The sequence below is a fragment of the Geotrypetes seraphini genome, chromosome 10 (assembly GCF_902459505.1).
Source record: "Geotrypetes seraphini chromosome 10, aGeoSer1.1, whole genome shotgun sequence".
Lineage (NCBI taxonomy): Eukaryota > Metazoa > Chordata > Amphibia > Gymnophiona > Dermophiidae > Geotrypetes > Geotrypetes seraphini.
Window position 1 is genome coordinate 84548198 of NC_047093.1, and position 72089 is coordinate 84620286.

The following is a 72089-nucleotide window of genomic DNA, read 5'->3' on the forward strand; positions in this document are numbered from 1 at the left end:
AGCTGGGACCATTTGCACAAATGAAAATGTGGGGCAAAACCTCACACCTAAACCCTCTCTTTTACAAACCTGCATTAGCGACTGCTGCGTGGCAAAAGCCCTATGTGCCTGGGGGGAGGAGGGAGTTAGGTGCAGATGCCCTTAGTCTATAATTATACATGTAGCTTTGAGGAATGCCCCTAATCAGCCCATAACCTTCCCATTTTGGACGCTGTTCGTAAATTTTAGGCATGGATTGTGTGCCTACATTTATGCACATAAATTTAAATTAAAACTAAATAACACTAATAAGTGCATGTTAAATCAATTCAGTGCTAATTGGCTTGTTATTCAATTATCCAAAAGCACCTACACTAAAAGTGGGCATGGTTAAGGGCAGATCAAGCATGTGTTTTTGAGTTAGGCACTAGAGAATGACACGGGGAAAAATTCTGTCCCCGTCACTGCCCCATCCCCGGACCACCATCCTCTTCACCATCCCGTCCCCGTCATCGCCCCGTCCCTGTCCCTGCAGCATCCATACAAGTATCAGTACTGCAATATTTACCTTATTCTTTCCTTATAAATCAAAGTTCTGGCTGCTGAACTAGAGAAAGAGATGTTCAGCTGGCAGGGCTTTGTTTATAAATTTTTATCAACACAACTAATATACTACTTTATCCTAAAGCAAAAAAAAAAAGGAAATAATTAGAAATTTTATTTCTACCTTTGTTGTCTGTTTTCTGCTTTCCTCATCTTCTCATTCAATTCCTTCCATCCACTGTCTGTCTTCTCTCAGCGTCTTCCATTTGCTCTGTTACTGTGCCTCTCCCTTCACCCCCCCCCCCAATTGGTCTGGCACCCATCTTCTTCCCTCCGCTCCCCCCATAGTCTGGCATCTCTGTCTTCTCCACACTCTGTCTTCCCCATTTCCCTTCCAGCATCTTCTGCTCACTCTTGTCTTCCCCATTTCCCTTCCAGCGTCTTCTGCCCACTCTTGTCTTCCCTATTTCCCTTACAGCGTCTTCTGCTCACTCTCTCTCTCTCTGGAATAAATTAGGACTGTCTAAATTTTAGGACGCTGAGCTCTGCCTAAGCATTCTTAGATGATGCTAACTGTGATTCTATAATGGCACCTATGTTTTGTAGAATAAGTGTTGATATTGGCATCTTACTTTATGCAGACTTTATAGAATCAGGTTCTGAAGCATCTGAATGCACTTTTCACAACACAAAATGGAAGGGAGGTAAAAGTCAAAGGAAAATGCTGAACATGAAAGGGGTATTCAGAGCCCTATTGCCTAACCCTATTAATTCCAGAACCAGTCTCAGTGGGATCATGCTGGAAACTGAACTGTCTATACAAGACAAATAGGATAGGTCTGGGAATTACTAATTTGGAGAAAGACTTACAAGAAGAGAGATTGCCCAACTATGGTTCATCAGGCTAATTCAAAATAAATGTGGACGGGATCAATTAGAAAGTAAAAGAATTATTGGATTACCAGCAGGGCTTTGTTAATTGCCCTTTTAATCCACTTCTATTAAATCAGTTTTCCCTTTATTGTCAATGCTTTGATATAGTAAAATGAATTACATCCACAGCTCACAAATTGTGATGCAGCTCACTGCTTTATAGACTAATGACCTATTCTCCATCTCTTATAGAGGTATGCAGTGAAAAATTTTCATATCACATCATTTTCCATATCATTTAAGGAAATTATTGTTTTGCTCGGGAAGGGGTGGCATTTTAATGGTTATGTTAGATGCTCTGTTCTGGTTTTGGTTGTCTGAAAACTGGCATTTAAATATCCATATTGCATGAACATCCAAATCCCAATTTCACAAAGGTAGGTTATGGATGTCTAGCACTGCAATACATCCATATAACAAAGAGCTGTGGCCTGAGCCTGTTTTGTGTAGGACTAGGGAGGGCCAAAAATATGGTCATCCAACTCTGATCACAGAAGGGGAAAGGAAGTCCATGTCTAAAAAGATGGATGTTGTTATTTAGACCTAGTACTTGTCATGTCCAGGTTAAAGAAAAGTGCTCTGATTGATCTGCTGTCCACTGGAGGGATTAAGGCAAGAAATCTCCTTAATCCTCCAGGGGTTACTGTCCCCTCCCTCTCCCCTGAATGTGAAACAGCAAAAGGATACCTGACTCTGTCACAGCTCCAGATATTATGTACATTCTTACTAGTACCCTAATGACTAGAGCAGTGAACTGAACATAAGAACCTAAGAATAGCCTTACTGGGTCAGATCAATGTTCCATCAAGCCAGTAGCCCATTCTCACAGTGGCCAATCCAGGTCACTAGTACCTGGCCAAATCCCAAAGAGTAGCAACATTCCATGTTACCGATCCAGGACAAGCAGAGGCTTACCCCATGTCTTAATAACAGACTATGGACTTTTCCTCCAGGAATTTGTCCAAACCTTTCTTAAAACCAGCTACGCTATCTGCTTTTACCACAACCTCTGGCAACGCATTCCAGAGCATAACTATTCTCTGAGATCCAAGAGACCCAGGTTCAAATCCCACTTTAGCTCTTAAAAATATGTGACTCTCTAGAGCAGTGGCCTTTGCAAATTTTTAAGCGAGAGCCATTTTAGGTCCCTAAAGGCTGAAGGAGAGCCCACAAATATCTTCCTACTTGGGGCCATGATACCAATTACGCTTCACGACATTCATTTCTACCAGAATACTTGGCATTGGTCACATTTGCAGAACACAGATAATAAACCCTATGCAAACACAGGACCACAAACTAAAAGTCCTAATATACTCAAATGAAACCCTAAGATGCCAGACTCTGCATGCAGTGCTAGACTCTGCATGCAGAGAAATAGAAAGAAATGCATTTCTTCTTGAATAGTCCAAAATATAGACAGCAGATGTAAATTCTCAAAACTGACATTTCATTCACTAAATTAAAAAATAAGAAAATTTTTCCTATCTTTATTGTCTACCGGAGCTTAATAAAAGGAGCCCTCTGTTTCTAGGACCTTTTTATCTGTTTGCTGGTTTTTTCCCCTTCACTTTCTGCCCTACATCCATCTGTTTCCCTTAATGTGGCTAAAGTAGTGAATGCTTATACCAGTCCCAAATTGTAGAAATGAATGAAAATATCACAAAGCTGGACTAGTACACAACCGTTTCACATGATAATGTTTTCAGTTTTTCATGAGTATGCCTCAGCCCCACGCTGTACTATCTTATGACTGCGTGGAGATTTATGTGGCACTTCATCATCGGCTGCTCATATTTTTCTATGTTATAGAACCGTGAAAAATCCTTCATATATTCTTAAAATGATTTGCTCTATATAAAGGTGATGTAAATACTTAGCTCTTATCAGCCAACGTCTGGGAGTCTAACCCGACATGTTTCGCGCCAAACGGCGCTGTATCAAGGGTCTCCCGAGTACGCGCTAGTCATCCGACTCATAGCATTGCTCAGATCTTATTCTGAGCAATACTAGTGATCTGGATTGGCCACCGTGAGGACAGACTACTGGGCTAGATGGATCATTGGTCTGACCCAGTAAAGTTATTCTTATGTTCCCTTCCCATCTATCTATGTGCGTTATCTCCTCCCTATCTCTGTCCTTCCCCTCCATCCATCTATGCCATCTCTTCCCTCTTTCTTCTCCCCTATTCACATCTATCCATAAACATCATTTCTTCCATCTCATTTCTCTTCCCCACCCCTCTCATCCCTCTATTTCCTTCTTCCATGTTCTAACATCAGTCTTTCCCTTTCTCCCTCCTATGGTCTAGGATCTTTTTTTCTTCTCCTTCCACAGTCTGGCATCTCTCTACCCTCCTTCCCTTCCCTCCTTCCCCGTTTGTGATCTGGCATCTCTCTGTCTTTCCCTTTACCTCCCCCTACATTACTCTGGAATCTCTCCCTCCTCTGATATATGCATACCTACCCTTACACTCTTAATACAGATTCAGCTAAGCTGAGCTTCTATGAACCAGCCCCATATACAGCCAAAGAGATCTCTGAACAGAAACTTCTCCTTCATAACAGTTGCAGATCTCAGCTTTTTCGCTGTTGCCTCGGCTCTCTAGAATTCATTGCCTCAATATCTGCAGTCAGAACACTCTTTTCCTCATTTTCATGCTGCCTTAAAAACTTACCTATTTGAAAACACTTTCACATTTTGGAAATGTGTGTGCGATACTGGGCATATGAGATGATGGACTTGTGGTACCAGAGTATGACAGTTGTCTCTTCTGATTGACTGATACTATCCTTTTTATATATGGAGTTCCACTTTCATTTTCTTTTATGAAGTATTTTAATGTGCACTGCCTTGACTTGTACTGCAAAAATTGTGGCATATTAAATTGAATAAATGATAAACACCTAATATTTTGGTATGTGCAAATTGCCTGGTTAATTTATGTGCCTGTTTTCGAAGTATGCACATAAATGCAAACTGCTATCCAATCCCACCCCAGGAAATCCTCCACTCAGTTCAAGTAGTTACATGTATGTAGGCTATACATTCATATTCAAGGTCCCTAATGATTTCATGGTGTGCACCAACAGCCTGAGTTTGACTGCTACACTGGGATTTCTGAAAGATAGCCTGCATCTGGCCATTTTGGAAGTTAGATTAGGTAATACCAGGTCTTAGATGAGGAGGGGGTAAAGATGACTGGGGAAGGCAACAGCAAAGCATCCCACTAATGAGCTGCCAGGAATCCATCCCACATACTTTTTATTTATTTTATTATTTATATTCTGCATATCCTACAATTCTATGTGGATTACACATTATTCAAGTATTTTCTCCCTATCTGTCCCGGTGGGCTCACACTCTTTCTAATGCACCTGGGGCACTGGGGGATCAAGTGACTTGCCCAGGGGTCACAAGGAGCAGTGCGGGATTTGAACCCACAACAACAGGGTGCTGGGCCTCTAGCTCTAACCACTGCACCACACACTTGGACTTGTTGCTTAAGTAGAGGGGACTATCTTTAATTTTACTGGCTACACACTTTTATAAGTACCTATTTTCATGCAGAAAGCACTGCATTATGCACAGAGGCAGCTTTCACAACTGTGCTCTACACTTCTTAAATTTCATGTACAATTTTCTTCTCAAAGCCAAACCATCTCTAAATATGGCATTCATTATCATTCCTTAAGCAGCTCACCTGCTGCAGCTGAAACCTTCCCTTCCATTTGTGTGTACCACTGCAGGTTGAAAACTACTCCGTGTCCCACCCCATAAATAGTCATCCTGTTTAATCACATACAGCTGCTGGCTGACGCAGCCCTGGGTCCACACACTGCCTCTGCAGAGAAGAATTTCCCATTGTTTGCATAGGTATGCTTTGTAGGTTTGTGTAAGAGAAGGAAGCAGCTTGGGTCTGTGTAAGTGAGAGAGGAATGTTGTTTTTTGTGGTAGAGGAAAAGGTTGGTAAGTGAGAGGAGGAGGTACAGTTTTCCAGATACACTATGGTGCTGATTCTACAGTATACTGTATATAACACTTAAAAAATTCTGTGTCAATCATAACGGCGTATAGCGTGATTCTATCAAAGGCATGAGCCATGTATAAAATCACATATAGGGACTATACCAGACATTATTATTTAGACACCCCAATTTAGGCGAAGGAAACCAAGGCCTAACTCTACCTGTGCCTAAGTTGCACATGGATAGTGCGTACTATATAATAGAAAGCATAACTTTTAGGCATGTTCAAGATCTGCCTATGCTCGTCCCCTGGCCATACCCTTACTGAGATTTGTGCACTCAAGCTGACAAGCACCGTTTTATAGAATGTGACAACCAAGGGCTAGATTCCTGTACCGATCGGTTTGCGACCCCTTAGCGACCTATTTTTACTCTGGCCAGATTCACTTACCTCTGTGCCGAACCAATTCCGATCCGTGCATGCAAATGAGGGGAATGGCATGCAAAGTAGGCAGGGACGCGATTCACTAAAGAAATTTTTGAAACCGGCTAGGCTGGCTGATCAACACAAGAAGCGACTGCTGGGGACCAATGACAAACGTCCTTTCTGACTGTCCTCGGGCCTGAAATCCCAGCCCTTCAGCCCTTCTCTGCTGTTCTGCTATCTGCCTCTTCCAGCTGAGCCCTGCTCTCTGCCGCCCATCCCCGCAGTGCGAGCCCATGGTTTTAAAGCGGCAGAGATAAATTGCCTGCTTTTTTTGTTTAATGAATGAGTCGGGCCTGCACGGATCAGGTAAGTGAATCTAGCCCCAAGTTGTGCATGTAGCTTCTAATTAGTGTCAATTAGTATTAATTATGAGGTGTTAACTGACACTAATTTGCATACACAACTTATAGTGCTATATACAGAATTTGGGCCTATCTGCATAACTTTATGACAGCTTTTTTGGAAGCTTCAATGACCCAGAGATCACTTGGACAGGTGTGGGAAATCCTGTATTTGAAAAATCAGAAGTACCTCTGGATCAACCTGTCCTGCAGAAAAGGAATTCACTGGTAATGCTCTTTCATGCATGATGAGGACAGCTGCCTATTGGGAACTAAACATAGTCCACCGATTCAAATTATAAAGATCAGTCCTTCTGATCCCATAGCCAATTAGGTTCTCAGGATATCCTCCACAAATAAGCATGCAATACATTTATATACAGTATACTTGATCTCTGAAGCATTCAAGTTTTTCTCATATATAAAATGATGGATATCCTGAAAATGCATCTGACTGTAGGGTTTCTACGATTATGGAAGTCCAGGTACAGGCCAGGTAGATTGCAGTTGACCTGGACATTTGGACACTACAGACCTAGATAAGTTAGAAATATTAGCCTTCAGACTATGAGCAATATTAAGACCTGGACAGCTGCCAATACGTTAATGCTGCATATCACTAAAATAAAGATTATGCTTTTTTCGAGAGATCTTGATTCTGATTTTTAAGTTGCATTAAATGTACTAAACACCGTTATGCATTTTTCCCCCAGAGGTTCATTAAAGACTTATTTTAAGTTTTAGATGTTGAGTAAACTTCAAATGTATTTATCAAGCTGTGATTTTAAACTAATTCTTCAATCTGTTGGGTTAGCTGGTTCGGACTACTGTAACACTGTATATTTAGGAATGACATCTTCCGATATACGTGTGTTACCAGTTCAAAATTCCATTATTCAAACTTTGGGATTGGAAAGTATGAACATGTTACTTCATATTTCATATAATTGTATTGGCTGGCCACGGAGTACATACAGAGTGAAGTATAAGTTGTTTTTCTTGATTTATTTAAGGGCTCCTTTTACGAAGGTGCGTTAGCGTTTTTATTGCGCGCTACAATGCCGTGTGCGCTAAACCCACACTACGCAGAAAATACTAACTCCAGCTCTATGGAGGTATTAGCGTCTAGCGTGTGCGGCATTGTAGCGCGCGCTAAAACCGCTAGCACACCTTCGTAAAAGGAGCCCTAAGTGTTCAACATTTATCGCCAAAATACCCACAGGATTGTGTGACGTCCTAGGGGCTCTCCCGGCCATTGTGCTCTGCTACACATTGTAATTTGGCTATTCAAATTCATAAGAAATTATGTTTTCAGACTATGGGATCTAGTAGTTTCCTATGTACAAAACCTGCTAAGTGGAACAAGCTGCCAGAATGTGACAAGCAACAAAAAGATGTGTATAAATTTTAAAAATTGTTAAAGTGTCATCTGTTTTGTAAGATGAGGTATGATTGTTGAGGCCTTTAATATGAATTGCCAATTCTGATGTTTTTTTATTTTTGAATTGTTTATGTTTGGTTGTAATCTGCCTAGTTTATAGGCAGAAAATAAATAATAAACTATAAAATATGGAATCAATTTAATTTTCCACTAACTCCTGAAGCATGAGGTGAAGTTATACAGGGGAGTAGAGCTCTGTCCTACACCTTCAAAATATTGCCAGGATTCCTTCAGGCACTTCTCACCCTGGAACAGTGACTGCTGGATTCCTGCTGAGTCACAGATTCAAGCCCAGATTTTCAATTATAAAAGCCCATATTTCACAGCAAAAACAAAAAGTCATAATATGAGTTTATTAAAAATAATATTCTCCTTCCAATCCACCGCAAAGGCTAAATTACAAGTTGAGGGTGAGCTCTTCAGTCATTACCCTGTAAACTTAGCACTTCTCTATCCAAAGTGTTCAGTGGATAATTTTTGACTTGCTGAAAGCGCCTTGCTGTCTTGTTGAGAGACATGTGGAGTACAGCTGATAAAAGAAGCCCACTAATCACTTTGTGTGCCTTCGATCGGGGCAGCTGTCTGATTGCATTCAAATTGCCAATGAATAATTAAAAGCTCATTTCCATAAAGTGATTTGCCAGCCTTTATCAGTTCCAGAACTGCCATTATACAAGTAGCTACTCTGACCAAGTGGCCAGCATTTATGAGTGCAATCTCACTGGATATGCACAGTGTATTCAGAAATTCCCCCCAGTCTCCAATGTCTCCATCATACCTGTAGTTAAAATGTCATCGGAGAGTAACAACTTGATTAAGGGCCATGGAACTCAATTAATTCTCGGGTCCTTTTGGCCATGTTTCAGGGAATTCCTAGGGAATATGGATATGTTTACATACACTGGAGTTAATGGATGCAAATATATCTCATGCATATTCATTAGGAATAGCATGGTTATTGGGCTGGCTATGGCACCCCAGGAACCAGTTTGAACACTACCAATTCTAAGTTTCTACTGTCTGGAATTTCATATTGAATTTTGAGCACAAGTCCTGGTTTCTTGAGCTAAAAAGATTGCAAAAAACAGTACTTCTAGCTCCTTGGATGCAAACTAAAATGCTTTAATGTTGTTTTCAGTCATGGTACTTAAGGTCAATCACTCCGTGGTTACATAAGCAAGACCTTATCTTCCACCTCCCCCCTTCCAATCAGGTTCACAAGGAATCATCTTGTAATTTCATTGTTCCCTCTTTATGGAATACTCTACTGGTTCAGATATGGAAGGAACTATTGAGACAGGCATGGAGGAAGCCCTGGGATCAGTAGTATGGAATGTTGCTACTGTTTGGGTTTCTGCAGGATGCTTCTGACCTGGATTGGCCACTGTGGAAACAGGTTACTGGACTAGATGGACCGTTGGTCTGACCCAGTATGGTTATTCTTATGTTTTTGAATTTAAATCAATGCCGAAATCTCACTTTTCTTAAGTTAGACTACAGTATCTAGATGTTTTTGAAACGGTGATTTTAGATACAATAATTTTGTCTTATTGAGTTTTGTCAAATCTATGACCCTTGGCATGAGTGCCTTTCCTGTTTTTAATGAAGTTCTTTTCAACTCCTCTTAATCATTGTAATTTGATATTTATGAGCTGTTAATTCAGATAAGATGGTATATCAAGTTTTTTTACACAATAAACATTAAGGCTGACCAAGAGTTGAAAATCACCCCTTCACCTTGGTGTTAGGTCAAAAGCGCGCCGGGGCAAAGGCGCGCCCAGACAATTGAGCGCAGCGTGGAGGCGCGCCGTTCTAAATTACTGTTTTTAGGGCTCCGACGGGGGGGGGGGGGGGGGGGAACCCCCCACTTTACTTAATAGACATCGCGCCGCATTGTGGGGGCATTGTGGGGGGTTTGGGGGGTTGTAAACCCCCCCATTTTACTGAAAACTTCACTTTTTCCCTGTTTTTAGGGAAAAAGTTAAGTTTACAGTAAAATGTGGAGGGTTACAACCCCCCAAACCCCCCCATAACACCGGCGCGATGTCTATTAAGTAAAGTGGGGGGTTTCCCCCCACACCCCCACACACCCCCGTCGGAGCCCTAAAAACAGTAATTTAGAGCGGCATGCGCCTCCGCGCTGCGCTCAATTGTCTGGGCGCGCCTTTGTCTTTCGCGCCGTTGTCTATGAACCCTTCACCTTTGACTGCATTGTAGAAGCAGGTCACAACACCTTATTCAAATCCTTAAGAGAGTGTTACAAATTGTTAATTCTCTTTTATAAATGATATGGACACTTGACCACTACTGTGCTATTACTTAGATAACCAATTCTGCATGCTTTGAAGAGTCAGTATACAGAAATTTTTATTATACTTTTATTATAGGTATCTTAATACCCCGACTGGTGTTGAGGTCACTAGGACAAGCTGTGGAATCAAAAATCATAAATGATTATACCAATAGGAGAATGTTTAGCTAAGATTTTTTTTTTGTTTTCATTTTGTGTAGTGTTAAGGAATTTTATAGGTTTTTACATTTCATTTTTCTGTTTTATTATACTTTATTTTGATTTTGGTATACACTATTTGCAAAATATGCTCAAAATGAACACAAAACAAAATACAAACAATTTTCATTGAATGGGTGTTTTAATTGTTTTCTTTGGAAATGAAAAGAAACAAGCTTATATTTTTACATTTCATTTCTAGGACTGGCTTAGGGGCCCATTTACTAAGCAGCCTTAGCATGCCCTTAGGTAGGTCTTTCCAGCACACTTAGGTCATTGATAGCATGGCTGGAATATGACTGATTTTCCATTTTCTAAATTTATGGCCATGTGCTCATTTTGCCTTTATCAAACAAAGTTACCAACTGGTACCACTTTCCTAAGGATAGGTTGATTCAGGCCTGGTTTTATGATTTGGCTTTCATAGACATGTTGATGGCGGTGCCGATACTGAAGGGTCCGCTCGCTCTCCAGAGTCCATTGTTGAGCCGAACAATTTCTCCTGCTCTATGTGACGAACTTTTAAGGAGTGTTTTTGTAAGGTGGAACAACACGTACAGGTGTCGACCTGATGTTCAAGGCCCAAACACTGCAAACACCAACAATATGGGCCCTGATACCAACAGCACTTTTTAAAACTGCTCTGTGGTTTTGACATGGAAGGAAGAATCTCGGCAATGTTAAATTCTTTATTTAAAAAAAATATATTTATTGATTTTCTAAACTTCAAAAGGGCAATACACAAATCTATACCATATCATAAGTTAATAAAAGCACATTCAACTTACAAATATGCATAACCAACCATTTTCTCCCACCCCCACCTCCACCCAATGATTATTCAATAAAACACAGAAACATAGACTATCCCAATAACCTTACCCTATTCAGATTAAAAATATCCTCCAACCCCAGGTGGACATACTCAAGTTTCAAGTTTATTATGGATTTGATTAATCGCTTATTCAAAATTCTAAGCGATGTACAAAGGAGTAAAATAATAAATTATAATTATCAAGGGGAAACAAACCAGATAAAAACGACTGACTTGTCAAAACATATGGTACAAAAGGAAAAATAGGGAAAGAAATACAAGTTAATGATAGTAAGTAAGACGAGTATGGGAAAAAACAATAGGAAGGGGGAAAACAGTGAGCTTCAAAGAAATTAAGAACTAAGGTTCAGTTGATGCACCTAACCTAATTTACTAGTTGTCAAATGCATCTTTAAAATGAAAGCATTTTAACTTGCTCTTAAATCTATCTAAATCATGTTCTTCCCGTACATGAATTGGGAGTACATTCTATGTTTAGGGTACTGTGAGGGAGAAAATAAATTTCCGCCGTGTATTTATGGTTTTTAGTGAGGGAACTATTAAAAGATGTTGGTCAGTAGACCTGAGTAATCTTGTTGATGTATAGGGAATCAATAGTCTATGAATAAAGGCGGGAGTTTTATAGAGAAGAGATTTGAAAGTCAATAGACTTAATTTATATGTTATGCGGTGTGCAACTGGAAGCCAATGCCCTTCCTTAAGTAGAGGTGTTACATGGTCAAAAGTCAAATTAGGACAGAAATAGCCCCCTCCCCTTCCCCTTTCCTGGATGTGTACGAAAATAAACCAAAACTGACTCATAATCAAAGATCTACTATAGTGAGGTAATATATGATGTCAATAGCCCCCAAACCAGCTTAAATAAATTACTGTGCCCCAAGCTAACAACATTAATTTTTTCATATCTATATCTGGAGCACAAATTTGCCCACCAGAAAGGAAAATTTAGGTGGTCATAGTTTTTCCAATTTCGGGTTACCATCTGCATGGCTATCCCGATCATGACAAGAAAAAGACAGCATTTATAACGATCCATGGGGGTTTAACATGTAATAATGTTAAATTCAATGGTGTTGAAAAGAGAAAAAAACGCTGAGGTAGAACAGAGGGCCAAGGGCCAGACTGTTAATGGAAAAAAATAACAATTTTTTTTTTTAAACAGACCAAAAAGAATAGTAAAATAATAAAGATAATAAAAAATGGCAAAAATCCAAGAAAAAAACGGATGTTGAAGGGAAGGCAACGATTGCACTAGACAGAGTCCAGAAACAAACACTTCTTTGCTCCACGGAAAATTAAGAACTGAGGTATTGCAAGCTGGCATCAGGCGGGGAGGCACTCGTGTGTGTGGTGCAGGCAGTTGCAAAGTTTCTAAAAACTTAGGGCTCCTTTTACTGAAACCGTGGATTGAAGACAAAGTTTTATTTTATTTTTCTTTCCAGCTTATGATTTATCTTTAATCTTAACTATTGTTTTGCCTTTTGTCTTTGTTTTGTTCTATTTCTATCATTTAAATTTCTCCAGAATTCTACTGTTCAACGGCTCCCCCTTCTGCTTCTATTCCTTTCTCTCCTCTCTTCTACCTTCCAAAGTATTTAGATCAATGCTGTCTTGTTAAAATGTTTATTTTATTTTTATTTTTCCTCTAACTCTACTTTTCACTTCTCTATTACCCTCCAGGTACTTTAGTTAGATTGTGAGCCTTCGGGACAGTAAGGGAATTTTTCAAGTACCTTTCTTATTTCTAATCTTAATGTATATTTTCTGTAAACCGCTTAGAACCTAACGGATGTAGCGGTATATAAGAAATAAATTACATTACATTACATTACTATGGTGCGCTAGTATTTTTAGCGCATGCAGGATTTTAGTGCACGCTAAACCCACACTACGCTTCTAGAATTAATGCCAGCTCAATGCTGGCATTAAGGTCTAGCGCGCGTGGCAATTCAGCACGTGCTATTCCGCGCATTAAAACCCTAACGCACCTTTGTAAAAGGAGCACTTAGTGGCAATACACTTTTACCCCTGTCCGTTCCCGGCTCCGTGAATGACTTCATCCACATGTGAGAATAAAGAAGGGGATCATGAACAGATCGAAGAAGGTTATCATGCCATGGTGTGCCCTCACCTGGAGTACTGCGTCCAGCACTGGTCGCCGTACATGAAGAAGGACACGGTATTACTTGCAAGGGCCCAGAGAACAACAACTAACATGGTTAAGGGGCTGGAGGAGTTGCCATACAGTGAAAGATTAGAGAAACTGGGCCTTTTCTCCCTCAAACAGAGGAGATTGAGAGGGGACATGATCGAAACATTCAAAGTACTGAAGGGAATAGACTTAGTAGAAAATAACAGGTTGTTCACTCTCTCCAAGGTAGGGAGAACGAGAGGGCACTCTCTAAAATTGAAAGGGGATAGATTCCGTACGAATGTAAGGAAGTTCTTCTTCACTCAGAGAGTGGTAGAAAACTAGAACGTTCTTCTGGAGCCTGTCGTGGGGGAAAACACCCTCCAGGGATTCAAGACAAAGTTAGACGAGTTCCTGCTGAACCAGAATGCACGTAGGTAGGGCTAGTTTCAGTTAGGGCGCTGGTCTTTGACCAAGGGCCGCTGCGTGAGCAGACTGCTGGGCACGATGGACCACTGGTCTGACCCAACAGCGGCAATACTTATGTTTTTTATGTTCTTATATGCTGCCTGCTTGTCCTAGGATAAGTAGTTTATAAGAAATAAATCTATATATATAAAATCGGAGGTATGTATGTGTGTGTGTGTGTGTGTGTGTGTATGTGCCGCGATCACGCAAAAACGGCTTGACCGATTTGAACGAAACTTGGTATGCAGATCCCTCACTACCTGGGGTGATATGTTCTGGGGGTCTCTCGGCCCACAACTCTATGTTGCTTGCTCAAGGGTGGGTTCACCCAACAATTTATATGTTCTTGCTCCTGGAGGTGAAACTAAAAATGTTGTTTATAATCACGTTTTGCGTTAGTTGTATTGTATTCATTTTGTCAAATATTTCACATTATAATTTGAATATTGTACTTTTTATTAAGCTGTAAAAAAATAATTTCATTCACCACTATAAAGTATCTTTATTTGAATCCATTTACAGTGTTATTGCTATAATTAAATACCCTGTGCAACGCCGGGGCATCAGCTAGTATAAATAAATAAATAAAAGGATCTCGAGCTGTATAAGTTCTGGTGAGGGAACATGAGAAGAAAACAGGAAAAGGGAAGGAGGCCCAGAGAGAAGATAAAAAGGGGGAAAGGAAGAGATGAAAGAAAAAGCTGTGTTCTATTAGATAATATTTTGACGACTTTTTAACTGCTGATTCAATCATTAGTGTTATCTATAATTGGTCTAGTGCAAAATTGTTTATTTTGCATGATTTCATAAACATTGTTAGACACTTGGTTTAATTCAGAATACTGCAATACATTTGATTTACAGATTGAATCGTTCCATATTACTCTATATCTTTGTCAATTGCATTGGCTTCCATTGTTTAAATTTGGTTGCTTTTATTATAAGATTCTTTATGACCTGGATCCATGCTAATAAGTAGAACATGTTTTATTTAGTAGGCCTACTCGCTTGTCATATGCCCCATTCACATTTCCATCAGTCAGAGGTTGTTTATATAAAAATAATAATAAAATTTTATTTATAACCCACAATACCTTAACTGTTCAGAGAGGTTTATATCAAAAGAATCCACCAGATGCAGATGAAATGCATACAGGAATATATATTCATCAGATAACTAAGAATTACTTAAACAAATTTATCAAATAAGTGAGGCTTCACACAGTGGCGTACCTAGGGGGGGGCGTGGGGGGCGGGCCGCCCCGGGTACCAGCCCTAAGGGGGTGTTCCCGGCCTTGCCGTTCAGTCCCCTGCCACCCCTGAAGGACCGCTCGCCCCCCTGGCCTCCCCGCACCACCTATGAACAGCCGCAGCAGGATCGCGAAGTCAGCGTCAGCATCCCTGCGCTGCTTCCTGCGCCGCGATCCCGCCCCTCCTCAGACGTCAGAGGAGGGGCGGGACCGTGGCGCAGGAAGCAGCGCAGGGATCGCTGACGCTGACTTCGCGATCCTGCTGCGGCTGTTCATAGGTGGTGCGGGGAGGCCAGGGGGGCGAGCGGTCCTTCGGGGTGGGTCGGGGCATCAGGCCTTCAGGGTGGGGCGGGCGGGCAGGCAAGCAGGCTTTCAAGGGGGAGGGGGGTGACAGGCAGGCAGGCAGGCCTTCAAGGGGGGACAGGCCTTCGGGGGGGGGGTGCAGACCTTCAAGGGGTGCAGGCCTTCAAGGGGGGCAGGCAGGCCTTCAGGGGGGTGCAGGCCTTGGGGGGGGTGTAGGCCTTTGGGGGGGTGCAGACCTTCAAGGGGGTGCAGGCCTTCAAGGGGGGAAAGGCAGGCAGGCCTTCAAGGGGGGGACAGGCCTACAAGGGGGGGGACAGGCCTACAAGGGGGGGGGGGACAGGCCTTCAAGGGGGGTGCAGGCCTTCAAGGGGGGTGCAGGCCTTCAAGGGGGAGACAAGCCTTCAAGGGGGGGAAAGGCAGGCAGGCAGGCCTTAAAGGGGGGACAGGCCTTCAAGTGGGGGACAGGCCTTCGGGGGGGTGCAGGCCTTCGGGGGGTGCAGACCTTCAAGGGGGGGACAGGCAGGCAGGCCTTCAAGGGGGGGACAGGCCTACAAGGGGAAGGGACAGGCCTTCAAGGGGGGTGCAGGCCTTCAAGGTGGGACAGGCAGACCTTTAAGGGGGGACAGGCCTTTGGGGGGGGACCATGATTTAGAAGTACACGGAGGGAAGGGGGTGTTCAAAGAGACATGCATATGCCAAACTTTGGGGGGGGGAAGAAATAATGGGTCTGAAAATAGAGGAGAGGGAGAGAGATGATGGACCATGGGATTTAGGGAGGGAAGGAACAGAAAGGGAGAGAAATTGGACACAAGGGATGGTGTGGAGGAGGGATAGAGATACTGGATAGGAGGGTAATTAGGAAAAGAAACGGAGAGATGGTGGACTCTGGGATGGTGGGGAAGGAGGGAGAGATGCCGGATGAAAGAGTATTTAAGAAAAGGTGGATCTGTGGAGGGAGATGAAAAAAAGGAAAGATACCAGACTTCCTGGGAAGGGAAGGGAAATGGAAAGGGAGGACAGAGTTGGCAGATGGATGGTTAGCATGCAGAAAGAAGGAGACCCTGGCAAGCAAGTTATCAGAAGAAAACCAGAGCCTTGGACCAACAAGATTTGAAATATAACCAGACAACAAAAGGTAGAAAAATTAATTTTATTTTCTGTTTTGTGATTATAACATGTCAGATTTGAAATGTGTATCCTGCCAGAGCTGGTGTTGGACTGCAAACGTGAGCTAGGATTTAACAGAAAGAGGAAAAGTCCTTTTTGTTTCTTTATTTTATTTACACCACAGCGCCAGTGTGGTTAGGAGAAGCCAAAGGGGGTGAAAAAGCTATAAAACCCACCAGGAGTTTTGAAAAAAATCACCCAACTGGGCAGGAAAATCGAATTGAAAAACCAATTCAATAGGGCTGAATCGAATCAAAATTTTTTTTTCCTGTATCTGGCAGCATTAGTTTGCGCTACTGTCTTAGACTTTAGGACCTGGGATTGGGGAGAGATGGCATCCTCAGTACTTCTTATTTTAATGTATTTTTTTTCTGGGAACTTATCAGTGTTGCAGTGTTGCAGCTCGAATGGCTAGGAGGTTGTCGAACAGTTTTTTTCTTTTGACGTTTTTGGTTGGAGGGTACCAAAAACGTCAAAAGAAAAAAACTGTTCGACAACCTCCTAGCCATTCGAGCTGCAACACTCGACCCCCAACTCTACAACCAATTGATATCAACCACAGACTGCAAAACCTTCAAAAAGAAATAAAAACCCTTCTATTCAAAAAACACATAAAACCGAACTAACACAATCAGAACTGTCCCAAGCATCACCTGCAACTACTCCATATGTACTTCTAATGTCATGACAATTTAGACATAATTTATGTTATGTTATGTTGGGAATAATGGTTACATATATGAGGTTCAATAAAAGAAAATTTTCACTGCCTGTTTCTATTCCGACCATTTATTCCATTTCATGGTTATTGCAAAAAAAAAAAAAAAAAAAAATTTTTTTACATGGGGGGGGGGGGGGGGGGGTGTCAAAAAATGATGGGCCCCGGGTGCCACATACCCTAGGTACGCCACTGAGGATAGGGGACTTCTTTTTGCTCTGGGCTCTGCCTTGCCCTTTTGCACTTTCAGGTTAGAATAATATCAATTGTTCTTTGGCAGGATTTCTCATACAGAAGCACGAGCCATGGGCCAGGCACCCCCTGAACGCCCAAGACCCCCTCAGCGGATGCAGAGCACAGAGCTCCAGGTGATGCCGCCCACGACTAAGGTACGAGATGAGTGAAGGCACAGGGTGCGCTGGGTTGAGGAGGAACATGGGATGGTGAACCTCTGGCTTCCATGTTTGCGCGGCTCATCTTTGTCCACCTCTGGAACATCTGGGCCAGATCACTTGTTTCTGTGGAGTGTAGAGAATATCGCCCGTTACACATTGTGGCTGTTAGGACGCCAGGCTTTCAGAGCAGGGGCTTCCTTTAGGTCTTCTTGGAAAAATTCTAGGGGGGGGGAGGTTGAGACAGGACATTTTCCACTGTAAAATGTATGCTAGAGAATATATCTGCTGTACAGTTGATGGTTGTGTCCATGTCTGAATACCTCTGTGGTTAGCTGTACTCTGCTAGCCTGTAATTCTCATCGTGAGTCGGTTTAACTCTGGGTCCTCTGCTTGTATCAGGTGTACTCAGTGCCCCTGTACACTACTAAACCCCTGGAAGTTAGAATCTTGCACATCTGAGTTTGGAAAGGGCGTTTCGCCAGTTTAGCGTCTCCTGAGTAATCCTCAGTGGGGGGCGGGAAAGGAGGGAAAAGTCACATCCTCTGTGCCACACTGCCTCTGTGCCATCCCATCTGTTCCACACTGGAATACATCGGGCATGGAAAGGATGAAACAAGAACCGCATCAAGGAAGCCGAGTGGAAAGGGGGAGGGGAAGGACGGAGGCTGATTTTAGCACACTCTGATCTCCTCCTAGCCTAACTGAGGCTCTGGCTCCGATTTGCAGACCCAAAATGATGGGTTTTAGAGCCTGTGGCAAGCTGGATGGAGAGAGGACCTTCGCCAGCAGTTGTGGAGGAGGGGCAGGTTTCACCCTAACATCCTCCTCCCACTTTTCTGCATGTCTGCTGCATGAGGCCTCGTGACATCCCCTCCGCATGTGCTTATGAGTTCACCACTGTAACAGTAACGGCACACTCTCTCTTCTCTCCTGCCACCTGTCTCTCCTTTCTCACTTTGTTTATGTGGCTGGCACCTCTCAGCCTTTTTCTCAAGACTCTACAAGGCCAGATCCACCTTCCAAGCCTCTTCCACCTGATCCGGTCCCAAAGCAGTTACAGGTAACACCACATTACTGGCATGGGGCTGGTGGTGGGATGATGTGGGACAGCTGGGACCGGAAGATGACAGCATGCAATCTCTTTAGTGAGGGCAGGGGTGTCAAACTACAATCCGTTCATTTTTCCAGGATATCCTTCATGAATATGCATACGATAAATAGTACCAAAATATCCATTTTTATTATATTTGTATATTAATCTTGATAAAAGCACATAAATACATATACTGCTATTACACCAATCACAAACCTTCCCAACGAGACTGCCTTCCCCGCCCCCCCACTGCTTACACCCCACAGTTCACAAATTCATGATAAAAAGTCCGCTCGGATGTTCATCAACTTGTTACCCTCCTTGGCAAAAGATCACAATGGCTGTCCTCCTTGATTTCACTTTAAGGAATCGGGTCCAGCCCAACACAGAGCTGTGTTTCGCAACCTTGCGTCATCAGGAGCTGCGACACGGGAAGTCTCCCCTCATGTTTCTAAACATAATCAAACAAATACATAAAACCCCACCTCACTTATGTATTACACAAATCACGCATATTGTCTACGAGTGACATCAATCTTATCATTTACCTGCTCCCTCAAATAGTATATTCACAGATTGCTACCTCGATGAGGGTTAGCCCAAGCCTGGTATCCACCACCAACCACCACTATTTGGTTATTTGGATGAATTGATTGGTTGGTAGTGGTTCATGAATATGCGTGAGATGGAAGCAGTGCATGCAATATCTCATGAATGGTTTTTCAGGATACCTCTCGTGAACAATTTGCATGCACGGATTCCATTCTATGGAAATGTATCTTGTGCATATTCGTGAAGGGATATCCTGAAAACCTGACCCTGTCGCAGACTTTTCTGACTTCAGTTTGGCACCCTTGTTGTGGGAAAGGAGATGGCATAATGACAGGTGGATCGTCTGTTCTGTGGGTGGGTGGGGGGGAGGTGTTATGCAAGTTAATGGGGGGGGTAAAGCTGCAAGTTCCACTTCGCTCAGTGAAGATCAGTGTTGACCTCTTAGCAAGGAAAGAGAGCTAGAACCTGCTGCTGCTCTAAGAATTTACCTCCTCTCTCCCTGTCCTTCTGTCCTGAACATATAGGGTTACCAGATGTCTGGGAAAATCCAGACATGTCCTTTTTTGAGAGGACTGTCTGGGTGCCTGGATGGATTTCCCAAACCCTGCAGTTTGTCCAGGTTTTGTAAGGCCCCGAGCTTGGGGCCACGTCTGAAGAGCCACTGAACGTGCCTTGATGCGGCGTGAGGCGCCAGAGGCGGAGAAAAATGCCTATACCTCGGTGTGGTATACAGACCTCCAAGACAATCGGAGGACAAAGACACAGAATTAATTGAAGACATTGAGAATATCACCTTACGGGGGGACGTTGTCCTGTTAGGGGACTTCAACATGCCTGATGTAGACTGGAACACATTCTCAGCAACAACTTGTAGTAGCAAGAGGATATTAACATCCATGAAGGGAGTACAGCTCAAACAAATGGTACTAGAGCCCACTAGGGCCAAGGCCATCCTGGACCTGATACTTACGAACGGGGAAAGCGTCACGGAAGTCTCGGTGGGAGAAACGCTGGCAACCAGTGACCATAACATGGTATGGTTCAACCTTAGAAAGGGCTTCCCTAGATCACAAACAAAAACGAAGGTACTCAATTTCCGGGGCACTGACTTCGCAAGCATGGGCGATTTCGTCCATCAGACGCTACAGGCTCAAGAAACAACTTACGAAGTGGAAGCTATGTGGTCAACACTGAAAAGGACACTACACGAAGCAACTATCCGCTACATAAAATCGGTAAATAAACAACAAAGAAGGAAGAAACCCCGTTGGTTCACTGATGAGGTCTCACACCTAGTCAAGGACAAGAAAAGAGCATTTCTTTCATACAAACGCACCGGGGAGAAAGAAGCTAACATTGAATACAAAACAAGGTCTGCAGCGGTCAAAACAGCAGTCAGGGAGGCCAAACTTCGAGTGGAAGAAACTCTAGCAAAGAACATTAAGAAAGGGGACAAATCCTTCTTCAGGTATATTAGTGACAGGCAGAAGAACACAAACGGGATAGTACGTCTTAGAACAGCAAATGGGATCTATGTGGAAACAGATTCCGAAAAAGCCAAACTACTGAACGATTACTTCTGCTCAGTCTTTACCTGCGAGGCACCTGGACACGGGCCACAGCTGGAAGCAAAGCCAAGCAAGGAAGACCCATTTCAGAATTTTGGGTTCTCACCAGCTGATGTTTACAGCGAACTGTCAAGACTCAAGGTGAGCAAAGCCATGGGACCAGACAAATTGCACCCACGAGTACTCAGGGAGCTGTGCGATGTCCTGGCGGAACCATTAACCATGCTCTTCAATCTCTCCCTAAGTACAGGGAGAGTCCCCCTGGACTGGAAAACAGCTAACGTCGTTCCTCTGCACAAAAAGGGTTGCAGAGCGGAGGCTGCAAATTAAAGACCAGTGAGTCTCACATCAATAGTGTGTAAACTCATGGAAACATTACTTAAATGTAAATTAGACACGATTTTGGATGAGGGGAATCTAAGGGATCCTAGTCAACATGGATTCACTAGAGGTAGGTCATGCCAATCCAATCTTATCAGCTTCTTTGATTGGGTAACAGGAAAGCTGGACTCGGGAGAGTCTCTGGACATAGTGTACTTAGATTTCAGTAAAGCTTTCGACAGCGTCCCACACCGTAGACTATTAAACAAGATGAAATCTATGGGGTTAGGTGAGACACTAATTGCATGGGTCAAAGATTGGCTGAGTGGAAGACGTCAGAGGGTGGTGGTCAACGGCACCCTCTCTGAGACATCGGAGGTGACCAGCGGAGTGCCACAAGGCTCGGTCTTGGGTCCACTCCTTTTTAACATATTCATAAGAGACTTGACCCAAGGGCTTCAGGGTAAAGTAACTCTATTCGCTGATGACGCCAAGCTATGTAATATAGTAAGTGAAAGCAATCTGCAGGATAGTATGACGCAGGATCTGCTTACGTTGGAAAACTGGTCCTCGACATGGCAGCTGGGCTTCAACGCTAAGAAATGTAAGGTTATGCATCTCGGTAGCAGAAATCCATGCAAACCTTACACCTTAAATGGAGAAACACTAGCTAGGACTTCAGAAGAAAGAGACTTGGGAGTAATCATCAGTGCAGACATGAAGGCCGCCAAACAAGTAGAGAAGGCCTCATCCAAAGCAAGGCAACTGATGGGATGTATCAATAGAAGCTTCGTTAGCCGCAAATCTGAAGTCATAATGCCACTGTACAGAACCATGGTGAGACCTCATCTGGAGTACTGTGTGCAATTCTGGAGGCCACATTACCGTAAAGACGTGCTTAGAGTTGAGTCGGTTCAGCGGATGGCCACTAGGATGATCTCGGGGCTCAAGGGTCTCTCGTACGAAGAAAGACTAAACAAATTGCAGCTCTACACTCTAGAGGAACGCAGGGAGAGGGGGGACATGATTGAGACATTTAAATACATCACGGGACGTGTCGAGGTGGAAGAAGACATCTTCTTTCTCAGGGGACCCTCGGTCACAAGGGGGCATCCATTCAAACTCAGAGGAGGGAAATTCGATAGTGACATAAGGAAGTATTTCTTCACAGAAAGGGTTGTAGATCACTGGAACAAGCTTCCAGAGCAGGTGATCAAGGCCACCAGTGCTATTGACTTTAAGAATAAATGGGATGCCCTAGTAGGATCCTTACGAGGGTCGAGTTAAGGAACTAAGTCATTAGTACTCAGACTTAATGGGGTGGGTCAGTAGAGTGGGCAGACTTGATGGGCTATAGCCCTTTTCTGCCGTCATCTTTCTATGTTTCTATGATGATCTCACATGCATGCACGCGTGTGTGTGACGTCGCATCTGCTCATGCTCAGAGGCCCTCCAGCCACGGCCTGGACTCGGGAAAGAAGAGTCGATGATTATGTGGGGGCGGGTCTGGAGGCGGTACCTGGTGGGGCCATGTATCCTCTTTTTTTTTTTTTTTTTTTGCACGAACAAATCTGGTTACCCTATATACGTATAAACGCAGCACACGCATGTAGGATGCATGCCAGTGGGGAGTCTCCGAAGACAATGCAATGCAGCAACCGCATGGCTCACCCACCCTAACTGCTTAGGATCCCATTTGTCTTAGGGGGCCTCAGGTGCCCCTCAGGGTGAGTTCTAAGTGACCGGCTCTCTTGCGTATGCTCCTGGCTTCCTGCCACTCTGCTGTTCACATTCTTCCCGCTCTGTCTGTCCAGGGCACAGCTTTCGACAGGCCTGCCCCACCCTCAAGACCTCTGCCAGATGACCCCGTGCCAAGGAAGTCTCAGGTAACACGGCCGGCACGGTGTGTGGGCATTGTGAGTCTGCTCTGCTCAGTGCTGGTGTGGCTTTGGTGATGGGAGCTTTGCAGCGCCAGCATTGGCGCTGCTGGTTTTTATGGCAGCGCCGATGCCGTAGTGAATATATTGGTGACGCTTATTAAACTGGATAGAGCCGAACGGAGAGTACTTGCCTCGTGAGAGAAGAAAGAGAAAAGGAGAAAACAAAGGCAAGGGAAACGATCTAATTAACCAATAAGAAACCTTTATTATGAGACTATCCCAACAAGGATCCAAGTTTCGGCATCTACAATCAGGGCTGTGGAGTCGGAGGAAATTTCGGGTACCTGGAGTCGGAGTTGGAGTCAGAAGTACAAAAAACTGAGGAGTCGGAGTCGGAACATTTATCTACCGACTCCATTTTTGAACTTGGCATACCAATCACGAGCGATTCTTTCAGCTATAGCACCCACTATATACACAGCACAAATGTTGCGAGCAGCTTCTGCGGCCTTAGTACCTTGATTAAAAGGAAAAAGAAGGTGGTGTCGAAAATGCTCATTTCTCTCAACTTGACATTCCATTTTAACGATCTGAAAATTAACCAGTTCTGTGGAGTCGGAGTCGGAGTTGGAGTCGAGGAGTCGGAGGAAATTTCGGGTACCTGGAGTCGGAGTCTGAAGTACAAAAAACTGAGGAGTCGGAGTCGGAACATTTATCTACCGACTCCACAGCCCTGTCTACAATGCCTTCCTCTGAGGACACTGAGACAAAGTCTCTTAGTAAGCTAGGGTTGAATGTCAGCGAAGCCAACGCTATCGGTTAAAGCAGTGGTTTCCAACCCTGCCCTAGAGGACCACCAGCCAGTCGGGTTTTCAGGATAGCCCTAATGAATATACATGAAAGAGATTTGCAAGTAGTGAAGACGATGGGAATGCAGATCTGCCCCATTCACATTCATTAGGGCTGTCCCGAAAACCTGACTGGCTAGTGGTCCTCCAGGACAGGGTTGGGGACCGCTGGGTTAAAGGATTCAGCTGGGTTGACATTCAATCCTAACTGACTAAGAGACTTCATCTCAGTGTCCCCTGAGGAAGGCATCGTAAATACCGAAACTTGGATCCTTGTTGAGATAGTCTTATAATCAAGGTTTCTTGTTGGTTGATTAGATCATCTCCCTTGCCTTTGTTTTCTCCTTTTCTCGTTCTTATTAAACTGGATGCAAGAAACAAGGTGAATTGGTAGTATTTTGGGTGAGGTTTTGTGTTTGAGAGTAGAGAACGACACGGTGACAAAATTCATCACCGTTCCTGTCATAATCCCATGTCATTTTCTAGTGTCTATTTCAACTTCGGTCCTTGTACACTAGCATTCTTCAAAGCAAAGCTTGCGGGTCAGTGGTTGTGCCCAATTATACTCTGATTCTTCCCTCTCTCCTTAAAGAATGACATGAAGATGGTTTCCCGCGGTTATCTGCGGGGACAGGAACGGTGATGAATTTTGTCACTGTGTCATTCTCTATTTGAGAGCTATTGTTAGTAGAGGAGGTTGTTTGGAAGCCCTTCAGTAGTCCCGTAGAGCAGTTTCTCTGCTGTGACTGTCCAGTGTGCCCACTGAGGCCCTCCGCTGTCTCGGAGCGTCTAGCCGTGCCTTCTGCTAGCCCATTGTGGGCCCTGATGAGGCGTGGAGAAAGGACTTTAATCTTCTACCACTGTTTTCCAGAGTCAAAGGGAAGGCGTTTGGGCCACATGGGGTGAGTGCTGAGAAGGGGGACGCAGCCTTCCTGGTTCTGAATATTTTTTTTCTCTTATCGTTCAGCCTCAAGTTCCTGTGAAACCACCTCCCCCAAAGAAGCCCCTGCCCTCGGACCCGGCGACCCAAGACCAAGAAGAGCTGCTTTCTGCCGTGCCCATATACACGCCTCAGGCAGTAGTGTTCCCTTCCAGGCAAGTGTCCAGTCCCTCCACATAAAGTTAGTGTTCAGGAAGAAATCCACAAGCTGACCACATACTTGCTGGCAACGCAGGCCTGCAACTCCTCCAACCATAGCAGAAAGGCATTGCCCCGAGATAACCATCAGGGTCTGGCATGCTCACTCGGGTAATGTCTCCAGATGGGTTGGGTTTCCATATACCGTGACAGGAACGAACGTCATTCATAAGCAGGGGTGTGTGCTGGATAGGATCTCGGTTTCAGAAATGGACTGCTAGAGTTTTATCTTAGTACTTGCATTGTGCCAGAGAGAGCCTCCAGCTATAGAGTGGCATAGGATGTCCTGTGAAGTTGCACTTGGAATTTCTGTTTTAAATTGTATTTTTGTTTGAATTTCCCAATGCAATCTATAAGATGAAATGTGATGTGTTTGAATGAAGCTGATGGTGGAATAATTTCTGTATCCTTCCACATTTTTGGGGTCTCTGATTGGGTCTCAGACATATAAACTTGGCTTTCCCACTGTTAAAAAAAAAACCCCAACTACGGCCAATTTCTGTCAATCATTTTCTTTTTTATTCGTAAAAGTTTGGCATGACATCCCTTCTACAATTATAGTTCTCTTTCATCTACCCACTTTTCGTAAAGCGTTGAAAGACCTATTTATTTCAGAAATTTATGAATGATTTTTCTGTCTGAAATAATCAATCATAAAAGATACTACTTTTGGCTTAAAAGATACAGTTCTTGTTCTAATCTTATGTAAATTTCTTAATATTCTGTTAATTGAGTCGAGTCCTCCTGTTGGGATGAATCGGTATACAAAATCAAAGATTAGATTAGAGATGGGCAGGAAATGTCATTTTGGATGTCCCTTCCATCTCCAGGCCTTCCCCCCAACTCCAGCTTGTTTCAAGGTGTCCCTCTGCCACCTTCTGACTCTCTTTTTTTTCTATTCCAAAGGCCGGCGCCCCCTCCGCCTACAGCCATTGGTGGGAACCTCCAGGCGCAGCAAGTGTAACTGAGGCCGGACACTGGTCGTCGACGCACACGAACGGGTGGTAAGGGGGGAGCTGATAACCACTCTGCTCTTGCGGTGGAACTCTTTCCGCAGCTTCTGCATGGGTCCTATGCATCCATCGCCTCGACCTTGCTGTGGCACGGGGGTAGATTCTACCAGTCCAGCATAGGTGAGAAGAGGATGTTGCCTGCCCTTGGCCCACACCGTAAGAGAGACTGAGGCTACAACGTAGTGCTGAACTGTGTGTGTGTGTGGGGGGGGTGATCTTCTTTCATACAGACAGAAGCTGGAAAGGTGCAGATAAAATCATGGGGGAAACATGGGGGCTGGGCTGGGCATGGGACTTGGAAACCAGAGGGAGCAGAACGTTTTACCGGAGCCCGAGGACTGTGGATACATTTCGGACTTGCACAAACGTTACTCCGGTCTCTAACCACTGAGAACCTCATCACACCTGTGGATTCTGGAAGCAGGGGCCTAGAGCGTAAATTTAGGACTAAAGGGCAGCTGGAGGGTGGGGGGAGAGGTCTGTTCTGTTATTTATACTGTGGCGAAAGATCAGCAACTTTGTAAGTCTATATTTTAAAACTGCTGTAAACCAATGTGCGTCTGTGTATTTCATGGGTTTGCCTGTGGCCTTGTAGACGAAGAAGCTCTTTTATATGTGTGTGGAACAGAGCAAGGGCAGTGGTGCCTGGCCCTGTCTCTTAGTTCACACCCCAATCCTAAAATTTCTAAATGGTTTTACAATAAAAAGGGTGCATTAAATAGAAAATATTAAAAAAGATGGTATGATAGGAGACCTAGGTAGAGGTCTGCATGGGAACAGGGATCACGGGAGTCCCGCGGGAATCCCCCATAATCCACGTGACTCCCACGGGGACACCCCTCTGACCCACGGGACTCCCACGGGGATGGAAGGCTCAGGAAGCAGGGTTCGTCCATATAATATAATTGACACGTCAGCTTTAGTAAAAGTTTATAAGTTAATTACATGAACAGAAAACAAAAAAAGGGTTCCAAAGAGATTCCACAAAGAAAACAGCAGCGCAAACACAAAAGAAACTGTGGAATTGATGATCATGTCAGAAGTAATTGCTGCTTTTTATGGGGACAGGCGGGGATGGAGGTAATTCCTTGCAGGGATGGGTGGGGACGGAGAGGATCCTGACGGGGACGGGTGGGGACGGAGAGGATCCTGACGGGGACGGAGAGGATCCTGATGGGGACAGGCGGGGACGGAGAGGATCCTGACGGGGACGGGTGGGGACGGAGAGGATCCTGGCGGGGACGGAGAGGATCCTGACGGGGACGGGCGGGGACGGAGAGGATCCTGACGGGGACGGGTGGGGACGGAGAGGATCCTGGCGGGGACGGAGAGGATCCTGACGGGGACGGGTGGGGACGGAGAGGATCCTGACGGGGACGGGTGGGGACGGAGAGGATCCTGACGGGGACGGGTGGGGACAGAGAGGATCCTGGCGGGGACGGAGAGGATCCTGACGGGGACGGAGAGGATCCTGGCGGGGACGGAGAGGATCCTGGTGGGGACGGAGAGGATCCTGACGGGGACGGGTGGGGACAGAGAGGATCCTGGCGGGGACGGGCGGGGACGGAGAGGATCCTGACGGGGACAGAGAGGATCCTGGCGGGGACGGAGAGGATCCTGGCGGGGACGGGTGGGGACAGAGAGGATCCTGACGGGGACGGGTGGGGACAGAGAGGATCCTGGCGGGGACGGGCGGGGACGGAGAGGATCCTGACGGGGACAGAGAGGATCCTGACGGGGACGGAGAGGATCCTGGCGGGGACGGAGAGGATCCTGGCGGGGACGGGTGGGATTCTGTCCCCGTGCAACTCTCTAGACCTAGGTTCTAATATCATTTTAACCTCATTAGATTAAATCATTAACCTGCTCTCCTAAGATAAGGAAGGGAGCGTGTTAAGTGAATGGAGTTTAACAAACAGTATAACAAGACTTACCCCCTCCTTTAAAAAAAAGCCACGCTAGCGTTTTTAACGCCGGTCGCCACAGTAACACCTCCGATGAGTGTTGCGGTGCAGTGGTTAGAGCTACAGCCTCGGCACCCTGAGGTTGTGGGTTTGAATCCCGCCCTGCTCCTTGTGACCCCAGGCAAGTCACTTTGGGGCTCCTTTTACGAAGGCGCGCGAGGGCCTTAACGCGCAGAATAGCGCGCGCTAGCCGCCACCGCCTCCTCTTGAGCAGGCGGTAGCTTTTCGGCTGGCGCGCGCTAAAAAAACCGCTGGCGCAGCCTTCGTAAAAGGAGCCCTTAATCCCCCTTGCCCCAGGTACATTAGATAGACCGGGAGCCCGCCGGGACAGTTGAGGAAAAATGCTTGAGTACGTCCGCACAGAATTGTTAGGATATGTGGAATATAAATTATGAAATAAATGATTATTAAATAAGACGCTCATGGAATTCCTCTGAGCGTCCAAGCCGTTACCGCTGTGGACGGTGACTTTTCTTGAATGCACTTCCATGTTAATTGTATTTTTTTCCACTGATTGCTTTGATGTGAACCGCCTAGAACTATGTGGTGTGACGGTTTATAAGAATAAAGTTATTATTATTAAAAACACTAGCGTGGCTTTGCAAAGGAGGGGCTTAATTTTTAGTTCAAATCTATTTTATTAAGCAACAGTAAATACAACGGCAATAACAACCATGGGATACATTTTCATCAAACACCCGCGGAGGACTGGACTCTTATGTCCTCCCCGGACCCACCATACCCCCACCCCCCGATAAAGAAACCCCTACCCCCCACCCACCCCTCCCCATCCCCCCACAGATACATATAAACTCGTAAGCAGGGAACAGCATAGACACCGCAAATCACAGGTTCAGAGGTGGAGTCTATTCAAGACCCGACTACGACTCTCAGGAGTCAAAATGTTCAAATATGGAGTCCAAGTGTGAACAAAATCTCTGCTCCGGCGTCGAGAAGGACTAGCCAAACGGGCCTCCCATCCCATAAGTTCATGAAGGCGATTCCTCCAGTACCAGAATGAAGGTGGTTCAGATGACAGCCAGCAACACAAGATACATTTCTTCCCCAAAATAAAACATTTACTAAGAAATAATTTTTCATAAGAATTGTACATATACAAGAATGAGAAATGGGCAAACAGCATAGACTGCACGGATACTGGCACAGGGGTCTGCAACAAGCCCTGTAAAAAGGAGGCCACTTCCGTCCAGAAGGTCTGAATCCCCTCACAACTCCAAATACCATGAAAATAAGAATTGACCTCCACCGTACAGCGGACGCATAACTGAGTATCTATGCAACCCATATGGTAAGCCTGACTCTGGGAAGCATAGGCCCGCAGGACAGTTCGAAAGTGACATTCACGTAACTCAGCACTATGTACCAAACCCGCAGTTCGGTTCAGGGTTTTTAACAAGAAATTATCCCCCAATTCCCTACCCGGAGGGGCTTAATTTTTAACTGCTTACACTGTTTGTAAAGCTCCATGCACTTACAAGTGTATTGAAGTAAAAGGCTGCTAACTTCTCTTCACTGGGAGTGTCCGATGTGATGGAGGAAACCTCCCCCCCCCAAATATTAAAAAAAAACCCAAAAATATTACATTGTATATGTCAAAGCAAATAACTTTTTAGTCTAGTAATTAGTATTATAGCAGCATTTGTCAAATCAGAAATAAATCAGTTCGGACATATACAATGGAGAGAAAAAAAAAAACCTCATACCAACAGTGCCGGCATCTTTCTGTAAGCGTGGCGCAGTTTCTCCAAAGAGACTGGCTCCTGTCATCCATCTCAGTTCTAAAAAAAAGAAAAGCAAAAAATTGCAAGAGTCTGTCCATGTGATTGAGGATGGATAACCCAAAAAGACAAGGAAGGGCATTTTCGATAGGACATCGAAGCCTGACATTTCCCGCAAGATGTCCAAAGTTGGGAACGAACTAACGGCCAGTTTCGAAACCAGCAAAATAACTTTAAACCGTGCAAAACACAGCCCTCAGACTGATCTACTCACTGAAGAAGTTCGACCACATTCACCGCCACACGCTGGCTACCTGTACAAGCACGAATACTTTTTAAATTCTACTGCATGCTCTTCAAAACCCAACCTGGCAATGGACCATCCTACCTGAACACTCGCCTAACAAGGAACAGCTCTTCCAGACCAAGTGGAACTCAGACACCCTTCACCCACCCCCCAATCAAAGGCATTCAGCGTAAAAAAATACACGACAGACTACTCGCCACGCAAGCAGCGAAACTAGACAGCCACATCTCCAATCTATTGATTTCAGCACCGAACTACAGAACCTTCAGGAGGGAAATAAAAACCAGGTTGTTCAAGAAATATGTCAAGCCAAACTCCTGATACAACCAATTATCCTCACTCCATTGCCAGACTCCAAATGTTCCAACCAATAGCTTCCCTGTAATCTTCTGGAAATGACCAGAATCTCTTCCTTTTGTAATCCGCCTACAACCGCAAGGTATTGGCAGAATAAAAGAAACTAATGTAATGCAATATAAAACTGCTAGCCATCCCCCCAAAAAAAAATTTTAATTGCCTATTTAGATGTCTTGGCCAACAGGATGTCCAACCTTAGGACGTTTTAACTTTTTTGGGGCTTTTTTCGACCACAAAAACATCCTAGTTCAGAACCATCTAAATTTAGACCATTTGGACATGGGAGGAGCCAGCCTTGTGATGGACTGGCCATGGGGCACTTTAGAGGGCACTGCTGTGAACTTCACATAGAGTGCCAGGAGTACATTTTACCAAATACCCCTTATAATTTATGCTGAGCCCTCCAAACCTACTATACCTACCTGTCTACACCCCTATAGCCCTTATGGCTAGTAAAGGAGGGTTTGGTGTCCTCACTCTTTCCAGTATAAATGTAGTTGGTTAGAGTGGCTCATGAGCCTGGGTCCTCTTCTCTATGACTCACTAGCCCCCCCCACCCCCACTGGGCTACTTAAGACATCTGTGTGATATACTATGCTTTCCCATATCAGGTGCTGCTGTTCTAAAGACAGGTATGTACTCTTTCATTCATATCTTTGTGGGGTGGGAAGGAGTCAGTGACCAGTGGGCGGGGGTCAGTTTGTGAACCTTTTTGGCACTTAAACACTTTTAAAACAGGTCTAGCTCAGAATGTCTAAGTTCTGTCCAGGACACCCTGGGAAAGGTTCAATTATTACCGCAGGACATCCCTTCAGCAAGCTCCTCCCCCTTTCTGGACTCACAGGGAGTAGGACGCCTTGCAAGACGTCCAAAAAGACGGTTTCAAAAATCAGCACTTGGATGTCTTGGTGATTAGGACTTCCAAGAGCCAATATGTGGTAGTGGTGGTGGTGGGGGGGGGGGGGTTGGTAGTAAAATCCAGACGTCTTGATCTGTCCTCCTTACTTCCATTGCTTTCAGTGACAATAAAACCCATGTGTCTCCATCCATCCTCCTTTTTCTGGAGCCATAGGGTAACCCTAGCTCAGGGATCTCAAAGTCCCTCCTTGAGGGCCGCAATCCAGTCGGGTTTTCAGGATTTCTCCAATGAATATGCATTGAAAGCAGTGCATGCACATAGATCTCATGCATATTTATTGGGGAAATCCTGAAAACCCGACTGGATTGCAGCCCTCGAGGAGGGACTTTGAGATCCCTGTAAGTCTTTCAAGTCTTCTGTTTAGGAGTCACCAGTGTGTGTCTGACTCATGCAGAAAGTGAGTTACTTACCTGGACTAGGGGAGCTCAGTTGACAGCAGAATAAGTTAACCACTCAAACCCTCCTACCTCCTCTTTAGGGATGAACCTGCTTAGTGCCGGAGAAGAAACAGGTGGCCCGCACATGTTCAGAAAGGCCTTTTAGGCTTTTCTGAGCTCTAGAAAAGCTAATCTGTCTCTGACATCATTGGGAGATATTACTAGTTTATGGCTGACATCCTGCTGTCTTTGGAGAATCCCCATTACAGACAAGAACCTCACTCTGTTCACAAGAACTCCTGAAATAGCACCGGGACTTTGCCTGGCAATGGAGGCCTTTGCCCAGTGGGTGGCGCTTTGGTTTTATGTAAGGATGCTTGGCTGGCGCTGGGCTGTGTCTGCAAGCTTCTCTTGCTTAGGCAGTGCTAGAAGCACCCAAAGATAAGGCACTTAACCTTTTTGCAAGTAGGAACTAGCTTCGCTTAGAATCATTAGCAGTCAGTGCTGTCACAGGCCTTGAGGTCTTGGTGCGATTTGAAGCTTAATATGGAACATGCAAGGCAGGAATGAGGTGCATTGGCAGAGCTGTGTTGTGTGTGTGGGGGGGGGAGAGAGTGAGGAGTTCTCAGTACTGGGGTAACAGAAGGTTGGCAGAACTGGAGGGGGGGGGGTGTGTGTGTTTGTGAGTACCAGAAGGCACTGCGAGGAAGGAACGGGGTATATTAGTAGATCTGTGTGTGATGGAGGGCACTAGGGCCAGCAGGAGTGAGGTACATAGTTAGAGCTGTAGAGGGGGGGAGAAGGAGGGTGTCCCTATTGCAAGGGAGGAGTGAGGTTTTCCCTCGCCTTTTCTTCAGTCCTAAAGTTCACATTTTCTAGCTTTGGCTGCCTTCAGCAGTCATGCGACCGGGTAACAAAGCCCCCTGACCCTGCACGCTGTCTGATTCGGCTGCTGTTGAACAGTTTGCGTGCCGGAACCCTTCTCAGGCTGAGTGGAATTTGGGTTATGAGCTGCAGGGAGTGGTTGTGAATTTCTCCGTGAGAACCTTGTGCATCCTCCTCCAGCTTGAGTTCCGATCCTCCCCGAGGCTGACGTATTTCCTGTTGCCTCAGCTTTCAACAGCTGGAGGAGGGGAGAACAAGGCCTGGGAATGCATCTGAGTTTGGGGTTTAGGTTTCTGCCACTTGGTGCTGAATGTAAGACGCGCGCACGCGTAGACGTCCGCACGTAGACGCCCGCACTAGACGTCCGCACGTAGACGCCCGCACTAGACGTCCCCACGTAGACGTCCGCACTAGACGTCCGAACTAGACGCCCGAACTAGACGTCCCCACGTAGACGTCCGCACTAGACGTCCGCACTAGACGCCCGCACTAGACGTCCCCACGTAGACGTCCGCACTAGACGTCCGCACTAGACGTCCCCAATAGACGCCCGCACTAGACGTCCGCACTAGACGTCCCCACTAGACGTCCCCACGTAGACGTCCGCACTAGACGTCCGCACTAGACGTCCCCACGTAGACGTCCGCACTAGACGTCCCCACGTAGACGTCCGCACTAGACGTCCCCACGTAGACGTCCGCACTAGACGTCCCCACGTAGACGTCCGCACTAGACGCCGCAGCAAGGCGCGGTTTCTTTTCTCGGTGCTCCCCCGCTGGAAGCCGGGAAATCATCTGCTTAGAATTTGCCTTTCAGCAGTTTCCTGCCTTTGCCCTCTCCCCCACCTCCCCCAGATCAGCTTCTACTCTCCGCCTTTTAATGAATCCACATCCTTAATACGGATGGCATCATCTGATTTCTTTCCAAGTAACTCCCTAAACATTTTCTTTGCTTTTCGAACCGCTGTTGCACGGTGATTTTAGGATTTGATCCTGCAATTTGGATTATTCCTCCCCCCTCCCCCCCCCCCGTATGTGCTGTATGCGCTTTGCATTTTATCCACATTACGTTTCAGCTGCCAGTTTTGACTCTCGCTCTTCGAAGGTCCTCCTGCAGCTTCTCACAATCAGCTCATGATTCAACTACTTTAGAATCATTTTTTGTCATCAGCAAATTTGATTTCTTCATTCATTGCTCCCTTTTCCAGATCATGCAAAAACCCCAAAACAGTATGAAGGGGTGCTGAAAAGTTCTCAGCCCTACCAAGAATGGAATGATGTGGAGCCATGAAACTTACAAGTTATTCCGCACTTGGCGCATCATGTCTGAAGTTTCTGTAACCCCCCCAGAATACTCTAATGTCATGGAACTACTCCGCCACTTCAATCGCCTCTGAATCACTCGAAAATTGTTGACCTTTCAAACTCTTTTTAAGGTTTGGAAACAGAAAATAGTCAGATGGAGCAAGATCTGGTGAGTAGGGTGGATGGTCTATGCCAGTGTTCTTCAACCACCGGTCCGTGGACCGGTGCTGGCCCGTAGAAATTTTCTGCCAGTCCACAGGGCTGGCACGTCCATCGGGCAAAAGACGGTGTTCTTCAGACTCCAGTCCACAGTGCGATCAACACGGCGTTTTTGGGCCGGCTCTCTTGAGTGCCGCAGTGCACAAAGCCGTGGGAAAAGGCTCCTACGCGTGTCCTGTGCCTGACCTTGAAGCCCTCTGACGTCGCAACGTCAGAGGGAAGGCTTCCAGATGAGGGGGCGGGACGCGCGCTGCCCACAACTTTGTGCAACGCTGCACTCAGGGAGCTGGCCCGAAGACGCTGCATTGATCTCACAGTGGACCGGCCCGAAGATAACACTGGGTGGCAGGCCAGAAGGCAACGCACGGCACAGCATGGAGGGAGAGAGACAACAACGGTAGGGGGAATCTTTTTCTTGTATGTTATGCTATGTTTGTCGTACCTTATTTTAAATTTTGTGCATCACATTGACGATACGATAATGCGTTTTAATCAAAATTGTATTCAACTTGAAACTTGAAATGAAATTCATGCCATAACTGGACACCCAGCGTAGTTTCCTGTTTTTTAGCTAGTTAACAAAAGCATGGTTAACAAAAGAAGTTAAGAAGGTGGTAGGAGATAAGAAAAAATCCTTCAGGACATGGAAAAAGGATAAAACTGAGGAAAATTGGAAAAAGCACAGGAAGCACCAAAAAGAATGCCACCGCGTAGTCAGAACAGCAAAGAGAGAATATGAAGAGAAACTTGCAAAGGAGGCACGGAACTTTAAACCTTTCTTTCGATATGTGAAAGGGAAACAGCCGGTGAGGGAGGAAGTGGGATAGGAAAGGAGTGGTAAAGGAGGAAAAGGAAGTGGCGGACAGATTAAACACGTTCTTCTCGTTGGTCTTCACAAAAGAGGACACATCCAATGTTCCGGAACCGGAAAAATTCTTCAAGGGGGACCAAGAGGAAAAATTATCGTGCATGGAGGTAAGCCTCGAAGACGTACTCAAACAGATAGATAGGCTAAAAACTGACAAATCGCCAGGCCCGGACGGAATTCACCCAAGAATACTAAGAGAACTTAGAAACGAAATAGCGGAGTTACTGCAACAGATTTGTAACCTATCCCTGAAAACAGGGGTAATACCGGAAGACTGGAGGATAGCAAATGTTACACCTATCTTCAAGAAAGGAACCAGAGGCGACCCGGGGAATTATAGACCGGTCAGCTTGACCTCAGTTCCGGGGAAGATGGCCGAATCATTGATCAAGAACAGTATCAGTGAGCACATAGAAAAAAATAAGCTGATGAGAACAAGCCAGCATGGTTTCTGTACTGGAAGATCCTGCCAAACAAACCTACTGCACTTCTTCGAGGGGATAAGCGGACATTTGGACAAAGGTGACCCCATAGATATAGTATACCTAGACTTCCAGAAAGCCTTCGACAAGGTACCTCATGAGCGCCTTCTAAGGAAACTGTGGAACCACGGGGTGGAAGGGGACATACACAGATGGATCAAAAACTGGTTGGCAAACAGGAAACAGAGGGTAGGAGTAAGGGGTCACAAGTGGTGTCCCACAAGGGTCAGTGCTGGGACCGCTGCTATTCAATATATTTATTAATGACTTGGAAACAGGGACAAAGTGTGAAGTTATAAAATTTGCGGATGACACAAAACTCTCCGGTAAGGTTAGATCTGTAGAGGAATGTAAAAAACTCCAAAGGGATCTGGACAAACTGAGTGAGTGGGCAGATAAATGGCAGATGAGTTTTAATGTGGAGAAATGTAAAGTTATGCACATAGGGAAAGGGAACCTGATGTACAACTACATGATGGGGGGGATGACATTGGGAAAAGGCAACCTAGAAAAGGACTTGGGGGTTTTGGTGGATAAAACAATGAAACCGGCAGCACAATGCGCAGCGGCCTCAAAAAAGGCGAACAGAATGTTGGGCATTATCAAAAAAGGTATCACTACCAGAACCAAGGAAGTTATCCTCCCGCTGTACAGGGCAATGGTGCGACCGCATCTGGAGTACTGCGTCCAGTACTGGTCGCCGTACCTAAAGAAAGATATGGCGATACTCGAGAGGGTCCAGAGAAGAGCGACAAAAATGATAAAGGGCATGGAAAACCTCTCGTATGCTGAGAGGCTGGAGAAGTTGGGGCTCTTTTCCCTGGAAAAGAGGAGACTTAGAGGGGATATGATAGAAACTTATAAGATCATGAAGGGTATAGTGAAGGTAGAGAGAGAGACAGATTCTTCAGACTGGCGGGGGCAACAAGAACTAGAGGACACTCAAAAAAATTGAAGGGAGATAGGTTTAGAACAAATGCTAGGAAGTTCTTCTTCATCCAGAGGGTGGTGGACACCTGGAATGCGCTTCCAGAGGGGGTGGTTGAGCAGAGTACAGTTTTGGGGTTCAAAGAGGGATTGGACGAATTCCTGAAGGGTAAGGGAATCCAGGGGTACAATTAGAGGGTTACTATACAAGACAAAATGCTCTTGAGTAATAGTTCACTACAGGTCATTGACCTGGGGGGCCGCCGCGGGAGCGGACTGCTGGGCATGATGGACCTATGGTCTGACTTGGCAGAGGCCATGCTTATGTGCTTATGTGCTTATATATTAATACACAAATAAAAAATTTCCTCCTGTAGCATAACTTTTATTTTCTGACAAGTCTCCTATGAGCTTCTTTGCAGATGTTTTCTGAAAATCCAGAGGAGCTCTATCCATTGACTCACCGTTGTCCGTATGTCTATTAAAAAAAATATATATATATGTTTAAAAAAAAAAATCTAACAAATTGGTAAGGCAAGACTATCCAAATGGTAAATTATTTTGTTCTTCAGACTATTTTGCTTGACATGAATGTCAAGCTTATCGGTCTCTAGTTTAATGGATCACCCATGCAGTCCTATTCCTGAAATACTGCAATTGATTTGAAAGAGAAGTTACAGATTGCTAGTCTGGAATTTAACTCTTGAGTTCTTTTATTATTCTGGGGTGTCTGCCATTTGGTCCTGGTGATTTGTTATTCTTTAGTTTGTTCATTTGATCTATTGCATTTTTTTTTTCTGGTTTTCTGTGATCTGCTTTAAGTTCTTCTCAACCTTAAGTAATGTTTCTGGCTTCCATCCTCTGAAACGTCCTGTTTTGGAAGGGGCGGGAGCTGGCATGCTCACGCGCTTCAGGTTCTGTGCTGGCTGACCGGAACGCTTCTGGTGTTATGTAGATCAAAGTATCGCTGACCTGGGCGATGGATATAAGGAAGGAAAAACCTCATGGGGAGGAGGGTGAAAGATGCTGGAGGGTGGGGGTAGGGAGGAGGAGGAGGAGGAGAGAAATGCTGGATACTCTGGGGGGGAGTTAAGAGGTAGGGAAGAAGAAAAATGCTGGGTACCAGGGGGAAGGAAGAGAGGACATCAGGGAAAGTTGACCTGATTTGGGATGTAATTTATAGGAAACCTTTCTCTGTTTATATGGGAGAATATACTGTAATTAAAAGTTCATTCTCTTATATTAACATCTAGAGCACCTTAGTTCTATGGCAGTTTTGTCCCAACATAATTTTAGCAAGCTTTAATGCTCCAAGAGGTTAGAATTGGGCATGGGGCCACTTCTGGGATGCACATCCTGGTACCACCCTTTTTCCAGCAATAACATTGAGATTGCTGTCTCCTCGGCGGAGGAATCTCGACAGTGAGCAAAGCTGCCAGCTGTTTAATGACTCCCAGTGGTACATCTTGGGATTTCTTAAGACAGGGCCTGACACACAGGGGCTTGGATTAGTGTTAAAAAATCCAACAAGGACCTGATGAACTGGAATTGGTTTGTAAGACACATCCACCCTCTGGATTGGGAGTTTGAGCTTAAAATCAGGTTAATAGGCGTACCTTGGTTAGGGTTACCAGGCATTCAGGAAAATCTGGACTTGTCCTCTATTTAGAGGACTGTCCGGGCTCCCGGACGGACTTTCCAAAACCCGGCATTTGTCTGGGTTTTGGAAAGCCCCGACGAGCTCCAGCCGCATCTGGAGGGCCTCTGAGCATGGATGATGTCACACACATCCGCGCATCCAGATGCAGCTGGAGCTTGTCAGAAAGAAGAGAGGAGGCTTTGTGGGGGCAGGGCTGAAGGAAGAACGGGGCGGGGCATGCAAAACGGGGGGGGGGGGGGTTGGGGGGGTCCTGTGCCTGGGCTTTACATGGAAACATGATGGCAGATAAAGGCCAAATGGCCCATCTAATCTGCCCATCCGCAGTAACTATTATCCCTTCCTCTCCCTATTGGCTAAGGCTCTTAACATTTGCATCACCTCTTCCTATAGGCTAAGGCTCTTTACACCTGCATTGTGAGGTCAAAGAGCAGATAAAGGCCAAATGACCCATCCAGAGCAGCCACTATCTCCTCCTCTCCCTATTGGCTAGGTTCTTAACATTTGCATCTCCTCTTCCTATTGGCTAAGACTCTTTACACCTGCATTGTGATGTCATAGAGGTTTATGGTTATAGAAACATGATGGCAGATAAAGGCCAAATGACCCATCCAGAGCAGCCACTATCTCCTCCTCTACGTATTGGCTAGGTTCTTAACATTTGCATCTCCTCTTCCTATTGGCTAAGGCTCTTTACACCTGCACTGTGATGTCATAGAGCTTTATGGTTATAGAAACATGATGGCAGACAAAGGCCAAATGGCCCATCTAGTTGGCCCATCCACAGTAACCATAATCTCTTCCTCGCTCTAAGAGATCCCACACCTTCTTGAATTCGCACGCAGTCTCTGTCTCCACCACCTCTACCGGGAGACTGTTCCACGCATCTACCACCTTTTCTGTAAAAAAGTATTTCCTTAGATTACTCCTGAGCCTATCACCTCTTACTATGCACATGCACGGACTTCCTCTCTGCCTAACAAGAGCAGGGGGGAAGGGGGGGGAATTAGGGCGGGTCTATGGGGTCTGGATTTTCCAATTGGAAAATCTGACAACCCTACATACGATCAACATCTGTGAGTGGCTCTATTGCAAGCCTTTCTGCATCGTCCACTCGGCCTTCTGATGTGCACCAACTCCAGGCCTAGTCCCAACCACAAATACATTTAATTTATGTACTGGGTACGTATCACTCATGGCATGCACTAGGCAACTGCCTAGGTGACACACACACTCGAGATTACGCATATTTAGGGGATCTAATTATGAATCCTTAGTAGAGCCGCTGTGATTGTAACCACACAGAAAAGGTGGTATATCAAGACCCACCCCTTTTACTCTTTATAGCAGCTGGGGCTTCCTTCTGTTTCAAAGCCCAGCTATGCATCATAGAGCCTGAAGTAAGATAAACATCTACAGTGCGTGATATTAAAACACCCGTGTTAGCCAGCAGCTGCAGAAAGAAAATGCTGATTATGGCTGGCTGGAAACTAGGCCTCGCTGTTAGACCCGGTGCTAATTCTGTCTGGCACTTTTCATGTTGTTGGACAGATGGAAAGAAAACATTCCTTTTTCCTAAGAGAAGGGGGGGGTTCCCTTTATAACCTCCTCTTTATCCCTGTAGTAAGTAGAGATGATTGTTATACAGGGGCCTTGCCTTACCTCACTCCCTAAATTAACACGTGACACCTTAAAATAGGGACATGTCATCTGTATTTATTCCTGCCTGGGCTGAAATTACGCTGGGAAATCCCCCCTGCCCCCTCTCCAGCTGTAATCAAAGTTTATAGGGAATAGGGGGGTGCCAGTATTGGAGTTGTCGTAATTTTTAAAAAGCGCTAGTGACAAAATGGTACAATTTTATGTGGAAAAGCAACGACTAGCTTTAAATTTTGTATAATATGTTATTTACCTAGGAAATTTCTAGAAATTATGTAAAAATACACAAATTCCCTGAAATATGTTTAAGTGCTCTGATAAAAATTTGAATGCTTTCATTGCCTTTATGCCCCAATTATCAATTTATCTTACTTATTTACTAGGGCTGCATATTTAACATGTTAATGGCGTGATTAACATGTTAAATATTTAACGTGTGTTAAAAATTGTAACACACTTTAACTGAGATTTGACTCGTGTGCATTTACACCACATAGGCATTTAAATGTCTCTATAGAGAATGACACGGTGACAAAATTCATCACCGTTCCCATCCCTGCGGATAATCGCGGGAAATAATCCCATGTCATTTTCTAGTGTCTATTTCAACCTCGGTCCTTCTACACCAGCATTCTTCAAAGCACAGTTTTCGGGTCAGTGGTTGTGGCCATTCATACTCTGATTCTTATGGGAGCCAAGGATAATGAAGCCATTGTGACATCACTGATGTGATTGGCTCTTAGGCACTGGTGGAATGAGGCATTATGACATCACAATATCTGCTCTGGATACCAGAGACTGTCATTCTGTAGTGTCTGTTTCAACCTCGGTCCTTCTACACCAGCATTCTTCAAAGCAAAGCTTGAGGGTCAGTGGTTTTGGCCATTCATACTCTGATTCTTATGGGAGCATAGGATAATGAAGCCACTGTGACATCACTGATGTGATTGGCTCTTAGGCACTGGTGGAATGAGGCATTATGACATCACAATATCTGCTCTGGATACCAGAGACTGTCATTCTGTAGTGTCTGTTTCAACCTCTGTCCTTCAACACCAGCATTCTTCAAAGCAAAGCTTGTGGGTCAGTGGTTGTGGCCATTCATACTCTGATTCTTCCCTCTCTCCTTAAAGAATGACATGAAGATGGTTTCCCGCGGTTATCCGCGGGGACGGGAACGGTGATGAATTTTGTCACCGTGTCACTCGCCCTCCTTTCCTCCAAAGTCTACAGATTGAGATCTTTAAGTCTATCCCCATACGCCTTATCACGAAGATCACACACCATTTTAGTAGCCTTCCTCTGGACCGACTCCATCCTTTTTATATCTTTTTGAAGGTGCGGCCTCCAGAATTGTACACAATATTCTAAATGAGGTCTCGTCAGTACCTCTTTTTTCCTACTGGTCAAACCTCTCCCTATGCAACCTAGCATCCTTCTAGCTTTTCAACCTGTCTAGCCACTTTAAGAGGGGAATAGACAGAGCAGGGAAGCAGAACCAGAGATGCGAAACGAAAATCAGCAGACAACAAAGGTAAGATAAATTATTTTATTTTTAGTTCAGTAAGGGGGTAAATTGGATTTGACATATCCCCTTTCTGTGAGAACAACTGAATTGAAATGTGTCAATTCTGAGAATTTATGCCTGCTGTGTATGCATTGCACTATACAGGATTAATTGTGAGAGGGCACTTTATGTGATTAATTGTGCGATTAAAAATTGTAACTGATATACAGCTCTATTATTTATCCATATTGACACTAACACATTTGTTTAATTTTTTCGTTCACAGGTTGTCATAGAGAATATCAATATTGAATATGTCCAAAATTAAAACCAGAGTGCAAGTGTGGACTCACTAACATTTAGCGGGATCAGGCGAGAACCACCCGCAGTGAACTACCGCCCGTCAGGGATCTCATTTGATATCGATTGTATTTGAGAGACATCAGTAATCAAGGCGGATGAAATTATAGCACCGATGAACTGTTCCATGACCCTAATGACTGGATTACTTGCTCTGTGGTAAAAAGCAAATCCTGTGGTCCCGTCAGGGTAGGATTAATTCTTCAGTGGATTCTAGGCCCCCCAAGTACACTGGGTCCCCTAGCATAGGGCTACCAGATTTTCCGGTTAGCCAGTAGGGGTAGCAAGATGAGTGAGAGGAGAATAGTAAGTACAGAGTAGTGCTGCCTGATTCAGGAAAAAAAATTTTGATTCGATTCGATTCAGCCTATTGAATTGGTTTTTCGATTCGATTCGATTTTCCTGCCCAATTGGGTGTTTTTGTTGGATTTTTTTTTTTTTTTTCAAACATCCTGGTGGGTTTATTTTACAGCGCTGTGGTGTAAACAAAATAAACAAACAAAAAAAGACTTTTCCTCTCTCTGTTAAATCCTAGTTCATGTTTGTGGTCTAACACCAGCTCTGGCAGGATACACATTTCAAATCTGACATATTGTAATCACAAAACAAAAAATAAAATTAGTTTTTCTACCTTTTGTTGTCTTGTCATTATTCAAATTTTGTTGGTCTCAGGCTCTGGTTGTCTTCTGATAACTTGCTTGCCAGGGTCTCCTTCTTTCTCCCTGCTAACCATCCATCTTCCATCTCTGTCCTCCCCTTCCGTTTCTCTTCCCTCCCCAGGAGGTCTGGCATCTTTCCTTTTTTTCATCTCCCTCCACAGATCTACCTTTTCTTAACTATCCTTTCATCCAGCATCTCTCCTTCCTTCCCCACCACCCCAGGGTCCACCATCTCTCCCTTTCTTTTCCCAACTACCCTCCTATCCGGGCAGCACTAGTACAGAAGTAGAAATGTGGTCATGGGGATTAGATGGAAGAAAATAGGAAGCTGTTAAAGATGGGAGAGCTAGGAGATGGAAAATTAATAGGTAGCTGAAAATTAAAAAGGAGAAAGGGTGAAATTTGGATGGATAAGAACATAAGAAGTTGCCTCTGATGGGTCAGCCCAGAGGTCCATCGCGCCCAGCAGTCGGCAGCTGCGGCGGCCCATCAGGTCCATGACATGTAAGGTGATCCTTGTCTAAACCCTTTAATCCCCCTTACTGACTAAACGTATCTTTATTGTAAACCATTTCTATCCCATGTACTGTCAAATGTATCTTTATTGTAAACCGCTTCGAACTTCACGGTATAGCGGTATATAAGAAATAAATTATTATTATTATTATTCTTTCTATAACCTATCTCCACCTCTGTCTGTATCCCTCAATCCCCCTATCCTTCAGGAATTTATCCAATCCTTCTTTAAAACCCCACAGTGTACTCTGTCCTATCACAACCTCCGGAAGCGCATTCCAGGTGTCCACCACCCTCTGAGTAAAAAAAAAAGGGAAGTAACTGAAAAGGAAGAATGAATATCTTAGATGTAGTGAGGGAATGAAACAAGAGAGAAGAGAGAATAAATTAAAATGGACAGCAGACGCTAGAAAGAGAATTAGCAGAAGACTAACATGAAAGCAGAAAAGAAAAAACTGGGACCAAGACGATGGAAAAGCAAAATGTCCAGACAACAAAGATAGTGAAAAAGTGTTTTAGTCTGACTTTATTAATGGGAATATGTTGCCCAATTCAATTCCTCTCCACTTAAACAAACTGCAAAATATGTTCTCCCACCAGACGCCTACAGAGATGACAGAAAAAGCCTCAGGTCACAGGTGAACCATTATGCAGCTAGCTCTGCCCAACTGGACATCATTGGCATAAAATACTTTCACCAGTTGAGTAAGCAAAAAAAAAAAAAAAAAATGGGGGTGAGACAAACCACAAAACAGTGTATTCAACCTGGGTACGTCCCGTTCTCGCCAACGTTTCGTGGTAATAGACCAGTTCTTCCGTGGCTATTTGGACAGTGGTGAAAGCTGAGCAGGTTCAGGGGGCTGCAGCAGCTTGGGCGAGTTCTGGCCCCTGGACCTGAGGGGCTGAAGGTGGTCATCAGCTGGTAAGGCCAGGGCAATGTGGGGGTTGGGCCACTGATTGCGCTCAGCACAAAATTATTATTTTTTTTAATTGTGAAATTTCCAAATAACGTTTACAAAGAAACATAACAGGATATGGAAACATAACAAATCATTTTGCATAATTGTTATCATTTCAAAAATCAGAAATTCCATCTAGCCCTTATTAAAAGAAGAGGCGCACTGTTTAATAACAGAAATGTATTTCAAAGGAAAATTCAAGGAAGTGCTCAGCACAAAATTAAAACACATCTCTGGGGTTTTTTTAAATTGTTTTTTAAATTTCTCCAATACTTCAGTTCTGTTATGCTCGGGCCGGTCTCTCACTGGAAGGTGCTGTCACGGCCCACAGGGTCAGAGCTATGGCTGCTTCTGTGGCTTTCCTCCGTTCTACGCCCATCGAGGAAATCTGCAAGGAAAAGATAAGTGTACATGAACTATTTTCTCCAGCATTTTTTTTTTTTTTTTTACATGAGACACAGTTTAGAAATAGGTCAGTAGTGCACTAGGACAGAGGGACCTAGGGTCGGCTTCTTTAGTACAGGACAAACTATTGCTAACTGCCATAGAGATGGAAACTGACCAGTTGATAAGCTCTTCCCGCCAGTCTTACAACTTTGAAAAGCCGTCCAGACCCCCGGACAAGTCCTCGGAAATCCAGACGTCTGGTAACCCTACTTATAATGGGCTGACGAGACAATCGTTTTACTTTATAGGACGAGACAAAGAAAAACCATTGCTCAAGTCCCTGACTAAAGGGTTAAATTCACTCCTTAACTAAATTCTGCAGAATGAGCTCCAGTGCATCCCTCCCCTCCCACCACTCCACATAGCCCCCCCATCCTAGAGGAGAAGTAGACCCAAGGCTTCCTTCATCATCAACCCTTCCACGAGAAGGTCACCGAGAGGCCTTGTCATCCTCGTCCTCCTCCACGCTGAGACAGGATTACATACCGAAAGGCTCTTTCCCTTCACAGCTCATTAAGGGCTCTCCAATTTTGCCTCCCCATTCCTAATGCCGTCCTCTGCCTAACACCTTCCCCTCCCCCCAGATCCTTGCGTGCCAATTTGAGGGGTCTCCGCAAAGAAAATGCAGGGCTATTACTGGCCCCAAATTTGGAGACCTAATATCATGGTCTGCCTCAGGAAAAAAAAAAATAGAAGACTGGTCCTAGCATGGCCTACTGAATAGTAGTGGTCAAACAATGACCACACATCCCTCTTCAGCCACAAAAAAGTTAGGGCCCCTTGTTGAGTGGGTCATTCAACCCTTATTTTATACAATGTATTTAATTTAAAGAAAGGTCACAAAATAGGTGGCCACAGAACTAAAGTCAGGAGCAGATACTCGTATGGTAGGACCGGTAACACCAAAGACCCTTCAAAACTCCAAAGTCAAAGAGTGTAACTGCTTCCGCCTTCCCATCTTGCCCACACCCTGCAATAAATCTAAGTGTTTGTTATCTAATAGCTAGATGCCTTATCTGCCTGGCTACTTATTAACCCAGTTCAAACACAGCACATGGATTCCTAACAGAACTACTCTAATTCCTTATACAGTTTGTTGGCTTCTAATTTTGGTCACGATTCACATACTATGTTAACATTTAATGTCCCTAAAAATGTTATCTACCACCCCTCACCTGTCAACATCGTCACTCCAATCGCTGCCACCTTTAGCAAAACCTGAGGCCCAACTCCAAAAGAACCTGGTACCATGTCAGCAACAACAACAACAAAAAAAAGCCAACCACACTCACCAACCACCCTCCAACCTCCTTAGCAGTGGCATAAAAAGTAGAAGCTGGCATACTTAGGTCCTGGTACCTTTTCAGAAAATGAACACCAACACAATATTTCAGTCAAACAGTGACCCTCTGGAACTGTACCTTTAACGAGCAGGAAGAAGGGAACGCTTGTCTGGCTGGAGGTCTTGTTTATAATCTCCCTGAAGTCTCCTACAGTTTCAGAAGGAACTGAATCCCAAAAACACCGAGCTCAAATATCAGCTGTACAACACAGCTGCCTCCTGCCAACCCCACATACACACACACTCAGTCATTTGCCTATACATAGTACGCTGAAACCCTAGAGGACTTGTACACTCTCCTCCTTTGCTCCTCAGGATTTTTTTAAGATGTAATTCCTGCCCTTGGATGAGGGTACACCAAGGTATTTCGATTTACACGCGGGCTATGGAATGCTTCCTGGTATCTTGAATATTTCCCCGTGGGCTTTGAGCCCCAATGGGGTGGTCATTTCCGGGTTCCTCTCCCATCCCAAGAAAATGATCATGAACCGCTTTTTGCGCCTCACCTCGGGAGAGGTCCGTGGTGGCCGCAGTTCACAGACACCATGCTTTCCGGATACGTTGGAGTTACTTGCTCCAATGTCACGGCATTCAGATGGGTCTTCGGGTTCTCTCCGGGACCGAGAAGGCTGCCAGGATTTCTGCGTGTGTCAGAAGAGCGTAGAAGAGCTTGGGCTCGGGCTCCCAAAAGCCCTATCTAGAGTGTCCAAGGTTAGTAAAGAAAGCAGCCATCAATTAAGCATAAGCCAAATGCGAACTTCCACATTCAGAGGGGCTCAGCCAAAGAAAACAGAGTCAAATCCAGCCTCCTCCCCAGTGTCTGCAAGAAAGCTTGGCCGGCTGTCAAATCTTTGCAAACCACTGCTGGGATCATTACCGCCATTCCTCACACGGATACACATTATCCAATAATTGTATATTTTTCTATTCCTCAAACTCACTGGGTTTCAAGTAGAAATGTGGACCCTTAATTGAATTTACACTTTGCCTGAAAATGAGCTTTTCTTTCAAAAAGGTTCATAGAATTATTTACCTTCTCCTCCTTCCGGCTAAAGTCTGGGGGGGGGGGGGGGGCCTGGAATTCTCGTCTTCCCAAGAGGAAATCCTTTAGTCTTCTGACCAAATGAATTTGTAAGGCTGGAACAAGTTTTCTGCACCCCTCCCCCCCTACTTGGACTCTGTGGCGTCAAAAGGTCAAACGGGTAGCTGGGCTTTGGCCTTCAGCACGAGGCTGACGAGATGCTTGAAGCTGTGAGGTTTCACAACCAGTTTATTTACTTTTTGATATACCGACCATCAACAAGTATCTGGTCAGTTTGCAAAACCAACAATTTAAAAACTTGACAAGACGAGGATGATTTGATACAATAGGCACTGAGGGTAAGATTCAAAATTACATGGAAGAAAAATAAAATTTAAAGGAAAGGAAGGAGGGGAAAGGGATGAACGAGAGGGGAGGTGGCTTCTTAAAAGCAGGTTCTGGTTCATCGTTAATGTAAAGGGGAATGGATCTTAGCTTGTATTGTGGTAAGGTTTCGAGTCTGATTTTAAATTTGTCAAGAGATTCTTCACATTCTTAGTCCATCTTCCTTCTGCAAAGCAGCTAATCCACGCACACTAAAAACACCAGCCAGGGAAATGACTTAGTAATGGCTGGTGGCTTTTTTAGAGCCATGGACAAGTTGCCCCAATAGCTCCAACCTGCACAAAACTAAAGAAAGGTCTAGTGGCCAGGCATCAGCAACTTTTCAATCTTTCAGGATTGCTTGCCTTACCCGGACATCAAACCCACAAATTCCACCATGACATTTGAACTCGGAAGGACTTTACCTGGGCCTGATGTTCCTACATTCCTCCCCATCTCTCACGGAACCTAACGTCGTCCCAGTAAGGACGTAGGACCCCTGAGGAAGGCATTTTTTTGCCAAGACATGGCCCATGCAGCTAATCCATGTACACTAAAAACACGAGCCAGGGAAATGACTTAGTAATGGCCGGTGGCTTTTTTAGAGCCATGGACAAGTTGCCCCAATAGCTCCAACCTGCACAAAACTAAAGAAAGGTCTAGTGGCCAGGCATCAGCAACTTTTCAATCTTTCAGGATTGCTTGCCTTACCCGCACATCAAACCCACATATTCCACCATGACATTTGAACTCGGAAGGACTTTACCTGGGCCTGATGTTCCTACATTCCTCCCCATCTCTCACGGAACCTAACGTCGTCCCGGTAAGGACGTAGGACCCCTGAGGAAGGCATTTTTTTGCCAAGACATGGCCCTTGCAGCTAATCCATGTACACTAAAAACACGAGCCAGGGAAATGACTTAGTAATGGCCGGTGGCTTTTTTAGAGCCATGGACAAGTTGCCCCAATAGCTCCAACCTGCACAAAACTAAAGAAAGGTCTAGTGGCCAGGCATCAGCAACTTTTCAATCTTTCAGGATTGCTTGCCTTACCCGGACATCAAACCCACAAATTCCACCATGACATTTGAACTCGGAAGGACTTTACCTGGGCCTGATGTTCCTACATTCCTCCCCATCTCTCACGGAACCTAACGTCGTCCCAGTAAGGACGTAGGACCCCTGAGGAAGGCATTTTTTTGCCAAGACATGGCCCATGCAGCTAATCCATGTACACTAAAAACACGAGCCAGGGAAATGACTTAGTAATGGCCGGTGGCTTTTTTAGAGCCATGGACAAGTTGCCCCAATAGCTCCAACCTGCACAAAACTAAAGAAAGGTCTAGTGGCCAGGCATCAGCAACTTTTCAATCTTTCAGGATTGCTTGCCTTACCCGCACATCAAACCCACATATTCCACCATGACATTTGAACTCGGAAGGACTTTACCTGGGCCTGATGTTCCTACATTCCTCCCCATCTCTCACGGAACCTAACGTCGTCCCGGTAAGGACGTAGGACCCCTGAGGAAGGCATTTTTTTGCCAAGACATGGCCCATGCAGCTAATCCATGTACACTAAAAACACGAGCCAGGGAAATGACTTAGTAATGGCCGGTGGCTTTTTTAGAGCCATGGACAAGTTGCCCCAATAGCTCCAACCTGCACAAAACTAAAGAAAGGTCTAGTGGCCAGGCCATCAGCAACTTTTCAATCTTTCCAGGATTGCTTGCCTTACCCGCACATCAAACCCACATATTCCACCATGACATTTGAACTCGGAAGGACTTTACCTGGGCCCGATGTTCCTACAATCCTCCCCATCTCTCACGGAACCTAACGCCGCTCCGATAAGGATGTAGGACCCACGAGAAAGGCATTTTTTTTTGCCAAGACATGGCCCTTGCAGCTAATCCATGCACACTAAAAACACGAGCCAGGAAATAACTTAGTAATGGCCGGTGGCTTTTTAGAGCCATGGACAAGTTGCCCCAACAGCTCCAACCTGCACAAAACTAAAGAAAGGTCTAGTGGCCAGGCATCAGCAACTTTTCAATCTTTCAGGATTGCTTGCCTTACCCGCACATCAAACACACAAATTCCACCATGACATTTGAACTCGGAAGGACTTTACCTGGGCCTGATGTTCCTACATTCCTCCCCATCTCTCAAGCAAGGGGGCACGGGCTCGTCCTCCCTCTGCCAGGAAGCTCTCAGGGTCTGGGATTGGGCGGTTCGCCACAACACCTTCCTCAAAGCTGTCTACATTCAGAGGAAGGACAATGTCTTGGCAGACAACTTGAGTCGACTTCTCCAGCCTCACGAATGGACACTCCATTCCAACCCCCTTCATCGCATCTTTGCACAATGGGGGACGCCTCAGATCGACCTCTTTGCGGCTCCCCACAACTTCAAACTGCCTCAGTTTTGCTCCGGGATCTACACTCCTCAGCGCCTCGAGGCAGATGCCTTTCTGCTGGATTGGGGGAATCGCTTTCTGTATGTGTTTCCTCCATTTCCTCTCATTCAAAAGACTCTGGTCAAGTTGAGATCCGAACCAGGCCACCATGATTCTGATAGCTCCTCGGTGGCCCAGACAACCTTGGTTCTCCCTTCTACTTCAACTCGAGCAGCAGGGAGCTGGTACTTCTTCCAGTGTTTCCTTCACTACTTACTCAGCATCAAGGATCACTGCTTCATCCCAACCTGCAGTCTCTCCACCTGACAGCTTGGTTCCTCTCAACGTAACTCCTCACCAGTTTTCCCAGGCGGTGAGGGATGTCTTGGAGGCTTCCAGGAAGCCTGCTACTCGTCAATGCTACTCCCAGAAATGGACTAGATTTTCTTCCTGGTGTATTTCCAATTCCAAGGAGCCTCAGCGAGCTCCCTATCCTCTGTATTGGACTATCTTCTACACCTGTCTCAGTCTGGTCTCAAGTCTACATCTATACGAGTCCACCTGAGTGCTATTGCGGCTTTCCATCAGCCTCTACAAGGGAAACCTCTCTCCTGCTCATCCTGTGGTTTCCAGATTTATGAAAGGACTTTTTCATGTCAACCCTCCTCTCAAACCTCCTCCAGTGGTTTGGGATCTCAATGTTGTCCCTTTCTCTGCTTATGAAACCTCCTTTTGAGCCTCTCAACAAGGCTCCTCTTAAGTTTCTCACCTGGAAAGTGGTTTTTCTGGTGGCCCTCACATCTGCTCGCAGGGTCAGTGAGCTTCAGGCCTTAGTGGCGGATCCACCTTTCACAGTGTTCCATCATGACAAAGTGGTCCTTCGCACTCATCCGAAATTCCTGCCTAAAGTGGTCTCTGAATTTCATCTCAACCAATCTATTGTACTTCCAGTGTTTTTTCCAAAGCCTCATTCTCATTCTGGAGAATCAGCTCTTCATACTCTGAACTGTAAACGTGCTTGGCTTTCTACCTGGATCGCACCAAACCACACAGAACTGCTCCTCAACTTTTTGTCTCCTTTGATCCAAACAAGTTGGGACGACCTGTATCGAAGCGTACCATCTCCAACTGGATGGCGGCTTGTATCTCTTTTTGCTATGCCCAGGCTGGATTATCCCTTCCCTGTAAGGTCACAGCCCATAAGGTCAGAGCAATGGCAGCCTCTGTAGCCTTCCTCAGATCGACACCGATCGAGGAGATTTGTAAGGCTGCCACTTGGTCCTCAGTTCATACATTCACCTCTCATTATTGTCTGGATACTTTCTCCAGATGGGATGGACAGTTTGGCCAAACAGTGTTACAGAATTTATTCTCCTAAGTTGCCAACTCTCCCTCCATCCCATTGAGGTTAGCTTGGAGGTCACCCACTAGTGAGAATACCGGCCTGCTTGTCCTGGGATAAAGCAATGTTACTTACCGTCCCACCCACCTCCCCTGGGTTGGCTTCTCAGCTAGCTACCTGAACTGAGGAGACACGCCCGGACCATCGGGCGGGAAGGCACTGGCGCATGCGCGGTGCGGGCATCTCGAAACTTCTGAGTTTCTTCAAGCAAGACATGCTTGTAAGATGTCCGTATCGGGGCTCTGTCGGATGACATCACCCACTAGTGAGAATAGCTGCCTGCTGTCCCTGGATAACAACTGTTACGGTAAGTAACATTGCTTTATAGATATTCCACCTAGTATGAGAAGCCATACTATCCAGTAGGAGAGGAAATGTTCTCTAATTGTACAGGTACTGGTACCGGTATTAGACTACCTTTGGCTACTCATTTTTGAAGTCTCAGTCCTAGTTTCCTGCTTCTTTGGGAAGCTGTTTGAATAATGTTCAGGGGGCTGTTTCCTGTGGTTGCTTGCAAGGAAATGGTTAGAGAATAGGAAACATGAGAATGGGGAGTCCAAAAAAATCAGTCTTGGAGAAGTTCTAAACTTGAGAGATGTAAGAAAATAAATCAGAGGATGAGAGGGACAGACTGTGGAATAGAGCAAAAAAAAAAAAAAGAACCCCAGACACTGGAAATGAAATTGGAACTTGAGATGTCCTGTGAGTACACATTTACAGTGTGTCATTTCATTACCACGAGAAGTCTCTGCTTATAAACCAGCTCTTTCCAGAGTGGAAACAGCGTTCAGTCTCAAGAAAAGCAGAAGTTACTCATTGCCCTTTCTTACTCAATCCAGTCTGGTGACTTGTGAAGCAACAGTACTAGCAGAATATGTAGTTAGAAAAAAAAAGTGAGATATACCTGATTTTATTATTTATTGAGGTATACTCAAATCTGAAAGCCTTCTCTGCTTAAACCTTCCACTTTAAAAGTAGTAAACTAGAGTGTTACTGTGCTCTGTACCCAACTGTGACTTGGAGATCTCCATAGCCACAAGAGAATTTCTACAGTGTTAATTTTCAACAAAATACCCCTCTGGGTAAAAAGCGTTATATGGTCTACGACACACCATATAGAGACCTTGCCGAAACACTGCCAGGGTCGAGTCCATCTGTTTACACCGTATTGTCTACCAATAAAGAACACCTTGAATTACCCATCTCTGAGTACGTGACATCTTTTGTCTTGCGGCTCCTCTATTTGCACATAAAGTGTGACATTGTGAACAGCTGAACTTGGAATTTTTTTTTAATCTCTTTTCCATTGAATTGGTGTTTCCTCCTGGTGACCCAATGAACAACCTCTCCAAGATTACCTCACACTAGCTAATGTCTAAATTACTGCAGAGACATTAATGTTTTCTTGGATCCCATCTGTCTATCTTAATAAACATGATTCTTCAAAAAGGTCTCAGATTCAGTTTGCAGAAAGCTGAATTTTTGGCCTTGAACCATTAAACCCTTATGAAGGGATTATGGGCTAGATTCACTAAGCAAACCGATCAGTTTGCGACCCGATTTTACTCCGGCCCAATTCACTTACATCTGTGCCGATCCGATTCCGATCCGTGCATGCAAATGAGGGGAACGGCATGCAAAGTAGGCAGGGACGCGATTCACTAAAAAAATCTTTGAAACTGACGGCTGGCCGATCAACCCAAGAAGCGACTGCTGGGGACCAGTCGCAAACGTCCTTTCCGACTGTCCTCGGCCTGAAATCCCAGCCCTGCAGCCCGTCTCTGCCAGCCGAGTCCTGCTCTTGCCGCCCCAATTCTCCTGCTCTCTGCCGCCTTTCCCTGCAGTGCCAGCCCATGGTTTTAAGAGTGGGGCTGCACTGCGGGGAAGGGCGGCAGAGAGCAGGAGAGTCAATAATTGCCTGCTTTTAAAAGTCCCCTGCTATAATGAAAGGTGCCGCCGGGGATCGTCCTTCCCTAGGAGAGCAGGAGAGTCGGGGCCAGTAAAAAAAAAAACAAAAAACAACCCAGCAAAAACGGACACCAAACGCATGCGCAGACCATCTACGCAGGGAAAGCTGATGGTCTGCGCATGCATCAGGATTGCACACTAGAGATCCATGCAGTTGGAGGGGGGGGGGGGGCCTCATTTAATTTTTTTGTTTTGTGAATTGGTCGGGCCTGCATGGATCAGCCACGGATCGGGCACGGAGAGTCAAGTTAGTGAATCTAGCCCTTTCTCTTATAGCACAAATCAAAGGAGATAATGGGTTGCTTTGTTGTGTGAGGATGAGAGGATAGTCCTTCCTTAGGAACACATAAACCTTATTGGAGAATCACATAAGATGGATTTACAGCTCAGCTTAACAGGGCCAGTGTTTCGACACATAAATGTGTGGGCTACAAATTTCCTGTTTCTTTTTAGCTTTGTTATGTACCGTAGAACAATTGAAGAGAATCTGAGGAGTTTTTAGCAATAATATATGTTGTTAGAATTGAATATAATAAGTTAGAGGCCTCTAACAAAGCTCTGGTTGGTTTTCTTTTTTTAACATGCTTTATTAGTGGTTGAATGCATACACAGTTATTCCACATGCTGTAAAACAAAGGGTACATTTGCAACAGAGAACAAGCAGGTATAAAAAAACCCCACTAAGGGGAACCAACCAAGTTAAGAGTACTGGGTGGGCCACGGAAAAGTGGATTGTTTTTATTTGGCTGGTGGTTTTGTTCCTGGGTACTTGTTGGCGAAGGCCTCTTGCATTTCCTTAATCGATCTGTTCGCATATGCCTTCCACAATCACTATTCTTTCTGGCACCGGTATTAGAGGCGGGCTACTTTTTCATGGCCCATCCTGTACAAACCAGCAGTGAAAAATAAAATACAGCACACCAGCCAAAACTTGTAGCAGAAATGCCTACAGCAATCATCCAAAGTAACAATAGGAGAACCTTGCTGGACATGCTTGAACCAGGCCGTCCTTCCATCTTTTTATATTTTCCTTTCAAACGATCACGCTCATACCGCTCCTCCATGCACTACCACACACCCACACTAGTCATACACAACTATTGCACAGCCAAGCATCACATACAGTCCAAGCAAACAACAAAGCTGTAGTAGTGGTTCTCTCATAGCAAAATGCACAGAAGCCCATTCAATGGCTTTATGAATGAAAGAATTCTCATAGTTATGCTGGTGAGGTAAAAGTAAGCAGCGTTACATCACCCTGGAAAACCAGTTATTCAAGACCAATTAAAGATCTTCCTAGTCTACCCCTGCAAACAGGTTTGAAAAGGATGATGGTGAAAGCTAGAAGGATGCTAGGGTGCATAAGGAGAGGTATAGCCAGTAGGAAAAAGGAGGTATAGATGCCCCCTGTATGTCTTCATCATAAGGCGTATGGGGACAGACTTAAAAATCTCAATAGTATTCTTTACAGGAAAGGCGGAAGAGGAGAGATAAGATAGAGACGTTTAAATTCACAAAAATATGCTAATATGTTATCAGCCAGTGGTGGATCTGACCTCAGATCTGAGGTCAGATCCACCACTGGCAGATAACATATTAGCGTATTTTTGTAAATATATTTTGTTATCAATACTTATTTTTGCTTGAGAGACGTTTAAATACCTACATGATGTAAATGCGCATGAGTCGAGAGTTTCATTTGAAAGGAAGCTCTGGAATGAGAGGGCATAGGATGAAGTTAAGAGGCGATAGGCTCAGGAGTAATCTAAGGAAATACTTTTTTACAGAAAAGGTGGTAGATGTGTGGAACAGTCTCCCGGAAAAGGTGCTGGAGAAAGAGACTGATTTCAAGAAAGCCTGGGATAGACACGTGGGATCTCTTCGAGAGAGGAAGAGATAATGGTTACTGCGGATGAGCCATTTGGCCTTTATCTGCCATCATGAAACAGAAATTGCCTTTGACAGGGCGTAATGGGCTAAATGCATAATATGACAAAATAATTTGGTATTACCTGTCTACCTCCCAAAAAGCCAACCTGAGAACTACAGAATTCTGGTGGCCTATAAGGGGCAGATTCTCAAAACTAAAATCTGCCTTTAATGTGCTCACTAAACCAGTTCCAGCCGGTTTAGCGTACATGTATTTTAGCAGTGGATTTTCAAACGGCTTAGCATGGTCTCTTCCAAGTTTTTTAGCAGTCTCGGATATTGCCATTCAAATTTAGTACAATGAGGTCATTAATATTAAAATGATTATTCTCTATAATCATAGAGTGATTCTCTAAACTCGATGTGTCACATTTGCGGCCAAAATTTGCTGACATTTCTGAGCTGTCGTTGCCTTACTTTCTGATTAGTGCCTGACCCCCCCCCCCCCATGCAAATTAAAATAATTAAGAAAACCATAAAAACAAATTTAAGATAGGCAGAAGAAATGCCCAGTCTCTCTTGCCATATCGCACAATCACCTGACACTGCTACACACACATCCTGCAGCAGGAGAGATGCCCACTCCCTCCTGCCACCAAGCAACGCTCCCCCTGACACCCCCTCCTGGCATGGGGAGAGATGCCCACTCCTTCCCACGTCCGCTGTTAAAGACACCCTCCCCTCCCGGTAGCAGGAGAGATGCCCATTCCCTCCCGCTACCAAGCAACACACCTCCCAACACCCCCCAGCCGCAGGAGAGTTGCCCACTCCTACCACCATGAAATCCCCCCAACCTCCCTCTGTGCCTCTGATGACCCCCCCCCCCCCACTGCCTCCCCTTTTCTTACAATTGCTGGCTGGAGAAATGCCTACTCCCTCTGGCCAGCAAGCCCACCTGTTCAAAATGGCAGGCCTTTCTCTCCCCAGTATGTCCTGGAAACACCAGGGAGGAGCCTAAGGGGTTTGGATGAGAGGGAAGGATGGGTGGGTCAGTGGGGGTTCTGCTGCGCAGCAGGGGGCAGGCTGCTCAAGGGTTCTGCTGCAGATTAGAGCGGGATAGAAGCTGTGCAAGAGTTCTGCTCGAGGGATGGAATGGATAGAAAGATGCTGTACAGAAGAGAGGGATAGAAACTGTACAGAAGAGAGGGCTAGAAGCTGTGCAAGGGTTCTGCTGCACGAGGGATGGGAGGGAGGGATAGAAAGATGGTGTACAGAAGGTAGGGATAGAAGCTGTGCAAGGGTTCTGCTGCACGAGGGATAGGAGGGAAGGATAGAAAGATGCTGCAGAGGGAAGGCACAAAGGGATGGGTGAGAGGGGAGGAAAGATGCTGCACATGTGAGAGAGAGAAAGGAAAGAGGAAGAATTGGGGTGAAGGAGAGGAAGGGAGAGATGATCATTGTACATGAAAAAAATAAGACCTACCCCAAAAATAAGCCCTAGTGCTTTTTTGGGGCCCAAGATTAATATAAGACACTGTCTTATTTTCAGGGAAACATGGTAAAATAGATTACCGTATTTTCACGCAAATAACGCACACCCGTGTAAAACGCGCACACGGGTATAGCGTGCAGAAATCACGATGATATGTACAAAAACTTTTGTATACCGCGCTCACGGGTATACCGCGCATGATGCCCGACGCTCCTTTCGCCCGCCCTGACTTTCCGTGCGCTGTCCCGACTCTCCGTTCACCCCCCCTGACTTCCGTGCACTGCCCTGACTTTCCGTGCACTGTCCCGACTCTCCGTTCACCCCCCTGACTTCCGTGCACTGCCCTGACTTTCCGTGCGCTGTCCCGACTCTCCGTTCACCCCCCCTGACTTCCGTGCACTGCCCTGACTTTCCGTGCGCTGTCCCGACTCTCCGTTCACCCCCCCTGACTTCCGTGCACTGCCCTGACTTTCCGTGCGCTGTCCTGACTCTCCGTTCACCCCCCCTGACTTCCGTGCACTGCCCTGACTTTCCGTGCGCTGTCCCGACTCTCCGTTCACCCCCCCTGACTTTCCGTGCACTGTCCCCCCTTGAAGTCCTGTCCCCCCTTGAAGGTCTGTCCCCATCCTGAAAGCCTGATGCCCCCCCCGACGTCCGATACATCCCCCCCCCGGCAGGACCACTCGCACCCCCACCCCGAAGGACCGCCGACTCCCCAACAATATCGGGCCAGGAGGGAGCCCAAACCCTCCTGGCCACGGCGACCCCCTAACCCCACCCCGCACTACATTACGGGCAGGAGGGATCCCAGGCCCTCCTGCCCTCGACGCAAACCCCCCCCCCCCCCACCCACCGCCCCCCCCCAAGAACCTCCGACCGCCCCCCAGCCGACCCGCGACCCCCCTGGCCGACCCCCACGACCCCCCCACCCCCCTTCCCCGTACCTTTGGTAGTTGGCCGGACAGACGGGAGCCAAACCCGCCTGTCCGGCAGGCAGCCAACGAAGGAATGAGGCCGGATTGGCCCATCCGTCCTAAAGCTCCGCCTACTGGTGGGGCCTAAGGCGCGTGGGCCAATCAGAATAGGCCCTGGAGCCTTAGGTCCCACCTGGGGGCGCGGCCTGAGGCACATGGTCGGGTTGGGCCCATGTGCCTCAGGCCGCGCCCCCAGGTGGGACCTAAGGCTCCAGGGCCTATTCTGATTGGCCCACGCGCCTTAGGCCCCACCAGTAGGCGGAGCTTTAGGACGGATGGGCCAATCCGGCCTCATTCCTTCGTTGGCTGCCTGCCGGACAGGCGGGTTTGGCTCCCGTCTGTCCGGCCAACTACCAAAGGTACGGGGAAGGGGGTGGGGGGGTCGGGGGGTCGGCCAGGGGGGTCGCGGGTCGGCTGGGGGGGCGGTCGGAGGTTCTTGGGGGGGCGGTCGTTGGGGGGGAGGGGGGTTTGCGTCGAGGGCAGGAGGGCCTGGGATCCCTCTTGCCCGTAATGTAGTGCGGGGTGGGGTTAGGGGGTCGCCGTGGCCAGGAGGGTTTGTCGGGAAGTCGGCGGTCCTTCGGGGTGGGGGTGCGAGTGGTCCTGCCGGGGGGGATGTATCGGACGTCGGGGAGTCTGCCGGGCAAGAGGGCTTGGGCTCCCTCTTGCTCCGATCGTGGATGCGGGTGCGGGTGGGAGCGCGTGCGAGCGGTCGTTCGGGGTGGGGGTGCGAGTGGTCCTGCCGGGGGGGGATGTATCGGACGTCGGGGAGTCTGCCGGGCAAGAGGGCTTGGGCTCCCTCTTGCTCCGATCGTGGATGTGGGTGCGGGTGGGAGCACGTGCAAGCGGTCGTTCGGGGTGGGGGTGCGAGTGGTCCTGCCGGGGGGGGGGATGTATCGGACGTCGGGGAGTCGGCCGGGCAAGAGGGCTTGGGCTCCCTCTTGCTGCCGATCGTGGATGCGGGTGCGGGTGGGAGCGCGTGCGAGCGGTCGTTCGGGGTGGGGGTGCGAGCGGTCCTGCTGGGGGGGTGAATCGGGCGTCGGGCGGGGTGGGAACTATGTTTAAAAACTTTTGTATACCGCGCTCACGCATATAACGCGCGAGGGGTATGCGCGGTAGGTAAAAACGCGTATAACGCGCGCGTTATATGCGTGAAAATACGGTAAATGAAAGTCTCCACTTTAGAACTGATTCTGTCGCCATATGGTTTGTCTATAATGCAGAACTGAACCCTGGCACAGGATGTGTTCAGGATATGATGGCTAAACAGCAGTAAAACTCCAAGAGAAGTATTTCAACATATAAACAACTTTATTAGTAGTTCATGTTGTAACGCTGCTCTAAGAGGAAAGGCCTGCATCATTTCTGGGATCTGGTTTCTTTTCAGGAACAATAAGCACTTTTTCAAAAGAGCCTCATTTTGCTGAGGTTAAGGATGAGTTGGCTCTTCAGTGGTTTTATTACTGCAGTTCATTTGTTCCTTCTTTCATAAAGGCTTCAGAGAAATGCTCATTTTCAATAGATTATAAATTATTTTAAGGTGGGTTTATTATTATTTATATACTGCCTATCAAGGTTATCTAGGTGGTTTTCAGTCAGGTTCTCAAGCATTTTCGCTATCTCTTCTGGTGGGCTCACAACCTATCTAATGTACCTGGAGCAATGGAGGATTGAGTGACTTTGCCCAGGGTCACAAGGAGCAAGTCCGAATTTGAACCCACAGCCTCAGGGTGCTGAGGCTGTAGCTCTAACCACCAGGCCACTCCTTCCTTGGAGGAGTTGTCATACAGCGAGAGATTAGAGAAACTGGGCCTCTTCTCCCTTGAAAAGAGGAGACTGAGAGGGGACATGATCGAAACATACAAGATACTGAAGGGAATAGACTTAGTAGATAAAGACAGGTTGTTCACCCTCTCCAAAGTAGAGAGAAAGAGAGGGCACTCTCTAAAGTTAAAAAGGGATAGATTCCGTACGAACGTAAGGAAGTTCTTCACCCAGAGAGTGGTGGAAAACTGGAACGCTCTTCCGGAGGCTGTTATAGGGAAAAACACCCTCCAGGGATTCAAGACAAAGTTAGACAACTTCCTGCTGAACCAGAACGTACGCAGGTAAGGCTAGACTCAGGGCACTGGTCTTTGACCTAAGGGCCGCCGCGGGAGCAGACTTCTGGGCACAATGGACCACCGGTCTGACCCAGCAGCGGCAATTCTTGTGTTCTAACTGCAACCCCTTTGCCTTCACTCCTCCCTACCTCACATCTCCTCTGCTACCAGTGTATGATAATAGCAGCAGCAGCAGCAGCACTCCTCATTCAGCAGCCCCTCCTTCTCCTGCCTGAGATTCAATGCATGACTAGGTGGAGACTGTATAGTGTATGCATGCTGTGGCTTGCAGTCCATCCACTCCAGGAGGGAGAGATACTGCTGCTGCTAATTTCTGGCACAGAGAGTATGAGTATGTGTCTACCCTGCTGCCTTGGAAAAAAAAGGTGGAGTGAGCAAGTGCCTGGAGGAATGAGAAGTGGAGACCTTGTTAACTAAGTTTTGCCATCTCTGTCAGACAATGTTTGCCATCATCTTCTATAAATACACTTTAATATGTATGAAAACCTGTAACCTGTTTGAGTTCTCCTGGAAGGACGGGATATAAAGCCGAATAAATAAAACGTGCGCAGAAGCTGACGCTAAATTTTGAACCTGAACGGAGAAGCAAAATAATATTTTGCCAGCCCTGTGTCATGCTCTGCCTTTTAACTGGTAAAGGTAGGCCCAGGTGGAGAGGACGGTATTTTTAAAATACATTTCTTCAGCGCTATTACAAGCGGTGGAGTTCGCCTACGAGCCTGAAAGAGAAGGTGCTGAAAGCATAGCGTCAGAAGAAAAGTTTTGTCAAGTGACTGACCCGCATTTGTTATACAGTTGAAAGATTCAAATAAGAGATTGTGATTAAGAAATTTATCAAGTTTATTAGGATTTTTATATACCGCCTATCAAGGTTATCTAAGCGGTTTTTTACAATCAGGTACTCAAGCATTTTCCCTCTCTGTCCCGGTGGGCTCACAATTTATCTAACGTACCTGGGGCTATGGAGGATTGAGTGACTTGCCCAGGGTCACAAGGAGCAGCGCGGGGTTTGAACCCACAACCCCAGGGTGCTGAGGCTGTAGCTTCAACCACTGCGCCACATCTGGTTTAGAATTTTCACACAATCAGTTTTGAACCACATGAGGAACCACACTGACCTTTGTACACATTTCCTTCGGTTTTTTTTTTGAGCCACCTACTATGTGCCACACATCTTTGACTTGCTCCTATGTAATGTAGTTCCAGCTCTTGCCACCATCCTAACATTTTGTGAATTGTTTTCCCCTTCTGACCTTTTAGTACAGGAGTAGGGAACTCCGGTCCTCAAGAGCAGTATTCCAGTCGGGTTTTCAGGATTTCCCCAACGAATATGCATGAGATCTATTTGCATGCACTGCTTTCACAGAAACATAGAAAAGGGCCACGGCCCATCTAGTCTGCCCACACTAGTGACCCACCCCCTAACTTCCTCCCTGAAGAGATCCCACATGCCCATCCCATCTTTTCTTAAAATCTGGCACGCTGCTGGCATATTCGTTGGGGAAATCCTGAAAACCCGACTGGAATACGGCTCTCGAGGACCGGAGCTCCCTACCCCTGCTTTAGTACATTAAAAGATCCCAAAACTTCAGATGCTTTGAGCCACGCTCTGGCAAAATATACTTCATTTACCCCCCCCACCCCTTTTTAGCTATGCTCAAAGTTTATTTTAGTCTTTCCTTATTTTTTACTTTTCCCCCCTATTGTTCTTTCCATTCATGTCTTCTCCTATATTCTAATAAAAACAATTGTATTTCTGCCCTTCTTACCTTACGTATCTGTTAGTCTGTAAATCTGTTAGTTAAACCCATTATATTTAATGACCAAATTGGTGTATGCTTATACCTTTTTTAAATTTGTAAATAAGCGATTCATCAAGTCAAAATAAAACTTGAACTTGAAACTTTTACAAACTGTAGCACAGTTTTTAGTGCCAGCTGCGGTGGTAATAATAATAACTTTATTTTTTCTATACCACCGTAATCTTGCGACTTCTAGATGGTTTACAGTGAAAGAGAGCTGTACAATCAGCGAATTACAAGGTGAGAACAGATAGGAAGTCACTGAGTAATCAGTGTTTACAGGTTACAAATAGGTTACAGTATAATCTTAAGCATTTTACATCAAAGGGGCTGGATGGTCAGCGAGTTACAGAATACAGGTGGGGAGGAAGACAACAAGAGGGCATCCGTGGAAAATTAGGGGAGGGAAACTACGAGCTGATACCAGGAAATTCTTTGTCACAGAAAGGGTGGTTGATCGCTGAAATAGTCTTCCACTGCATGTGATCGAGGCCAGCAGCGCGCCTGATTTTAAGACCAAATGGGATCGTCACATGGGATCTATTCACAGGGCGAAGGTAGGGGAGGGACATTAGGGTGGGCAGACTAAATGGGCCTGGCCCTTATCTGCCGTCAATTTCTATGTTTCTATGAGAAGAACAGAATACATTTGTGAAGAAGTGTAGTATCAGCATAAAGAGAAAGGTTTTAGGATGGGGGGGGGGGGGTTTATCTGGCTGGGAAATAAATCTATTGAATAGAGCGGTCTTGATTTCTTTCCGAAAGGCGCCATAGGTCTGCCTGGCTTTATCGGTGAAGTTGCCTAGCCAGGTTTGCTGTCTGGCAGCTTGAAACTTAAAAGTTCTATCCAGAAAGATTCTGTATTTGCAACCTATGATCTTCGGGTAGGCAAAGAGATTGCGATTCTGGTTGTCCTTGTGGGGGGTTAAAGTTCGAAGTGAGGTAATAGGTAAATTGGGGCCATTCCCCACACCAGTTTATAGCAAAAGCAGAAAAACTTGAATAAAGTACGTGCCTCAATTGGCAACCAGTGCAGCAGTTTATAGTAAGGCTAATGTGGTCACTTTTCTTTAGTCCGAATATTAGTCGGATGGCCGTGTTTTGCACTATCCTTAATTTTCTCAAGGCTTTTTTGGGTGTACCCACATAGATGATATTGCAGTAGTCTAAGGTGGATAGGATCAGTGACTGAACCAGTAGTCTAAAACAGTGATTCCCAACCCTGTCCTGGAGGAACACCAGGCCAATCGGGTTTTCAGGCTAGCCCTAATGAATATGCATGAGAGAGATTTGCATATGATGGAAGTGATAGGCATGCAAATTTGCTTCATGCATATTCATTAGGGCTAGCCTGAAACCCAATTGGCCTGGTGTTCCTCCAGGACAGGGTTGGGAACCACTGGTCTAAAAGATGGAGGGTTGAAATATTTTCTGATGGTTTTTAATTTCCAAAGTGTGTGGAAGCATTTTTGGTCACTGAGTTTGTGTGTTCGATCAAGGTCAGGTGGTGTCTAGGGTGACTCCTAGTATTTTTATAGTTTTGGATATTGGATGATCATGACCATTTAAGTGAATTGTTGTTGTGTTGATTTTGTCTTTTGGGCCTGCCATGAAGATTTTTTCTCTTTTCTGAGTTGAGTTTCAGTTTAAAATTAATAGACCATTGTTCTATTTCGGTCATGATGTGGGAGATTTGTTTTGAGGTGTCCTTGGTCACTTTAGTAACTGGGATTAGGATAGAGATGTAATCGGCGATATATAGTATATTAGGTTTAACTTTTGTAGAAGATGGCCTAAGGAAGAAGTATAGATGTTAAATAAGGTGGGAGATAGGGGGGAACCCTTGGGAACTCCCGATGGACTTTTCCATCTCCAGCTCCAACGCTCATGTTACTGCTGCGGCCGGCACTTAAACCGTGCTAAGGTTTTGTAAAAGGGGGTGATAGGCAGCAAAGGCCAAATAACTTAAATAACTGGGAACTGACGATGAAGAAGAATCAGATATTTTAAAAAGTCATAGCAGCAATTAAAGCTTCATTGAAAAACAAGTCACCTGGTTTAGACAGTATTCCAATTGAATTAATCAAAAGCTCAAAAGATTCTATTATGGCCCTTATGTGACTTATTATACCCTTATGTGGAAGGAGAAAACATGGACAACTGGTGGAGATCACTTTTCATACCTATACCAAAGAAAGGTGATGCCAAGGACTGTAACAACTACAGAACAATTGAATTAATTCCACATGTCAGCAAAATATTGCTGAAAATAATACAACGGAGGTTACGAACAAGAACTACCCAAAGTTCAGGCTGGTTTCTAATTCCACTAACTTTTTTCAGATGCAATGACCAAAATTAATATGACAGTGTCTTATTTTCAGGGAAACACGGTATTAGTGGAAAAACTCCTGCCAATATCCTCCTGTAGCTTCTCACAACCTACATGCGACTTAACTTTGAAAAACAAGGAACAAGAGACATTACTGTCAAAGTTAGATGGATATTGGAAAAGAGCAAAGAATACCAAAAGCTCCTATACTTTTGCTTAAATTGACTACAGCAAAGCTTTTGACTGTGTGGATCACGAGAAACTATGGAGAACTCTAGCACACATGGGAATACCTAAACACATAACTCAGCTGATAAAGAGCCTCTATGAAAATCAAGAAGCTGCAGTGAGAAGAGAATATGGCAACACTGATTGGTTTCCAATAAAACATGGCGTCAGGCAAGGATGCATCGTATCACCTTACCTGCTCAATCTTTACGGTGAAGCCAACTTCAGAAAAGCAAATTTGGAAGATAGCGTTAGTGTCAAAGTTGGTGGCAAAATATAAACAACCTGTGCTATGCAGATGATACAAGAAGATTGACTCATTGACTTTTGGTATTGGAGAAGGATTTTATGCGTGCTGGAAGAGATCAAACTGGCTATGTCACTCGAAGCCCAAATGATGAAGTTACAACTGTCTTATTTTGATCACAGCATCAGAAGAGAAAGATCATTGGAGGACATTATGTTTGGGAAGATCGAAGGAAGCAGGCAAAAAGAGCAACCTGGAATCAGATGGCTGGACAATATCTCTGGACATGTTGAAAACAACCATGGGGATGACACTGGAGGACCTTACTGGACTAGGACAAAACCCGATTTCTTTTTAGATCTATAATTCATCAAGGACTCGAACATGGATCGATGGCACCTAGCTTAACAAATTATATAAAACCTATGACCTAACTTACAATGTTTTTGAGTTAGTATTTTCTGAAAAGATGCAAACAAGTGCCTTGTTCATTTGATCTTTGGCTATATTTTGCAAAGATTTTTTCATGTGTTGCAACAGCCAGGAACTTCATGCATTCTTAACTGTGGCAAGGCATGAGTTGGGTTTTTTTTTTCTTTCTTAATTTCCCACACATGGCATGAAAAAAATGGAAAGGCACTGGAGGTTCTCCTTATTTAAGTTACTTTATAAAAGAAATATACACCAATATTTGTCCACAATAGCATCAACAAACTGGAGAGCTTGGGGACAGGAGTAGGTTAGCAAAGCAAAATGTTTATCTGTGCCTTGAAATACGCGGGGTGGGGGGTACATATATCTAAAGGTTTTCTTCAGGGTGTCCCATCGGCCAACCTTTTAGATTCTTTCATGTGAAAGTGTGAAAAAAACCCCACCCTAATTACAAAGGACAATATTGCATCGGTCAGTGTTAGAGGATTTGGTGAACCTGAAACTTTTTAAGACAACTCAAACTCCCCCCCCCCCCAATGGCTCCTGTCTCTGAACGTTTTTCTTTGCGGCTCCTCACCCCTATCAATATTGTCCAGAGCAGGGGTCTCAAAGTCCCTCCTTGAGGACCGCAATCCAGTCGGGTTTTTAGGATTTCCCCAATGAATATGCATGAGATCTATGTGCATGCACTGCTTTCAATGCATATTCATTGGGGAAATCCTGAAAACCCGACTGGGATAGGGCTCTGGAGGACCGGAGTTCCCTACCCCTGGTTAAAGGGGTACACACACCAAAAAACGACACCACCTCGCTGAAATACAAGAAGGACCGCGCCCAAGCCCTTCTCCCCGCCCACCCCGATCTCTCAGCGCCAGGGTGCAGATTCTGCGCAGTGCGGGGCCCCGGCCGGGAGGCGGTGCCGAGGGCGGAAGTGGGCGGGGCGAGGAAGCGGCTGTGGTCTTTGCGAGGGTGCGCGAGGGCGTCCCCCGGCCTCGAGCCCGGCGCATGAGTCTGCTGTGGCGCGCGCCTAAACTCTAAGGACTGCCTAGGCTCCCGGCAGCCCCTTCCCCTCCCAGGCTCTTTCTGTTTGCACATCTTTCCTGGGGGCATTTTTCTCCAGGGAATAAGGACCGAGAAGGAAAAGAAAACGTGCGCTGCCACCTTTTTTTTGCACCGGTTTACTCGGTGTCTGGACTGAACAGGGCTCTTCTCCCACCGAAGGAAGCTAGTCCAGGGGCGTTCAAGCGCTTGCTCTGTGTATTGCCCATTATTGCTGGGCAGCCCCCGTCACTTCAGGCGCAGGGTTTGGATTCCTGCAAAGCAGAACCGAAAATGGCCTGAAGGCGTTAAATTGTGTTAAGAGAGGGCAGTGGCGTACCTAGGGGGGGGGGCGTCAGAGGAGGGGCGGGACCGTGGCGCAGGAAGCAGCGCAGGGATCGCTGACGCTGACTTCGCGATCCTGCTGCGGCTGTTCATAGGTGGTGCGGGGAGGCCAGGGGCGAGCGGTCCTTCGGGGTGGGTCGGGGCATCAGGCCTTCAGGGTGGGGCGGGCGGGCAGGCAAGCAGGCTTTCAAGGGGGAGGGGGTGACAGGCAGGCAGGCATTCAAGGGGGGACAGGCCTTCGGGGGGGGTGCAGGCCTTCAAGGGGGGCAGGCAGGCCTTCAGGGGGTGCAGGCCTTCGGGGGGGGGGGGTAGGCCTTTGGGGGGGTGCAGACCTTCAAGGGGGGAAAGGCAGGCAGGCCTTCAAGGGGGGGACAGGCCTACAAGGGGGGGGGGACAGGCCTTCAAGGGGGGGTTGCAGGCCTTCAAGGGGGGTTACATATATGAGGTTCAATAAAAGAAAATTTTCACTGCCTGTTTCTATTCTGACCATTTATTCCATTTCATGGTTATTGCAAAAAAAAAAAAAAAAAAAAAAAATTTTTTACATGGGGGGGGGGGGGGGGGGTGTCAAAAAATGATGGGCCCCGGGTGCCACATACCCTAGGTACGCCACTAGAGAGGGAAAATAGATCCTCGTGCTACAGGAGTGCTGGCCGTGTGTGAGCCCGCTTGCAGATACAGAAATCACAGACAACAAGAAAACAAGTGGAAAACTTTCTGGTGGACTTAACTCTTAAAAATATAGCCAGACGTTAGGGATGCATAAGATGAACCACCCTAAACGGTGAGCTTTACCATCCCAAGATGGGGGGGTTTCAAAGCCCGGTGTGACTTTTCAGACTACAACCAGGATAGGACCGGTGATTTTTAACTTATTCAAAAAAAATTAAGGATCTGGAAATGGGTAAACAATAAATGATCTGTAATGACACCAAATTTTTCAAAGTTGAGGATCTTGGCAGGAGTTTTTCACTAATACCGTGTTTCCCTGAAAATAAGACACTGTCATATTAATTTTGGTCATTGCATCTGAAAAAGTTAGTGGAATTAGAAAAGGTGCAGAGGGGGGCGATGAAAATGATAAAAGGAATAGGGTGATTTCCTATGAGGAAAGGCTAAAGTGACTAGGGCTCTTCAGCTTGGAAAAGATTCAGCTAAGGGGAGATATGATAGAGGTCTATAAATACAGAGTGGAGTAGAGAGGGTCGATGTGAATGGCTTGTTTCTCTTTTGAAAAATACTAGGACTAGCGGGCATGCGATGAAGCTACTAAAGTCTAGAAGCAGTAAAGATAGCGACTTGATCGCTGTTGGCCAATTCGCTGGCCGATTCTCCAACATGAACGATGCACTATCAAGTTTGCATGCAAATGCGACCGATCAATCGCTCAGTGAGCGATTGGCACATGCGCCGAGTCCTAACAACAGTGACAGGTTGTTACGATTGCTAAAACCTCATACAAAATAGCCAAGCAATGTTAGTGCATCAATCGCTTGACTATTTTGCATAGGGTTTTAGCTAATTTGCATGGCCGGATCGAAAATGGGCGATTGAGAGTGAAAAACACGTGTTGGGCCATTTTGTGCGTCAGGTTGGTATTGGCGTCGTTGCTAAAGCTGTGCAAGCAAGTTTTGCAACAATTGCTGACTTTAGTGCATCCCCCAGTAAGTAGTAGATTTAAAACAAATTGGAAAAAATAATTCTTCACTCATCCTGTAATCAAACTCTGGAATTCGTAGTTTCGTAGACTAGCAGCATTTAAAAAAGGTTTGGATAGTTTCCTAAAAGTCCCTAAGCCATTATAAACATTGATTTCGGGAAATCCACAGCTTCTTCCTAGGATAAGTGGCATAAAATCTGTTTTATTCCTTGGGATCTTGCCAGGTCTTGTGACTTGGGTTGGCCATTGTTCGAAACAGGATACCGGGCTTGATGGACTTTGGTCCATTCCAGTATGGCAACTCTTATATATACAGTATAAACATTATAACCCGTCATTGTAAACATGAAACCTAAATTACTTAATACCATATTGAACATGGTAGGGGATAATGGAAACCCTTGGGGGGGCTCCAAAAGGTAGTTCCAGGGAGAAAATAGACCTTTTGAAATTTTACCATATACTGTATTTTGCAGATGTTATCAGAATATCCACTCTCGGTTTGTTTCCATTATATTGTTGCATTTTAGTTTATCACAGAAAGTCTATGGAGCAAGGGTCTTTAATGTTTGTGGATGAACTTTGGAGGACACCACGACAATAGAGAGATAAAAAGGTGAGAGCAAAAGGCAAGAGTGCTGTTTACAAAGGATTTTGTGTTTTTGAAAGGTATGTGTCTGCTTTGCATCTGGCGTGAATACTTTACTACCCGGGCTTAAGAACTGCAGGATTTAAGCATATGTATGTGGGGTTTGCATAGACATATAGAACATGAAGGCAGAAAAAAAGACCATAGAGCCTATCCAGTTTACTGATCTGTGCTATCTGCTCAGTTCTACAATGCATTCCTCTCCTGTAGAGATCTGTGTGCATGTCCCTTGTCCCATGCTTTCTTGAATTCAGATGCTGTCATCATTCCCATCACTTTCCTGGAAGGCTGTTTGTGCATCCACCATCCTTTGTCTCCCAGAATCCTCAGCTAGCAAGAACAACAAACCAAGTTGTTAGTGGGTTCGTGGCAGGAGGGAGTGGGGGGAGGTCCAGGTGGCTGAAGCAGGAAGGAGTGGGTTTCCCTCCTGCCTTTTTTTAAGTTTGGGAGGTGTGAGGGAGGTGGTAGGGGTCCTGGCACAACATTTTTTTTTAATGGGCACGGATATGTGTGTGTAATACATGCACTATACCTACTATAGAAAAAGTCAAATGACAAACTTCCCTTATGTATAAAAAATTTGATGAATTAGAGAAATACTGTCCTCGTTTTTTTCTTTATACTATTTTCTTGTCTAATATGTATTTACTTTTGTGTGCTGGGTATCAGTTGTAAACCATGAATTATATGTGTTTCTTTATTTTATTTTTTTTTAATTCTTTATTCATTTTAAAAACTTTATATAAGTGGAATACAGGAAAAATCATTGCACACTTTAATAACATCACTTAATAAACTAACAAAGACTAGTTCAGATCAAATATTCCCCCCCCCCACACATATATCCTGTTATTATCTTTACACATAATAAAAACAAAAAAATTACCCCCCCCCCTCAAAGGGAAAAATAAATATTCATTGTATTGTGTTTCTTTATTCTCATATACATGATTATGACGCTGACGGGGCTATAGAAACCTCAAGTGCTTGCGACAGTCTGATTTTAAGAACTTGTCTCTGTCAGAACTGCCTATTGCGGGCTATCGTTGGTTCTTTTTCCCCCCCTATGCTGACTATACTCATACTCTAAAAGAAAAATATTTAAAAAAGTCTGAGGAAAAATAGAGTTTAAGTCGCTCTGCCACAATCACAATCTTAATAATAGTGCTTAATTATCATTTTGCCACTTGTCTTGGGTTCCAAAAGCTTGCTAACGTTTCTATGTACTTAGCTTTTTTAACGTAGGCGCTTTAGGTTCCCAATTAGAGTGACTAGATATCATGGTGTGCCGGATTTCATGGGTGGATTTCCTGCCTGTGAAGGGGTTTTGTGTATTAAACAAGCTCCATTCTCTCTTTTCAGGTTCACACTTTGTCGCCTCTTTACCTCATAAGTCCAGAAGTTCTGTCGCTTTCATATATTTTAAAAACACCACTCCTCCCTTTTTATTCTGTCCTCGGAAAGCTTATAGGCTGGTATAACTCTGTTACAGTCATGGTTTTTCCATATACCGCAGCTCTGTAACCACCTCTAAATCTTTAGTCATTCACTTCCATAATAGCCTCTAGCTTTGAGGCTTTGATTCTCATAGTATGGGCATTAGTATACACAACTTTCCAGACAGTGCCTCCCCCCCCCCATTTTATCTACAAATTAATGTTTTATCTATGTGGGTGCTCTGTCTACCAGTCCTAAGTGATCCTAGTCTCAAACCCACAGGCAGTGAAAAGCTTATGAAATGAGGAACTGATCGTGTAGAATACATGATTAGAGGAAGCCCATCTTAGTTGAAGGACATCCAGGGGAGGTGGTAGCATCTGTGTCTCAGTTCTGATCTGCGGAATTCATTGGTATTACACTTCTGAGATCCTGTATATAGTACTGTATTTTTTTTTTAACTTTTGCAGGATACCCCTGCAAGCTTGCTTCATATGTTCTGGTCCTGTGATCGTATCCAAGCCTTTTGGTCTTTTGTTGCACTGTATTTGCAGTCTGCTCTGCACAAGCGGATTCCCTTGCGGGCAGACATTCTGCTTTTTTCAGGGAGCTCCTTTGGGCTTGTCGAGAGGGGGTAACCTGTTATTGCAGAAGATCTCCTTGTTGGCCCAGAAGTGCATCCTTTTGTTGTGGCGCCAAGCTGAAGTGCCTACCTTAACTATGTGGAGAAATGAATAAGAACTGCCATCTCCGGATCAGACCCATGATCCATCGAGTCCGGCGATCCGCACACGCGGAGGCCCAGTCAGGTATACACCTGATGTAGTTTTAGTCACCCATATCCCTCTATGCCTCTCGTAAGGAGATGTGCATCTAATTTGCCTTTGAATCCTAGCACAGTGGATTCCTTAATAACCTCCTGTGGAAGAGCATTCCAGGCGTCTACCACTCGCTGTGTAAAGCAGAACTTCCTGACATTTGTCCTGGACTTGTCCCCCCTTAGCTTCAAACCATGTCCTCTTGTCCGTGTCGCGTTGGACAATGTAAATAATTTATTTTCCTGCTCTATTTTATCGATGCCTTTCAGCATTTTGAACGTCTCGATCATGTCCCCGCAGCCTCCTCTTCTCAAGGGAGAACAGTCCCAGTTTCTTGAGTCGTTCCTCATATTCCAAGTTCTCCATACCTCTTATTAGCTTCGTTGCTCGTCTCTGCACCCTCTCCAGCAGTTTTATATCCTTCTTTAGGTTGGGAGACCAATGTTGGACACAGTATTCCAAGTGTGGTCTGACCATTGCTCTATAAAGCGGCATTATGACTTTCTCCGATCTACTCGTGATTCCTTTCTTTATCATGCCTAACATTCTGTTTGCTTTCTTTGCCGCTGCCGCGCATTGTGCCGATGGCTTCAGGGTCCTATCTATCAGTACACCCAGGTCCTTTTCTTGTTCGCTCTTACCCAGAGTTGCGCCTGACATTCTATACTCGTGTTCCTTATTCTTACTACCTAAATGCATTACTTTGCATTTCTCCACGTTGAACTTCATCTGCCATTGCTCTGCCCATTTCTCTAACTGATACAAGTCTCTCTGGAGTTCCTCGTTATCCTCCTGCGATCTGATTGCCCGGCATAGTTTTGTGTCGTCTGCAAACTTAATGATCTCACTGGATATTCCTTCTTCCAGGTCATTGATGTAAATATTAAATAGGATCGGCCCAAGAACCGAGCCCTGGGGCACACCACTAGTCACTTTCTCCCAGTCTGAGAACTTCCCATTTATGCCCACTCTCTGCTTTCTGTTTTCCAGCCATTTGCCTATCCACCTGTGTATATCTCCCTCTATTCCAAGGCTTTGTAGTTTCCTGAGAAGTCTTTCATGCGGAACTTTGTTGAACGCTTTCTGGAAGTCCAAATATTATGTCCACCGGCATTCCACTATCAATTTGCTTATTCACGGTCTCAAAAAATTGAAGTAAATTCGTTAAACATGATTTCCCTTTCCTGAACCCATGTTGACTGGGTTTCATCAAGTCGTGTGTATCTAGGTGCCGGACTATGCTATCCTTGATCAGTGCTTCAACCATCTTTCCAGGGACTGACGTAAGGCTCACAGGTCTGTAGTTGCCCGGTTCCCCTCTCGATCCTTTTTTGAAAATTGGCGTGACGTTTGCTATCTTCCAGTCATCTGGAAGATAGCAATTGTTTACTTTGTTAAAATTTGAATATCTGGATGTTCGGGGGGGAGGGGGTCCTGGGCTCTGGAGGAAATTTAGGAGGATATGGGCTCCTGTTTGGGAGTGATTGTCCCCGAGAGCTCGTAGTTCTTTACTGAACTTTTGACGCTGGAGTGTGTGGGAAGGGGGTGGGGGATTCTTGTGGGTATGGTGGGGTTGGTTTCTGAGGGTCTTCGTGAAGGAAGACGCGAATGACCCGACTGTTTCTGCTTTTGTCTTGTTCATTTTCGTTGGTTTGTTTGCATTGCTTGTTTTTGTAAATTTGAAAATTTAATAAAAATGATTATACAAAAAAAACAAACAAACAACTTTTGCAGGATAATGAGGGAGTCTTATGTATTGAGATGTCTTAATGTTTTCTTTATACAAAATGGTTGTAAACTGTTATGGATGTCTTTAGAAACATAGAAAGATGACGGCAGAAAAGGGCTATAGCCCATCAAGTCTGCCCACTCTTCTGACCCACCCTATTAAGTCTGAGCGCTAATTACCTAGTTCCTTAACTCTACCCTGTAGGGATCCCACGTGTATGTCCCATTTATTCTTAAAGTCAAGCACGCTGGTGGCCTTGATCACCTGCATTGGAAGCTTGTTCCAGTGATCTACTACCCTTTCTGTGAAGAAATACTTCCTGGTGTCACCATTAAATTTCCCTCCTCTGAGTTTGAGCGGGTGCCCCCTTGTGACCGAGGGTCCTTTGGGAAAGAAGATGTCGTCTTCCAC

The 72089-nt window shown here is 45.4% G+C and overlaps 1 protein-coding gene and 2 long non-coding RNA genes across 4 annotated transcripts; 1 reads left to right on the top strand and 2 right to left on the bottom strand.

Moving 5' to 3' along the window:
• Window positions 1–17290: 17290 nt before the first annotated feature.
• On the top strand, window positions 17291–26344 carry LOC117368387 (disintegrin and metalloproteinase domain-containing protein 15-like). Of its 2 annotated transcripts, XM_033961987.1 has the most exons (5): window positions 17312–17462; window positions 18451–18528; window positions 22817–22888; window positions 24698–24825; window positions 25775–26344. In XM_033961987.1, the coding sequence occupies exons 1-5, from the start codon at window positions 17379–17381 to the stop codon at window positions 25830–25832; spliced, it is 420 nt and encodes a 139-aa protein (XP_033817878.1). In that variant the 5' UTR covers window positions 17312–17378; the 3' UTR covers window positions 25833–26344. The 2 variants fall into 2 exon arrangements, with proteins under 2 accessions (XP_033817879.1, XP_033817878.1); XM_033961988.1 differs by lacking the exon at window positions 18451–18528 and having other exon boundaries at window positions 17291–17462; window positions 24698–24824.
• Window positions 17436–32646, bottom strand: LOC117368388. The gene is made up of 3 exons (XR_004540953.1): window positions 32591–32646; window positions 29570–29644; window positions 17436–19012 (listed from the first exon to the last, which is right to left on the bottom strand). It is a non-coding gene; the product is annotated as an uncharacterized LOC117368388 (long non-coding RNA).
• Window positions 32647–43556: 10910 nt separating this feature from the next.
• LOC117367857 lies at window positions 43557–48426 on the bottom strand. Its single transcript, XR_004540864.1, has 2 exons — window positions 45842–48426; window positions 43557–43934 (listed from the first exon to the last, which is right to left on the bottom strand). It is a non-coding gene; the product is annotated as an uncharacterized LOC117367857 (long non-coding RNA).
• Between the last annotated feature and the right edge of the window lie 23663 nt (window positions 48427–72089).

Coding starts and splice junctions, on each gene's coding strand:
- LOC117368387 (XM_033961987.1), top strand. CDS start 17,379: ATGGGCCAGGCACCCCCTGAACGCCCAAGACCCCCTCAGCGGATGCAG. Junction 17,463..18,450: donor TGATGCCGCCCACGACTAAG/GTACGAGATGAG, acceptor GGCACCTCTCAG/CCTTTTTCTCAAGACTCTAC. Junction 22,889..24,697: donor CCGTGCCAAGGAAGTCTCAG/GTAACACGGCCG, acceptor CTTATCGTTCAG/CCTCAAGTTCCTGTGAAACC.